Raw genomic sequence first — 72,089 nt, 5'->3', positions numbered from 1 at the left:
GGGGAGCAATTCCCTTAGTACCTAGGAGAGATCCAATCATGGACCTTAATGCAGCCACAAGGGTGGATCTACTGAATATGGCGACAGAGATGGGCCGAGGATGGTCAGAGAACTAGGGACTACTCTAGGATCCCGACCTTCCCAAATGAAACCACATATCATTTCAAAACTTGTTCAAAAGTTCTCTAGGAACGGGGATCCTATCCAAACATGTAGAGATTTTTTAATCCACATGTGAAACCTACGGGCTGCTCAGTGATGTGACAATGATACATGCCTTCTCACTGACCTTGGAAGGAAAAGCTCATCAATGGTTCCAAACTCTTAAGCTCGAGGATAAGGTTAACTTCACAAGGCTAAAGAATGTTTTTGTGCCCAGTTTTGCCCATAGTGGTGACAGGTGGAGCCCTGTGGCGAATTACATAATATTAAACAAAAGGAAGAAGAGTCGATGAGGGAATATGTTTCTCGTCTGAAGCACTTAAACTCGAAATGTAAACTTCGAGAAAGGTTAACTGATGATGATCAGTTGTTTCCTTGTTTTCGGAGGGGGGTTAGAGACCATAAAATGCATGATTACCTAGCATTATCTCGACCTGCTACTCTTGATGCATGCTACAAATTGGCAATCGAATATGAAGACAATATGTTAGAATTGCCACAACCAGAAGATGTTTAAACATCTTCAACAACTATGACTTCGCATGTATCGAGCCACTAAGAAATTGAAACCCAAAGCAAGCAAGTTGGAAACATGACAGCGGTGGATGAGCTTAGTAATGCCATACTAGAAAAATTGAAAGTCAAGGAGGGAAGAGAAACATCTAGTCATGCGCATAATCACCTTTACCCCCGTAGGGAATTGGTGTGGTGCTCTATGTGTAGATTAAATCACACCACCATTGAGTGTCCACAGTTAAGAGTGAGGCCATTACTCTATTGTGCTCACTGTGTAAAAGTAGGAAATCATGACACTTCAATTCGTAGATATCCAAGGTTTCAAAATGTTACACAGCTACCAGTACTTAGAGCCCCAGTGGCTTTACCGGCACCACCTGTACAGATCATCGTGGGACGGGACAACCCAACTCTTCTTACTTGCCTAGGGGAATGTTCCGGGTGCAAGATGCTTCACCCTTGCTGCTGCCACCAATTCTACCGCCACAACCACCACAGGCTAAGATCAATCAGGTACTGATTGAAGAGCCGTCAGAAGATGTTGATAAGGTACGAGAAATAGAACTTAGCAGCGGAGAGTATTACGAGGATACGATTGAGGTTATGCTGGTATACTACGTCCTAAGGCTTCACTGTTTGTTCTTGTTAATTTTTATATTTGCATAATTAAAGCCACCAGCGTGAATGAGCAGGTTGGTGTGTTGTTTTCTTCTGCTTCAAAAAATCCATAAAAATAAAAAACATAAGGGACCATTGAATGTGCCAAGAACTTGCATGTCGTTGTTTAGGAGTGGCATAGTTGATTTGCTATCAATTGGATAAGTATTATGCACCCAAAGTCACCAAATTCGACATGGAAAGTTTTCACGTGAAAGTGCAAAAAAGTCGTTCATGTCATGAACCATTTTTTGCAGTTTCACATCACGAATCGCTGACAAAATCAGTGCCATAATTAACGTCGAAAATCAAGGGATTTCCCTTCCAAAAATAGAAAACCTTATCCTGACACCTCTGATACCTTGCAATCTGTCGAGATTTTTGAGCACGTGAAAGTTCAGGAGGGCATTCACGACGTGCAACGATCTAAAGCTTTCACGGTGTGAAACCCTTACTGTTTCACGATGTGAAGTGACTTGAAGCTATTCACGACGTGAAATCGATACTGTTTCGCGACGTGAAACGATCTGAAACTGTTCACGACATTAAACCCTTATTGTTTCACGATGTGAAATAATTTTCTATTGATTCACAGGTAGGACAAAACCAATGATTGCATAGACCGAGGCCACAAGGGTCAGTTGAGGAAGGCATATTATACCACAAAGAGGGAATCTAACCTTAAGGGTACATAAATTTTTGAGCACGTGAAAGTGCAGGAGAACGTTCATGACGTGAACCATTTTCTGGCAGTTTCATGACGTGAACCACTATCTGCAGTTTCACGGCATCTGAAACAGAGCAATAAAATCAAAAGTAAAATCAAATTGGGTTGACAAATAGCTTATCAAATCATATATACATGCACTTAAGATCCGAAAAACTCATCGGAGAGACGATCTTACACCTGACGATAGTGCATCGACTCACCGAGGATCTTCCTACCAAAGAAGTGTGGGATTTGGACATTCTGCAAGCACACACTTAAGTGTCTTAAGAAATCTTAAGAAAACCGCTGGAACTAGTAGTGAAGAGTCCATGGAAGAAGAGCTGAGATACACTGGGTTTGGGGAAGAGGAGAAACAACCCTCCCCAACCAGGTCCAGTGGAATCATTGATATCGCTCGGGGATTTTTTGGTCTCCAAACCAGCCATGAGGAAGAAGCGCAATCTACGGGCATGGGTCTGTCAACCAGCGCGCTAGATTCGTTCCATGACAAGAAGTGCCATTCCAATTTTTGAATTCTAGGCTGTCGAATATACTGGCACCCCTCGAATAAGACGAGACATGGAAAGTGCGGCTAGGACGGGTCAAATATTCTTCCCCACTACCGACGAGAAAGTAGAGTTAGACCTCAAACGGAGTGAGGTGGAACGACAACTACGAGAGTTGAGCTTAAGGAAACAAGAGCTCGACACTCATAGGACAAGAGCTGAGAAGAAGGAAACGGGAAGTCTTAACCCACTTCAGTCAACTTCAGTCTCACGGGGGAAGGAACCCGAAATAGCTATGGGTAGAAGCGAGGGAGGAATTCCAAACTTGGAACCCATAAACGAGGAAACCAAAATGGAGGAAGGATTTACAACCATAGAAGAAGAGGGTAACCTGGCTGACAGGGTAGTTAAAGTAGAGGACCGACTCTACACCAAAAAGGATATTCAGCAGATGATCAATAATCCTACGTTCCTACAAGACATGGAACTCCTGATTCTGCAAAGACGTATGGAGGCAACAAATGGGGTGTCATTCCAAGATACCGCACGCGGCTGGACCATCCCATGGATCTGAAATGCCTAGAAGAGTCAATATAGGTAGGGGATGTAGCCTAGGAAGGGGGGGAGCAATTCCCCAAGTACCTAGGAGAGATCCAATCATGGACCTTAATGGCAAATCTGCTTAGTATGGCGACAGAGATGGGGATGGTCAGAGAACTAGGGACTACTCTAGAATCTCGACCTTCCCAGATGAAACCACATATCCTTTCAAAACTTGTTCAAAATTTCTCTGGGAATGGGGATCCTATCCAACATGTAGAGATTTTTGAATCCACATGTGAAACCTGCGGGCCGCTTAGTGATGTGACAATGATACATGCCTTCTCACTGACCTTGGAAGGAAAAGCTCATCAATGGTTCCGAACTCTTAAGCCCGAGGATAAGGTTATTAGTGTGGTGCTCTATGTGTAGATTAAATCACACCACGATTGAGTGTCCACAGTTAAGAGTGAGGCCATTGCTCTATTGTGCTCACTGTGTAAAATTAGGAAATCATGACACTTCAATGCTACGTAGATATCTAAGGTTTCAAAATGTTACACAGCTACCAGTACTTAGAGCCCCATTGGCTTTACCGACACCACCTGTACAGATCACTGAGACGGGACAACCCAACTCTTCTTACTTGCCTAGGGGAATGTTCCGGGCACAAGACGCTTCAACCTTGCTACCACCAATTCTACCGCCACAACCACCACAGGCTAAGATCAATTAGATGCTGATTGAAGAGCCATCAGAAGATGGTGCGAGAAATAGAACTTAGCGACGATGACGGAGAGTATTACGAGGATACGACTGAGGTTACGCTGGAATACTACGTCCTACAGAATAACACGCCAGTACATGTGTTTCAAACCATGGTACAATGGAAGGCCAAGGACATGAACTCAAATTTGAGAAGGGGACCGCTACAATGCTTTGGCTATGGAGGGCCACATTGAGTAGCCAATTGCCCAAACAAGAATATGAGTCATACCAAGCAATCACAAGTGGCGGTTTCGCCCAATGACATGCTAGTACTCACCTGTACTAAATGTGGGATTGATCATTTGATCAAAGACTAGCCATACCAAGCAATTAGCCCTGCTTCTACTACCAATCAAACTGCCATCCGGACCATTAGTGTACAACCTGGGAAGATCACACCACTCAATGTCCTGAGACAAGAGCTCAAGCTCAACTAGAAGACAAGGGAAGAAATCAAGCGGATGCGACCGTTTCCTAGAACTAGCCGAAGGAGAAGAGTTAAAAAAGTGGATAAGGGTGAGACATGAGTCACAATCCAAGATGGATCCAAAGAAGATACAATTGATCTAGGTCCACCCAATCAAAGGATGAAGGGGGTCAAGAGATCAATCATAGAGGATCAGATCAACGGAAACAAGGAGAGCAACCGACGACTCTTAGGTCGATGAATATCCCAATGCCAACGAAGAAATAAGAAAGCTTAAAGATTCCAAGGTCTTAGTTGAAGAATGTCAACGGCTTCATGATGCCAAGATAAGGGCCAACAGAATAAGGGATACAGTTTACCCACGAAATGAGCCAAAGCGGGATAAGGTATTGGACGTGCCAACCCCAATTCCAGAAGGAACAAAAGAGGAGTCCCAAAAGTAGACAAAATGTCCAGAATGCTTGAAGAAAATGGGTTAGGGGATCCATCCATTCTTTCCCTATGGTGGAATACGAGACACCTACATGGGAAGAGCCCTCTCTCTACAAGGAACGTAGAGATATAGGAAGTCTCACGGCTGTGCTATCCACGCCTGTCCAAATGCTATTGTTGGGGCAACTGTTATGCAATTCACCACTTATGGACAGACATAAAAGACTGGGTAGAGGGCGGTCTAAGGCTAGCCAATACTATAGATGAGACTCTACCACCCCTAGCAGAAAGAACCTTGAAGCATACAAGGGAAACTTGAGTCGTTAAGATATTAGTTAACCAACTGGGGCGCTACTATGAAAGTGACGACACGAACGCTACCATCCCGATTCATCATAGTGGATACTAGGCATTGGCTATCTTGGATGGTGGGGTGGGGGTTAGCATCATTACCAAACGTTGCTAGGAAAACTGGGGAAAACCTAATCTAAAAAAAGCAAATTTAAAATGGCTAATGGAACATCTTCAAGACCCATTGGGCTCTTAGAAAATGTTAAATTCAGACCTTTTACGTTTCGCTATCGTTATACATTTGTGGTCATGGACTTCCTGCACTAACCTGATACACATGACATATTATTGGGGAGACCCTTCATGAGGGCCTTGGATCACATGTATGTACATAGGGATTCACAAATCTTGAAGATTGATCTGAGAGCATGGAAAGCACACCCCATGGAAGGGCAAGTTTTTGGTAACAATTTGGTCACAACGGAACGAACCACGTCCATACATATATGCCAACCCGTAGAGGGGGAATCCAAGGATGAGGAGGAAACAAAAATGTAAGCATCACTACCTCCTCCGGACTTCAGTGAAAACTGGATGCATGTGTTGGCTACCATTGATGTAAGACAGCCCAGGGGAGCCCTAATTGGGTAGACCATGGATGAGGAAATAGGAGGGGAAACATCAAGTATAGAAGGTACTGTGGCATGAAGCCGTACTAGTGCCCAATGCCTCAGACGATGGCAGAGACATAAATGATATATAGCCCGACGAAGTGCCCTGTTATGAAGCAGACCTACGGACACCCAGTGGTTGAGATACCTTGAGGCTACTAAGGTACACGATGAATTGTCAAAGGATTGGGGCAAGGATTTGAGTAAGAAATCGTTGGAGGGGAGGCATAAAGAGAAAGTCATCCTTCAAGTGTGCCAAACACACCCAAGCTTACAGAAGCAAGACACTAAAAACACAATAAAGCCCTAGCAAAGGCAAAACGTGAGGCAAAAAAGATCATGGCTAAAGCCAAAAGTGACAATGAGACTTTCTTTTTGTACTCGACCATTTCAAGAACTACACTATTGAACGAATGGAGGGTGGTCCGACTGACAGCTAATAGGGTGAAAGTGGATAGGTTGTCTGCATCATTCGATGGCCCGAGCAGAAGTCAAGGAGTTGGATATTGCAGGACCGAGGGAAGAAGCTCGGCCCGTATACATTGCTATACAGATTTGACTTCGGTTGAAGAAGAAGAGCTCATTGCTCTCCTTAACGAATTTAAGATTGTTTTGCCTGGAATTACAAGGAGATGAAAGGGGTACCACCTGAGGTGGTACAACATACGATTCCAATCATGGAAGGTTCGAGACCAACCAGGCAGAAACCATACTAGATGAATCCTAAGTATGTGGCAATTGTAAAGGAGGAACTTGATAAGCTTATTGCTGCCGATTTCATCTATGAAATCGAACATACGGATTGGTTGTCTCCAATCGTGATAGTGCCAAAAAAGAATGGAAAGCTTAGGGTATGTGTTGATCTTAAAAAGGTTAATGCAGCCACTAGGAAATACCATTACACCCATTACCTTATACAGAACACATTTTGGAAAGAGTGGCTGCTGGGAGAGAAGCGAACAACTTCTTGGATGGTTTCTCCAGCTATAATCAGGTGTCCATAGCACCAGAGGATCAACACAAGACAGCTTTCAACAGAATGTGGGGGACATATGCATACAAGGTTATGCCGTTCGGCCTCACAAACGCCCCAGCAACCTTTCAACGGTTGATGTGCACAGCCTTCAAGGACTACTTACAAAAGTGGTTGGAAGTATTCATTGACGATCTATGTGCACATTCTCGATGGGTAGACCATCTGACTTGCTTAAGGAAAGTGTTCGAGCAATGTCGATTATATCGTATATCGCTGAACCCCTTGAAATGTCAGTTTTGGGTCAAGCATGGTGTGATATTGGGACACATTGTCTCAAAGAATGGTATATCCACTGACGATAGTAAGGTCAAACTAATATTGGAGCTGCCACCACCACCACCTACCGATTACAAAGGAGTGCAAAGGTTTATGGTTCATGTGGGGTATTATCGATGCTTCATAATTTTTTCATGCTGAGATAGCTAGACCTTTATACAAGCTTCTCATTGTCTTTGAGTGGACTAAGGAGTGTCAAGAAACATATGATCATCTAAAGTAAGCATTGGCTAGTGCACCAATTCTACACCCCCCAGTTGGGATCTCGTATTTCACGTGCATATTGATGCATCAAATTTTGCAATTGGTTGCGTATTAGCCCAGCATGGTGAGTTCAAATTGGACTATCAAGTTTGCTTCGCTAGTCATCAATTGACCGATGTGCAGAGGTGAATTACACCACCACAGAGAGAGAAGGATTGGCCATGGTTTACGTCGTCAAGAAATATCAACATTACCTCTTGGACAACAAATTTATATTTTTCGTGGACCATCAAGACTTACTATACCTAGTAAATAAACCTTGCACCACGGGGAGAATCACACGATGGTTGCTATTGTTGTTGAAATTCGACTTTACAGTCTCACGGGTGAGAAAGGGAACATAGCATGTGTTAGCTGATCACATGTCAAGAATCACAGATGGGGAGCCAGCAACTGGTGTTGATGATGATCTTCCTGATGTTGCCTGTTTATTTAAGTTAGACATGGTACCCGAATGGAGTGAAGAAATCTCGGAGTATCTAGCTTATGGGTTTCCGCCCGCCCGCAGGAAATACCTTTGAACAAAGACAAAATGCGACGGCTTATCAAGCTTGCTGCACCTTATCAACTGATTACAGGAGAGCTATATAAGCTAGGAAAAGATAACATACTCAAAAGATGTGTTAAGAAAGGATGAGTGGAAGAATCTCATTAAGGGATAGCTGGTGCAAGGATTTTGCTGGAGAAATCAGAGTTCAGAAAGCTCTTCAAGCAGGACTATGGTGGCCTACGTTATTTGGAGACACCATAGAATTTGTCAAAAGATGCAAAGAATGTCAATGTTTTGCTATCCCACAACAAAGGGAAAAGATGCCACTAACCCCCATCATTGTAAGACAACCATTCGAGAAATGGGGGATAGATTTTGTGGGACCGATTAGTCCAGCGGCACATCCATCCCAAGCCCGATATGTGATCATAGCCGCTGACTATTTCACAAAATGGGCAGAAGCCAGAGCCTCAAAAAGAGCTGATGCACAAACAACAGCAAGATTTGTATACGAGCAAATCATCTTGAGGTTCGAGTGTCCGTTAGAATTAGTCAGTGATCACGGCTCACATTTTATCAATGAGGTGATTGATCATTTACTACAGGGTTACTAGTAATCCATCGAAAATCATCACCTTATTACCCACAGGGGCCAATGGTCAAGCAGAGAGTACAAACAAGTTTTTGTGTACTATCTTGACAAAAACATTGGAAGCAAATTGAACAGATTGGGAGCATAAACTAACAGCAGCCCTTTGGGCCTATCGCACATCATATAAGGTAGCGACATGATATACTCCCTTTCTTCTAGCTTATGGGGCTGAAGCAGTTATGCCCATGGAATACCTAGTCCCAAGCTTAAGGATTGCCATAGAAGAGCGTCTAACGGAGAATGCATTAGCCAAAAGACTAATTGATTTAGAAAAGCTGGATGAGACCAGGTTGATGGCATCACATGGGCTCATGGTTGAAAAACTACACAGGAAACATTGGTTCGACAAAAACCTTAAGCAAAAAGAACTGGAAATGGGGGACCTTGTCCTCATGTATGGTGTCAGTAGTAGCACCAGGAAAAAGAAACTTAAATACCGAGGCATGGGGCCCTTCCAAGTATTGGAGATCACACCTCAGGGGTCCGTCCGAATTGAGACAATTGACGACATTCAAATGGAGGGTTATGTCAATGGGAGTAAACTAAAAAAATATTTTAGACCATTGACCCAAGAGATGCTCCTGCAGGAACATCTTTTGAAACAAGAGAAACAGCTTGCAAAAGAGAAGATATAGCAAGCACAAGAAGAGGTTAAGGCTAGAGAAATCAAAGCCAAACAAACACTGAATAAAAGAGTGCTACATGCCAACATGGCTTCTGCCAAACCCTTTTGGACGAAGGGGAACTAAACATCGAACCAGCATGACTCAAGGTGGAACTTACTTCAGCTAAGGGGCTAAACCCTTTTGGATGAAGGGGAACTAAACATCGAACTAGCATGACGCAAGGTGGAACTTACTTCAGCTAAGGGCCATGCAACTAGCATTGCATTAATAGATACGGGGTGAAGTCATAACTTGATCTCATATGAAACCTAGGCCACATTAGGTAACCCACACCTGGAAACCACTGATGCACAAGTTCATAGCATTCACTTGATGGCCACAAAAGTTGAGGGATTTTTTAATGTTAACATTTCCATAAAAAATAATGCCTTGGTCAGAAAGGTGTTTGTCATGCCTCCAAGTTCCATGGAAGAAGAGATGATTCTAGGACGATCTTGGATCTGTGCTAGTAAATGCAATATCCAATGGGAAGAGAGAACAACATTGCTAAGCACAGACGAGAAGGTCATGTCCATACCCTTATGGAACTCGACAAACATGTCATATCTGATAAACAAACAATGAGTACAGAGGCAACACCTCAAAAAATAGCACCAGCACCCGCTCTCTGAGAAGCTTGCCCCACACAATACCCAACATCTCAGGTATGCAGAAGTGGGTGCCTAAGAATCTACTTAAAGGTCAGCTAGTCAAGAAGGGCACCATAAATAGTATAAAAAACATCTCAGGTATGCAGAAGTGGGTGCCTAAGAATGTACTTAAGGGTCAGCTAGTCACGGACACCATAAATAGTATAAAAAACCAAAGAAGAACCTGACACAATTCAAAAGTCTCACCTTGCCAACACGAACCAAGTGGAAGGACTCCAAGCATCCTAAGAAAATCCAAGGAGTCCATAAGCAATGGGTCCAGAAGGACTTATTGCAAGCACAAGGCTACTATTGAGGCAATGAAACAATATGGGTACCTAAACCCAATCCAGTGGTGGTCAATACCATAAACAGTTCGAATCATTAACAAGAGGGTGGTAAGGGTGTGCAACATCAACTCCTAGCCCAAGCTAGCACCACAACAACTCTTGTGTGGAGGAAGAAGAAAAATGAGCCAATCGGGATGAGGAGGGCCAAAAGCAACAGAAGTACCCCCACTTGCCTTCTAACAGTTCTAATTTTGGCTACTTCTGTATTCTTTTACATGGTTGCATTGGAGTGAGTTCCTTAGTAATCCGTATATTTATACCCTTAAGTTTGTTCAATTGTTCGAGGACCTGATCTTATCATTTTTTTTAATAATACTATGTGATTACCATTATAACCATAAGGGCATTCAAATACCTTAGTTCTTTTTCTTTGACTTCGACTATTTCTAATTTATTGTATTCTCTCAAGTCTTCCTTAGCCATCGTCTTGAAGTTGTGCCTTTGGCTATGACTTCTAATTTAATGTGCTCTCTCAAGTCTTCCGTAGCCACCATCTTAAAGTTTATAACATTCTCATGCAAATCTTGCTTCATCTCTGCTTTCACCTCTGTTAAACGAATGAAGTTCCCATGAATCAAGCCTTGCAAGTGAGTTCCAGGATGTGGGTGCCATAGTCCCCTAGACCTTTGAGTCTCTATGCAACCATGCTTGAACTTGGAGCTTTTAAGCCATGCTCAGACTTAAGCCGTTGAATCCCCTCCTGAAGCCTCTCTAGCATGAGGCTAGTGAACATGATCTCATTGAAGGTAGCCCGAAAACCATCCTCCATGAGGTGGCATAGAGAACATGTTTAGTTAGAGATATGGTACAGTCTAGAGGCCATCATAGAACATAGTAAAGTTCTTCTCAGATCATTTCCACCTTTGCTCTCCGAAGGGGGGTTTGTTGGGTATTTTGGAGCCTCATGTGTGTCCACCTTGTGTCTGTGATTCCTTGCTTGTGTTTCCATTTATGTTTATGTGTGAACAACCCCGTAAACAGGGTGTGAACACTCACTTATGTGTTATTGTGCTTATGTGTGTGTGAACCCACTCTTATCCAGCCTATGAGTGGATAAGATAAGGGTGCCACATGTCATTTTTATGTTTGTGTGTGCTAACGTATGTGTCAAAAGATAAGGCTACCTTCTAGCCTATAAAAAGGCATTATACTTTGCAAACATTATTGCATCAAACTAAGCTTTTTACATTGTACATGCAATCATTTGACTCTCTCACTGTCTTTTGAATTCTCTCTCTCTCTCTCTCTCTCTCTCTCTCTCTCTCTCTCTCTCTCTCTCTCTCTCTCTCTCTCTCTCTCTCTCTCTCTCTCTCTCTCTCTCTCCTGCCCTGCCGCTTCACTGCTCACCGCCCTCTCTCCCGCCTCTCTCTCTCTTCGCTTCGCCTGTTCGTCTCTCTCCCACCCGTCGCTTCACTGCTCGCCGCCCTCTCTCCCGCATCTCTCTCTCTCTCTCTGCTCGCTTCCGCCGCCCCCTCTCTCTCTCTTCGTTGTTCGCCCGCCTCGCCTGGGCTAGCCCCATCCCTCTTCCCTCTCTCTCTCTCTCTCTTCGAACCTGTGTCGCCTCCCTCCCGCCTACTGCCCCGCTTGCTCACGCTCTTTCTCTATGATTCCGCCTCGATGATTCGCTTCACCATTCGCTATCGCCCGCTATGCTGGCCCGCCTCCCTCTCCGCTAGGCCCCCTGTGCCCCCCCACTCCCCTTTCCCCACCCACCCTTGCTCAGGCCCCCAAGAAGGTAGCAACATAACTCTCTCTCTCTCTCTCTCTCTCTCTCTCTCTCTCTCTCTCTCTCTCTCTCTCTCTCTCTCCTCCTTGCCTGTGGGAAGGACTGCAAAGTAATCTGGAGGAATGGCCCCGAGCCTCCAAGAGAAACTCGAGGCCCTCGAGACGGCAATGAAGGCACTAATCAAGGAGAACAAGAAGACATGCGATTCCAACCTCAATGAGGTGGAGAACAAACTACACCGGCACATCATGGCCCTCAAAGCATGGGTCACGACACTTGAACAAGAGAACACAACACTCAAGGAGGAGGTGAGTGCATTGAAAGTGGAACTGGTAGCCGTCAAGAACACCGAGAAGGAAGAAGGGGAGATCAATGGCAACACTCTCACGGCCATCAAAGAAGAGATCTCCAAGAAGATCACAAAGGACATGGAGGGAAAACTCGAAGCCAAGCAGTCAGGATGGGTTGAGGGGGTGAAGAAGAACATCCATAAAGAAGTGAGAGGAGGGAGGGGACTCAAAGGGAAGAACATGAGGAGGAGAAGATGAGGCTCGTGGGGTGTAAGCGGGAGACATCCAATGCAATACTCACATTTAATTTGTTTGTTGTTGTGAATCATAATCCTTTTACTCATAATTGTGAAGTCATTGAACACTACTAAGTTTCCACATGTAGAAAATGAAGATGGCATCGTGATGCATGCAAGTAAAACCATGTCTTCTTTTGAGAGAGAGAGAGAGAGAGAGAGAGAGAGAGAGATTATCAATTGGAAAAGTCCCAATGAACCTGAGACCTAAAATAGTACACAATGAATAGGTTAATGTATTACCCTATTGCATGAGAGATAATATGCCTCAACCAACCCTATGAAGGATCCCCACTTGTTGCAAAGAGTATTTGCTTCTATATTGCTAAGAGATAATGAAAGTATCAACGCTTACAAGTTGTCCTAGACTTGTGGATTGCATTGACAAATGGACCTGGTTGGCTATATGAGATTGCCTCTTTGGTTGGATACATCACTCCTATATGATGCCCACTATTTGTCTTTGATTTAGTTCCCAAAAAACCCCTATCTACCACATGTTCTTTCACCACCTTGTCCATTTGTCAACGCGATCCATAGGTCTAGGATGTAGACTATGATGAGAGTCATGGATGGTATGATGTACAAGAAGTGGATGTAGACTATGATGTGAGAAGAATCTTGCACAGGAAAAGTCGATCTTAGCGTGCATGTGTATTATGATGCAGATTGGACAGGAGATCCTTAGACCAAGAGAAGCACAAGTGGTGTCAGTTCCTTATTAGGAAATGGTTTTATATCTTGGATATCGAAGACACAACCTATGATAACATTTAGTAGTACATAGGTTGAGTACATAGCTGCAGCATAAGTAACATGTGAGGTTGCATGGTTCGATAAGATTTTGATAGATACGGGAATAGACAAGCAAAAGCTAGTATCTATTTACAGTGATAATCTCTTTTCTATACAATTGGCGAGTAATCATGTGTTTCATGCTGGCACCAAACATATTGAGGTGCATTATCATTTCGTTAGAGATAAAGTTTTGGATGGAGAAGTGGATCTTAAGTTTGTAAGAACAGGGGATCAAATTGTACACACTTTCACAAAGGCATTGAGGAAAGACAAGTTTTAGAGGCTCAAATGCTTCATAGGAGTCATAGCATGAACTGTGTTGCTAGCAGCACATCAACTATAATCTCACCAACCATGCTAATGGCATAAGTGTGGAAGCTACCACCCAGGCGGGTTATCAATGTCCGTAGTACTAGTTGATCTCGATATCTACTCCTCCTTGAGCCACAGACTACACTTCAAGTAAGCTTCGAAACCTATTGAGGAGCTTCTTTGTGTCCAGTACCTTTGTATGATGATTTGTTCCTTTGTGCTATCATATACTAAATCTACATCACCTGCCTAGAATTCATTAAAAATCTTGATGTGTTTAAGGTCACAAAGACTCTTTGACTTTTGCTTTTGCAAAGTAAGCATAGTAATAATTTTACCTTATTGAGGGTACGTTACCAAGTTCTAAAAAGGTAAAATTTTGTTCGTATTTAAAAATCATAAGAAAATATTTATGTGTTTGCAACCATCAAGACTTTTGTTTTTTTCTCTTTAGTAAGAAATGTAAGAATTTTACCTTACTAGGGCCACAATATTTGTTTACTGCAAGAAAATAGAAAGGAAGAACAAATTTGGTATTCAATACGATCAAAATTCATTTGTATTTATTAGGTCATAATATGCAAGGTACCAATCATATAGAAGGTATCAAATTTTGCATTTGTTCGTATATAGGATGCACAGAGAGGAAGGAAAATGACTCTCTTTAACTTTTTTCTTGAATAATGATATAAAAATTATAAGTCAACTCAAAACCATAAAAAAACTATAAGACAACTCCCCCTCAAGCTCAAGTTCATATCTATGACTCCTATGTTTGTACAGGATACAGAGAGAGGAAGGAAAAGGACTCTCTTCACCTTTTTCTTTCTTGAATAATAATAGAAAAAATATAAGTCAACTCATAAAACCTCAAAAAACTATAAGACAACTCTAGAGTATGGTATAGTTATAGCGCCAGCTCATATAGTCAGGTTCATAGTATGAACCGACCATTGTATGATCTAGTAGGCGAGTACTTTCCCTTATAGTATGTATACTTATCTTTGTAGTTTACGGCTGTAAAGATGAGAGGAAGATAGAAGAAAATTCAGCCATCCATCTCTCTTGTATCTTGCTCTCTCTTGTATGTGTGTGTGTGTGTTTGCTTGCAAGGAACTCAAGGTCTCCCTCTTCCCCAATGGAGGCTCTCATGGATGCTATAATCGAGTTGGTGCACCTTTCTTTACCACCCAACCTCCCATGGGAACCCTCAAACCCCATTTACAAGGCTCTGTAACTTAATCTCCTTCTACATTCCATCTATGTGAAGGAGGACTTCACCTTAGTTACGTACGAACTGATTTTATGGAAGATGCCAAGCTTCTTCCTTCCCCTCTTCAACGATGATGATCTTCGAGTGCCTCATCACCTTCACCGGTTCCACCACGTACTACCACTACTAGCTTCACCCTCTCATGCATAACATCTAGGCATGGTGCCTGCTCCTCACCACCACCACGAACTTGGATGAGGTTCTCCACATCAACCTCTCCGTCTCTCCACGCATGACTCCTTATCCACTCCACCTGAAAGCCCTTAAGGTACTTACAAGAAGAAGGTTGGGAGTTGGTAGATTCCACCTATTACCTTCTCCTAGTGAACCACAACAAGAAATACCTAGAGGAGGGCACCTTCATCATGTACCAGAAAATGCACCTAGGAGGCCACCCCCAGGTCCTGATGGTCATGATGATGATGATGGAAATAAAAACCATGGGCCATACATCCCGCCCCGGAAGCTCAAGCAAGGGAGGAGAACGAAGACCCCCCAAGCCTACCATCATGTAGCAGCCACTTGTTTTGCAGCAGCAGGTGGAGGCCCAAACCCTTTCCACACCCACCAGCTGCCCAAGATTCGTAAGATGATGCAAAACCTCATCACGGGAATACCCAACCTAGAGAAGGCGGGGTAGCTTAAGTGGAGCCATGCATGTCGCGAAGTTCGTCGAGATTGTCCAAGACTTTTGGGGGTCAATCAATATTTTACATAGGGAGCACATGTATTATTACAAGTGTCTATTGTCAAGAAGTAGGCGTGGAAAATTTGAAGGGGGGAGGGCATATTCATAGCTCCCAAATCCCCCCCCCCCCCCCCAAAAAAAAATCATTTCCTAAAAGCATGTGCATGTACTTTGATTTATCCATGATTTTCCTAATTTTTCTCCTTTATTATTTGCAATCTTAGGTGCAAGACATCTCTTTTTCAAATTTAGCCCCTTGTTCTTCTCCTTTGAACCTTATCCCAATTTATTTTAGCCTTGGCCTCATATTTTTGGCAAAAATAGGGCTACATATTTGTGCATGGTTACTTACACTCCAATTTTGGAGTCCCTTTATCAATAGAACCTTATTCCTTTCAACTTTAGCCTTACCCTTTTTGTCCAAACCCTTATATTTTAATAAACCTTAGACCCTAGCCCTTACTATTAAATTGATTTGTGCATCATGTCCACATCTCCGAGGGTCTAGTTTAATTATTTTATGAACCCATTTATTTCTACCTTGATCCCCAGTCTTGCACATGGGTTTAAGACATTAGAATTTATTCTCCCATGTAAAAAAGTATTATTTCTTTTGTACACATAAAACCTTAGTCTAAAATATTTAATGTGTAAAGTGCACCAGTTGTGCACATGTGCGGTGTCTATTTGATTAAATTTTTCTACCCAGGTTTTACACATACCTAGGGTCTACAAATTATTATTTCATGTATAAAAGTATTATTCATCTACTTTGGACTCTATTTCTCTCTCTACAGGTTCGTGTTATAATTTATGCCACCTAATAATATGCATAATTTTAATTTTCAGGTTTGAAGGTTCAATATTGCAACTTAAAGGCTACAAACATATTATGAATACTCAAGAGTACTTCTTGAACTTAAATTTTTTTGTTTCCAAGGTCTAACTATCATCAGAAATATTTTCTATCTCTAAAACTGTTACAATTGGTACCCTGTAAGACATATCTTACATTGAGAATAGCAAGGAGGATGTTCTTACAGAACCAAGAATTCATTGTGTACATATGATGTTTTGAACGACAAAAGTGGTTGTTTCACTAAAGACACTTGTGTCATGCCATATTGTATGGAGCTTCAAAGGATGGGTCATATATAACTCTTCGAGGATACACATAAGAAGTAGATTCTTAATCAGACTTTTGAGTGGTTGTTGCATAATGGTGAACTATTTGACTATCCCATTTGTTGAGAGCAGCATAGATTTGAGTGCTTCAATCGTGAAGGCAAATGTGATAGTAATTTGGCCTATGATGGTGAGAAAACCATGAAGTTTCATCATCGACCCTGAAGGATGTGGAGGGGCAACGACGAAGGCCTTTGTAAATTGATGCACACCTAGATTTGGGGGGTAAAATGTGACATGAATTTTTTGATGACATGCATATTCCCACATTCCCATTGCTTAGTTCACTAACGGCTATACATCATGCTTCTCACTTGTATATACAACTATTTTCTCCACATGACATTGTAATCTCCCTTTCCACAATGACAAAGCTATTTTTTTATTTGCCACTTTATGTACATCATGTGACATGCAAGGAATGTTTTCCTCTTCATCTGAAATAACCAGTTCTTTTACATCATACCATCCATGGTTCTCATCAAAGTCTACATCCAAATAAGAAGTCATGATAATGGCTTGTTGATTATGCTACAATCGGGACTCATGGGCAAGAACAAGTGGTAGATGGGGGTTTTCTGGAGACTAAATCGAAGATAAACAATGGGCAACAAATAGGGTGTTGTGTTGTTCTCTATTCTTTCTCTTCTCTATTTTTATTTTTCAACAAGCTATGTAATGGTTCACATGTGATTAACTATATACTCATGCTTTTTTTGATGGTGTATATTTAGGCTTTTTTTCATGTAGTAATTAATGCCCGTGTATTGATGGTGACTTAATTAATGCCTGCTATACACGAGCATTAATTAATACACCTTTGAACCTTGCCCCTCACCCTCCTACGCTACGACTGAGCGCCTAAGAGCCTCCTCCGTCTTCTTTCCCACCTAACCAACATCGAAGATCGCTCCTCTCCCCTTGAATTTATAGGCACCAAGATCTAGGTAATTATAGTATGTCTTTTATTTAGTATGTTAGGTAATTAGAGTATGTTAATTACCTTTCTTTTCTATAAATATACTATAATTAAAACATACTACTTAAATTTTTTAACATGCTATTTTTGAACCTTATAATTTACAAGCTTAAAATAATTATTTTAAGTATTCAAAAGTTTATTAATTAATAACCATTCAAAAAAAAGTTTTGGGTGCTTATTGGTTCACATGTTATCAACTATGATCTTTTACATGAAATTGAAAGAAATGTGCATCATATTGGAAAGATGAGGCATGCTAAGAGGATGGGGATGGCCATTGAATTCTTCACTGTCAACGTCTCATTTCAAAATCTTTACTTGCACTTATGAAGAAATCCAACTAATTAGTCCCCCAATGGCTTGTGAAATATATGCTACAATTGAGAGTAAAGGGCAAGGTGGTTTGTTGAATATATGCTACAATTAAGAGTCGTGGGCAAACATTGTGGAAGAAGTGCACAAACTTCTTTGCTTCTAAGCTAAACAATTAGTAACCACCTTCTTGCAATGGACATGGTTCGCTCACAAGAATGCGGGTTTCATAGCTTGCAAACTTAAAGACTAGCCAGCTAGACTGCTTGTGTGCAAGCAAGGTGCACACTTATGGGCTTAGGGGCTAACTAGCTTACAAGCTTGCAGCTTTTGGGACTTCCAAGTTCGATTGTTAAGTCTTATAAATATGCACTTCGGAAATCCCAAGCTCACAAGTTTTTAAGCTAAGAAAAGTCCGGACGCCCACATGGTTAGCTTGAAAGTCCGATAGTTGAGAAGTACATAAGCTAACAAGCCAAAAAGTTTACAAGACCATAATCTTCTAAGCCGTGGAGCCTAATATAATGCTCAGTTAGTCAAGAAGTTTGCAAAACACAAAGTCCACAAGCATGCAAGGCTAGTTAAAAAATCCAAAAGTCGAAAAGCCAATAGGTCAAGAAGTCCATAAACATACAAGCCAAGTACTCACAAAACTTGCAAGCCAAGAAGCCCACACGCCCACAATCCTCATCTCTGGCTCATAAGCTTGCACGGCCATAAGTTCGCAAACTGAGAAGACTACACCATGGTTATTTGGGCAGTCTGCAAGCCGCATGTTTGCAAGCAAACAAGCTTAGTAAATAAGTTTTAGAGCTACGCATCCCATAAACCAAGAAGTATAGTTGTTGGGAAAGAGAATTTCAAAACATGAACATGACTAGTGATCAGAACAAGAACGAGTATTCTTGGGAAGAAATGGGAACAGAAATAAATGTTTAGATTTTAAAAAAGCATAACAAACCTGTGCCTAAGAAAATAGTACACATCAAGTTAGAGAGTTGAAATAAAAGGAGGCAGTCTTATTTATCACATGCATTGAAATCATGCTCTACAAGATGACATATTGAGAAACGAGAGAGAAGGAACATATTGAGAAACGAGAGAGAAGGAAGACCTTTTGCATGCACACACATAGAGATTATGCATACTCGGAACAAGTGCATTACATGTAGACATATTGCAATAGGATAATACGTTAACCTTTTCATTGGGTACTATTTTAGGTCTCAGATTCATTGGGACTTTTGAAGTTGGCTCTCTCTCTCTCTCTCTCTCTCTCTCTCTCTCTCTCTCATGCCATCTTCTTTCACGGATTACAGGTCTGTATAGAAAAATCTCTAGAAGTGAGCCCTAAGGTTAGTGTATAAAAGGTATCGAAGGCTTAGCCTATGGGATACACTTGTAAAATATGCCACACCTGCAATCATGGCCTGCTCAATTTTTACGGGCATTTAAATAACCTTCTTCAATACAATCCACCACACGACAATACCCATGCAATAACTCAAAAACCAGCCAATTCGATGGTGAGAAACACATATGCCAATACAACACATGCCTATAACATGTCACACATGACTAATAAATCTCTCTCTCTCTCTCTCTCTCTCTCAAAACTAGTTGGGTCTTTCTTTTGAGTTTTCTTTTTCTTTGTCAAACCACAAGTCTGGCTTAAGAACCAGAAATTGTTAGAAGCCCACCAGCCCAGCTCTTAGTCTCTCTGCTCATATCACTCTCCCACTCCCCACAGCAGTCTCGTCATCTACTACATATTAACTATGTTCAAGCCACGTATGACCAAGTACTCGTGAAGCCAAAAACCAAATTATGCTACGAGAAGAAACCTGAAGTTGTACTTTTGAATACTTGCTACAAAAACTTTGAAACCATATACCAAGTATGATCAATCATAAAGTTCAGAAAGTCTACTCAACACTATGAGCATCGTCTTAGTGTACCAGACTCCAAAACCCTCGAGCATATAGTTGCCAAATACTAGAGTAAAAGCCCAAAAAAAAAAACATCAAAACAAATTTAAAGGTCGTACCCAAAAAACCTTGTAAAATGAAATACTCCCACTAGCTTGCTGATGGCTCATTCAAAGACAAGCTTGCAAGCTGATCAATCGCATTACTAGATGCTGCATTTCCTTGAGCCATTCGCAAAACCTCCATAGCCTCTGCCACTTTTGCTTTCAATGCCTCGGGAGACTCGATCAGGTGCAATACTTCTGGCTGGTCCATCTCCAGCAACATGCCAGTGACTTTGCCAGCATGGTCATGCTCCAACTGATCCACAAGAGGGTATAGCTGCTCTCCCAGCATCTGTTACTCCAGATTTTTGGAGTTTTAGCAGTAGACTTAAAAACACTCAAATAATTGCAAAAATTTACGGGTACCTGTCTAACAGTAGCCTTGCACAGGAGAGCAATATTCAAGATGACAATTAACCAGAAATAAGTGTTGGTGGTTACCACTCGCTGCTGGTCTGGAGGAGCCGATGCTAAAGCAGAAGCAAGTGCAGTAATTGGCATAAAGCCCATATCAGATGTACTGGATGGAACTCCGCCCATTTCGTAAGTACTGAGCCCTTGCAGCGATGCATCAGGAACATTTCTCGATGTTTGAAAATACCGCATGGGCCGGTTACCACCGCGGGGCATCATCTGAAGAAAGCACCCACAAAAAATCTCCCTTAAGCATCATACAATGGTGGTTGTAAAGAATGACAGTGATGACAAATTGCCAAGGACTTAAGAGTTTGATAAATAAACACCTGTTGTGGCAAAAGCGGCTGCTGCTGAGGCTGAAGAGGAGCACCTGCTCCTCTTCGGTTCCCCATGCGCTGACCTTGCTGACCTGGCCTTTGCACAACAGGCATAAAATAATTTGGCATTTGTGGGGCTCCTGGCCTCATACCAGGAACCATTGGATGTTGATAACCAAAGCCGTTTGCCTAGCAGGAAAAGAACCAGGATTGACTTGGATGGTTAGCATGTCCGAGAAAGAGTACCTCCGCAAAACAAGCATTAAGGAGCTGTCCTGAGAGCTGCCACTAACCATTAATGCCAATGTACCACAATGCTTCCTTTTCTCCAGTTTGAATATTCAAGAAAAAAGGAGGTACATGTAAGAAAACCTCATACCTGGGAAGGAATCAGACCAGGGGGAGGCTGGCCATAAAAGACCTGCTGACCAATTCCAGGAGCCCCAGGGTGATACATGGGTGGAGGGCTTGCAGTTACTGGAGGGGCACTCACTGCAGAATTTCTCATCTGGGCAAACTGAGCCTATGCAGCAGACCAAACACAAAAATAGGAACACCCAAACAATATTCAAAAGCAAATATCCTGAGGATACCAGTTAAGCATGGTGTAAAGCATTGTGAATTTCAACAAATCATATGCGAGCTCCTAGAAAGAAAAAAAAATAGCTTGAGCAAACCATGATAACGGAAAGAGATTGTGAGTGTATACATGCAAAATTGAACTTCATAAAATAAAAACAAATAACCTGCAATCTAACTCGTCTATCCTCTTTCCTTTGGGCATGAGCAACATACAAGGGTTTGTTTCCCACCATCTTCCCATTCATGTCATTAACCTGAAAAGCCAACCAAGCAAGTTGCATTACGGTAAGAAACAGCACCAAGTGCAACAAGGAGACACCAGCAAGGACACAAGCAAACAGGCATACAAGGCATGAACAGCCACATAAAGGACTAAAATAGATCGATTACAATGAACAAAAGAGACTTACAGCCCTTCTCTAAACTAGGATATGCTGTGATAACCTTAATACCTGCAAGACTTTGGCCTTGCCAGTCCACTAACTTACCCTTCCAGTCAAAGGATGGGAAGATGAACCCTGTTTGAAATTGGGATATGGGGCCAAAAAGAGTTCACCCATTAAAAGAAAACCTGCTGTCCCCACTGGTGGGACATCATAGTAATGGGAAAACCGAACTGGAAAAGGCCAAGGTAATTGTCTAACTGTAAATAAAAGGATCCTCCCTCATGTGACCATAAGCTGGCTCCTCCAAAACCAAGAAATCCCATCGAAAAGTCCAACTGAGATCTTTGTTATGTTTTGCAGCAGCTTCAATCGGGAAAAATAAGTTGGTTGAATTTCTTGAAGTTTTTGTGGGTGTTCTACCAGTCCCAATACACTAGATTTGAAGCATATGCATCTCTGTCTAGAATCTATACACGATCCTCTGCTAAAGACAACCCAGACCACTAATCTTTAAATAGGGTAAACTGCTGCCTAAAGCACAAAGCTTAACATTTGAACAATCTATCCTTCTAAATGCTAGCAGAGGTGGTGACCTGTTTATGTGACACCATGGTCTGGCATACCCTCCAGCCAAGGAAAACCTACAACTTGACTTGAAAGCAACACACAATACAAGAACAAAGTATGAAAAAAGTACATACAGCTCTTGTTGCTTCTTCAGGTGTGGAGAAGGACACAAATCCAGAACCCATGCTCTGACCCTGTGAAGTTTTCATGATCTAATCAAGCAAGGGGGACAAAGCATTAGAATCAACAGCCAAAAATGACTCCAGATGGTCACATGATCCCAAATTCAAGGAAATGGGGAATGTTGGATAGTGATAAGGTATAATGTTCTTGCCTTACAAGAAGAGACTCTACCAAAACACAAAAACAGCTCTTTCAACTTCTCATCGTCGATGCCATCATCAATATTTTTTAAATACAGGTTTACACCTTGGAGCTTCTCTTCCCTTTCCTTTCGGACCTGCTCAAATTTTGTTTTCAACTCTGCCTCCCTCTCCGATTTCTTTTGAGCTCTACCAACATACCACTCCTTGTCCCGTATACACTTGCCGTTCAAGCTTTCCACTGCCTTTGCAGCATCATCAGCATTATCAAAGTTGACAAAACCAAAACCCTTTGATTTGCCATCAGCATCCCTCATGACCACTGCACTGCTGATGGGTCCGAAGGCTTCAAAAACCTTCTTCAGTTCATCATCAGAGGTGGCGTCAGCAAGGTTCTTGACATACACATTGTTAAACTTTGATCCAGCACCCGCCAGATCTCGTTCCTGCCTACTGAGAAATGGACCAACGAAAACCTGTTTCTCATTTATAAGCATGCCATTGACTTTCTCAATTGCAGTTTGGGCAGACTCATCTTGTTCAAACTGAACAAAGCCATGGCCCTTGGAATTGCCTGACTCATCCAAGGCTACTCGACATGAAAGGATGGGGCCAAAAACAGAAAATGTGTCGTGTAAGGCCTTGTTGTCTATATCTTTGTCTAAATTCTGCATCATCAAAAAGATAAGAAAATAATCAAAACAACTTCTGCAAGTTATCAAGTAGATTAGGTCATCAATTACATGTCTCAGAAACAAAATGTGCAAGTGCAAGGTCCCTTGATAAATTGGCCTTCTTACCTTGATAAAAATGTTGGCTGCTCCACTTTTGCGGATGCTCGGGTCACGATGAGAATACATTATCCGTATGGACTTTCCATTCACAGGGGTGAAGTTCAGTAACTCCATAGCATGAGATGCTGCAAAAAGATCACCATAATGAGATAGGAGAAAGCCCCGCAATAGGACTACAGTTTTCAGTATCTGAAAAGCAGAAAAACAAAACGAAGTATGCTAACAGATTGTTTCACGTCACTGTTATGCTGATACCAAGTTAGTTTCATATCGTAGGCCCCATATGACATGGCTGAGAGGTTCTTTAGCACACAGATAGGGCTGACAAGTGCATATACTGGTAAGATCTATCACGTGCACCCACAGCACTTGGGTGGCACATGGACATAACTGTACTATAAGTGCAAGAATTGGGATATCGATGTGCATGAAGCATTTTGGTGAGCCCTAGTCCAAGGACAAATCAATCACCATGAGGGTATGTGGTAGACTTGTGTCTAATGTGCAAGTGAATAAGAGCATACTCTCCCAAGTACAAAATGGTACTGAAAATGCAGATCTCTGACCTTCACTGAAACTGCTGTAGATCTGTCACAGATCAATCCTAGATCAGACCCATGTGGACTAAATCAAGTAATTGAAAGAAACGGGGGAAATCGGGAGAGAAGGGGACAATTGGCCAAAATTATGTAAATTGGGTGGGGAAATTTTTAAAAAAAATGTGTAAATGGAAGAATTTGGGGAGAACAGTGTGAATGGGAGAATTACTGTATTGTTTACTGTTGGAGAGAGAGACAGAGAGATTAATGCCTGCTGTTGAGAGAGAGAGACCTTACAGATGTAGCACCATGGAGTCGACCAGCAGGTATGGGGGACAACGGAACACATGAACAAAAACCAAGAAATAAAAAACGTACAAGACATTACTGGAAACGGATAGCCTGTTTCTTTTCGTTTTTTGTATCTTGAAAAAGGCAAAACAAAAAAATACTTTTTGAGCTGTACCCGTACCCATACGTAACGGGTGGTCATACAGATCATACATACCCATACGCGTACTTAATGCAACCTTGATTCTGGGTATCATCAAATACAAAATTGCCAAGGAAGATGTCTTTAAGACGAGCTTTCATAAGCAGTATGGACATTACGAGTTTCTCGTATTACCTTTTGGACTCACAAATGCTCTTGCCACATTTCATCAAATGATGAATGATCTCTTTCGAGATTGTTTAAGTTAATTTAAAATTCTTAGGTGATATTTTGGTCTCCAACAGTTCTCTTGAGGAGCATGTAGAGCACTTGCAATTCATCTTGGGGATTCTAAGGCATAAATGATTATTCGCAAAGCTCTCTAAGAGTAAGTTCTTTGGTAAAGAACTTTATTACCTAGGTCATAGGATTTGCAAGGAGGACATGAGCATAGATGAAGAGCAAATACAAAAGGTGTACAACTGGCCTAATCTACAAATTGTGTGGAGGCTTTGTTCTTTTTGGGATTCATTATTTTTATTAGAAAAATCTTTTTACGAACCTTCTCTCAAAGGACAAGGACGTAAGTCTAGCAGTCCTATTACCTGAAGTGAGACTTGACAAGGCTTTCCATGATCTCAAGTTGAAAGTGAAGGATTCACCTGTATTAGCCTTGTTGGATCCTCGTAATAAACAATTTGTGGTGAAGACCAAAGTCACAAGACGTGCTTCAAGGTTTTTGGGGTTTTGTTTTGAAAACCAAAAACATAAGCGTAATGATGAAAAAACATAAAACATAAAGAGGAAATTGTTGGAATATGGACATTATGGACAAATTGCTTGATCAAATGCCATAATTGGTTCAATTAAGGAGGACTTTTAAGAAAGAGAAGAAAGAAGAAGAGAAATTGGACAAGATTCATGGCATTGACTTTCATCACTTTCATCTCCTGTGTTGTAAGAGTAGGAAGATGGCCATCTCCTTGGCTTCCCAACTCTTGAGCTTCCGACTAGCCTATTTATAGGCACTGCCCCCCCATCATTCTGATAGATCAGTTTTGAGTGTTTTCCACCCTTGCCTTCCGCACATGAAGCCCACACCTGACTCAAGCAGTTGTATTCAGCTTCTGAAGTTATTCATCAGCATTTTCTCTCTCACTTTCTCTGTGAGTTCCTGGACATGCTTCACACCTTCAATTTTCAGCCTGTTTTGCTGCTAATCGGGACCTGTTTTCAGCGAGGAGCAGCCTCAAACATTGGTGTTTTCTGACTTGCACTACTCAGGAGTTCCTTGCTGATTTGCCGACATTTGATCACTGATTTTCACAGTTACATTGCTCTTGTACTGCTGTTTTCCAGCCATCTTTATGTCAGAAACCTCTCCTACACCTGAATTTTCAGCAAACAATCGCTTCATAGGGGGGACAATGTCTTCTCTGGAGTTCAAGCTGAAACTTGTGGTGCCTGGGGGACTTAGGGCCTTTGACACACTTGTTGATACCATCAATACATATTAAAACACTTAAAACATGGCCACAACCTTAAAACATATCATCATCACTTTGCATACAACATACAAGCTGGACAAAACATCTACAAATGCTGAAAATAGAGCTTGCACATGTGACACCGCATAGAGGCCGGAATGGACCGAAAACCCCCCCCTCCCCCCCTAGTATTTTATTACCCAAGGAGAATAATATCATGTACAAGCTACGAGGGCCTTACTCTCCCCACGGCTCACGGGAAATGCCGGACTATCCATATACAACCATCATTGGACCAATCATCAAAAGAAGCCAGTTTACACACATTCATGGTATTTAGGACCTCTTCCCGTGAGGGTACTGATCTCCCCCATCACCACCACGAGAGAGAGAGAGAGAGAGAGAGAGAGAGAGAGAGAGAGTACCATCATTAGGGCAGCCTGTAACAATGGTAGAGGCTAGTGTGCAGCAAGAGAGCCTCCTTCAAATGAAGAGAGAGGGCTCCAATTTATAGATTTGGGCTTCCCATGAGCTAAAATGGCAAGAGCGAAAGCAAGCTCCAATTAGATCCCCCCCTATCGCTCACGTGCGAATCTCGTCCCAAAGAGCCTGCATTTTGTTCATGCTCCCTCATGGTCTTGGATTTTGAAAAGTCCAATTTGTTGAGTTGTAACACAAGCGAAGCTCGCTTAATGGGAGTCCGACGGTCATATAGACCTTCGAGACGCGTCGCAATGGAAGAGGCCGACGTCTCGCGTTCGATGTGAGAGAGGACCGCATTTTTGCAGTTGAGAAAGAGCAAAGAACAAGCCCGAGCATTGAGTTTGTCCCATACGAGGACTTCCTTCTTTTGTTCTTCCTCGTCGTCGTCATTGAGATCTGCTTCAGCCGGATTCGGTTGAGGAGTTGTGAGAATCTCTGCCAAATCATAAGTCTCGAGAATAGACTCAATCTTCACCTTCCAAACGTCGAAGTTTGTCTCGTCCAGATGCTGTCCTTCTGGGAAAATGGGTAAAGGTAGCATCTTGTGTCGCTAGCCTAGACATTCCCCAATATGAAAGGGGTCTGGTGGACTGCATGACGTCCAATCATTCAAAAATAACAAGCTTTGGGAATGGGGGATTATCTTGGAATACAAAGGATCACACTCCTAAAATTTAGGAGAGTTGCTATTTTTGGCTCAACTTCAATGGAAATTCTGTTCGCGTCATTACGTCTGGAATTGAGCAGTGTCAAATCTCCACGGATCCCCTCGTGATCGATCTTGGTTCGAAACTCGAATCCTGCAAACAAACGAACAAACGAACAAACAAGGGGGTGCAGGCCTGACTCACCTCCCAACCATGACAGCCGTGGGCGAGTCCACAGTCTTGGCTGTCCCCACCGAGCCACGAGCTAAGCTAACTAAGATGACGTACCGACCAATCTCCTCCTCGCGACGTCCCATACCGCCACGAAGCTGCCCTCGCGGGCCTCGAGATTGCTGCCGGCCTCATCAGCATAAAGCAGGTGCACGTCTGCACTAGATCCAGGCTCCAAGACCATAGAGCTCTCACAAACTCGCGAGACTCTATATCTCAATAACTAACCTTGGCCACCCTTTTATAGGCTCTTGGCCGGTCATCGGGTGTCCACACTTGGGCGCCCGCCCGTCCATACTTGGGTGCTCGCCCGTTAGTATTTCCCTAACTCAGCTCGTCAATCAGCTTGCCTAGTTCCAAGCTTCCCCAAGCCTCGAAACTAGTCTTGCGTGCGTGTAGCACACGGTAGATACACACTGTGCACATGACATACTCCCCTTCCTCTAAGAGCTCACTCCTGAGCTCACTAAAAAGCCAGGGTAATCTCTCTGAAGAGTAGTCAATGTCTCCCATGTAGCGTCCTCCTCAACACGATCCTTCCACTTGATCTTGTATTCCGTGATAAGCGTATTACGCAATCTTCTTTCACGAAATCCAAGAATCTTTTCAGGTTCGTGCGGAACAAATGTCATGTCCTCGACATCTATAATTTCTTGAGAAGTAACTAATTGATCTGCTCCACCCAGTACTTCCTTAAGTCTACTGACATGAAATACAGGATGAACTTTCACATGAGAAGGCAAATCCAATTCATATGCAACTGAACCAATCCGTCGTGTAACACGAAATGGTCCACAGTATCTAGGGGATAATTTCGGAGATCTACCTGTCCGTAAAGTCTCGGAATCTTTCGGAACTCGCAAATACACCATCGTTCCTTCAGAGAACTCTCTGGGTGAACGATGTCTATTAGAATAAAACCTGTCTTGGTCTTGAGCACTTCTAATAGATTCCTTCGCAACTTGTAACATTTCCTGCATATCTTGTAAAAAATTACGTGTTGCATCATGCTAAAGTCCTGAGAATCCTATTGTAACAGGTGATCTAGGTTGAAAACCATACATAAGCATGAAAGGACTAAATCCTGTACTCGTATGCCTAGTACTGTTATATGCAAATTCTAACATAGGAAGATAATCCTCCCATGAACTCTGTCTTTTGGATACATACGCCCGAAGCATATCCTCCAAAATCTGATTCACTCTTTCAGTCTGGCCATCAGATTGAGGATGATCAAAGGAACTCAAATTCAAAGTTGTTTCCAACTTCTCAAAAACAAGTTTCCAAAAATCACTCGTAAACTTGAGTCCCTATCACTGACTATGTCCTGCGGTAACCCGTACAGTCTAAACAATTGCTCGATAAACTGCCGTGCTAATTGCATAGCTGTAATAGTCTTCCGGGTCGGTAAAAATCTAGCCATTTTTGTCAAGCGATCTACCACAACCCAAATAGAATCGTGGCCTTGATGTGTTCTTGGCAATCCGGTAATAAAATCCATGAAAATACTTTCCCATTTATTACCTGGAATTTGCACAGTTCAAGAACATAAGGCCGACTAGGATCAGGCAATGCTAAGATAGGTGCTTCCTTGACTTTATCTTTCAAAAGTCTGAAGGCCATATCCAAATCGTTATTCCAAGTGATAGGCTGATTTGACTTACGTCCACGACCTTTCAATAAGTCGGTCATCGGTAGTGTGAGCTGAGAGTATTCCCGTACAGATTTTCAAAGAAAAACAACAAAACCGAGAAAAGAACGAAGTTGTTTCACTATTCGCGATATAGGCCAGTCCAGAACCTTCTGAACTCGGTCATAGTCAATGCTCAATCCATCTATAGTGATCTTGTGTCCCAAGTAAATGATGTCGGTCATAAAGAACTCACATTTACTCAAGTTAGCATATAGTCAATTCTGTCTTAAAATAGCTAAGACAATCGTGAGGTGTCTGACATGATCCTCAAGAGTACGACTATATATCAAAATATCATCCAAGAACACCACCACAAATTTTCCCAAATGTTTATGAAAAAGATCGTTCATCATTTGCTGGAAAGTGGCTGGAGCATTGGTTAACCCAAAAGGTAATACGAGAAACTCGTAATGGCCATACCTAGTCCGAAAGGCGGTTCTTTCGACATGCCTTTCATGAATACGTATCTAGTGATAGCCAGTACGTAAATCTATCTTCGTGAAATATTTCGCTCCTGCTAACCGGTCAATCAGATCATCTGATCTAGGGAGAGGATAACGGTTCTTAATTGTCAGCTTGTTCAGTCGCTTGTAATCTATACACATTCTCCAGGTGTTGTCCTTCTTTCTCCTAAGCAACACAGATGCACCCCAAGGTGATTTACTTGGACGGATCTAGCCTATCCTCAAATAATCTGCGAGTTGTTTAGCCAACTCATCTTCCTCAGCTTGGCTCATCCTATAGAGGGAATACTGACAGGATGAGCACCAGGGATCAAATCAATACGATGATCTACTGCCCGTTCACGTGGTCAACCCGATGGCAATTCCTTAGGAAATACGTCTTGAAACAAATCAAGTATCTTCTGTAATTCTTTGCTTTCAAACACACTTAATTCATTTACATCCATGGAAGGGATGAGAAAGGAAGAAAGTGGAATCAATGCACAATGGAAAGCGATATACAAAGAAGAATCCATTATATTTTCAAAATCAATTGTATTTACAAGAGGTTCCTGAGAGGGATGAATACAATCACCTAAAATACTATACTGGGTGTCCTTATGCTGAAAAGAAAAAATATGACTAGACCACTCTATCCGGACTTGAAGAGTCTTAAACCACTCAATCCCTAATAACTAGTCTACATTTTGTAGATGCATAACATAGCATTCGAGAGTGTCTTTGTAGTCCTGAATCTAGATTGGAAGCATCTCCATCTTGCGATCCCAAACTTGCCTTCCCGCAGGTAGACGTACCTCATAGGTATGGTCGCTGAGTGTCATATCAAGACTCAATTTTTGCACAAGTTTGTAGTTAACAAAGTTATGCGAACTGCCAGGGTCAAAAAGAATGTGAATTTTATGACCATTCACTTCTCCATAAACTCGGAGAAGATCATGCAAGCCAAATACCTTAGAATTGAACAGACAATCAGAACAAGTACTAGGGCGAGAAAGTACAGTAATTGACTTACCTGTCAAAGACAACTGGTTAGCTGCCTTTGGCTTGGGTCCTGCGTTTGACTTGGTACCCTTTTGCTTCGGGCACTCGTTACGCATGTGTCCTTTTTCTTCGCAGATAAAACAACGTCCTTCCTTCTTGAGCTTTAAAGCCCTAAGGAGTCGTTTCTTCTTCGCTGGTGTCGAACTTGAATTCTTCGAAGGTTGGTCCGAAGACTTTCCTTCTGTACTGTTAGCCATAAGTGCAGAGAACTTTCTTTTATGCTTGTTCCCCTGCTCGGTAAACGGGTTTCGACTTGGAAGAGACCATCGTATCATCATAGATACGAGCTGAATGAATGGCCTCGTTCAATGTTTTACATTTGTTATTTTTAACCTGTAATCGGTACGAGTCTGATAAACCAGCTACGAAAAACCCCAAAAGAGTAGTGGGATCCATCTTTGTAGCTTTCATCTGCAAGTCACGAAACTTCTGGAGGTAGACCTCATAAGTGAGGTGCTCCAAGGTCATGGTCAAAGCTGAAAACCGGACAACAACATCATAATCATCCTCTTTCTTGAGGAATTCTTTCTTGAAAACGTCTTCGAATTGTGCCCAAGTCGTTGGCTTAGGGTTGAGTTCCTTCCACCAAAGCAAAGCTTTGCCGGACAAAAAACTTGCTGTTAACTGGATCTTCTTTCCATCATTACATGGATGAAACTGAAAGTGAACTTGCCACTTATGTAGCCAAGTGTCCACGATCTCCTTGGTGCGCAGCTTTTGCTCGCCCCCGAACGGTTCCGAAGTAATATTGGGGCCTAAAGCTGAAGCCAAGGTATCCATACTCGAGAAAGTAGAGAGGATAGTGGTCAATAGAGCGATGGAGTTCTGCAAAGCTTGCATCTAGGTTGCGATTTATGCCTGACGTTCCTGGTCAATAGAGCGATGGAGTTCTGCAAAGCTTGCATCTAGGTTGCGATTTATGCCTGACGTTCCGTTGAAGAAGCTTCGAGAGCTACTTTGAACTCTTGGAGATTTGATTTTGACACAAAATCGTCAAAAAGATCGGCATCGGTACCTTCCGTAGCCAACAAGCCTTCGCGTTCCACAAGGGGCTTCAACTCTGATTCTTAGGTCGACATCGTGAAGAGGGTACGTGGAGAGAAAATTCGATCTTTGCACAATAAAAGTGCGAGCGAACTTGAGAGCTTGAAAACTTGAGAGAGGTGTGGCAAGAAGCCCACTTGAGGGGGTTTATAAAGGTTGCCCAAAAAAAAACTAAAAGCCCCCAAAAGCTATGCTTGGCTTTTTCTTTTGCTTTTGTGTTTTTTTTCTTGAATATATATATATATTTTCTAAGTTCTTTTAAAAAAAATAAACACTTTTAAACCTTGGAGAGGAGATGACTTTTAAACCTTTTTTAAAAAAATTAAACTCCCAAAAAAAACGAAAGCACTTGGCTTTCCTTGTTTTTTTTCTCTTGTAATAGCCGGCGCTGTCCTGCTGCGTTGCTGACGTCGAGTCCTGCCGGCGCTTGCTCGACTGCCGACGGCTGCCTCTACCGGTGCTTTCTCGCCAACCGTCGCCTGCGGCAGCCCCATGTACGTGTGGCCATAAGGCCACGTGGGGCTGGTCGCCTGGCTGCGCAGGCCTGGGCCGCCTGGTTATGCAGGCCTGGGCCGCCTGACTACGCACCTGCCTACACAAGCTTGGGCGCCCGCTAGCAGGGCCTTGTTCAACTCTTGGGCAACTGTCAACCTGGCCCAACTCGACCAGTATGCACACCTGCCAGCAACGCGTCAACCAACAATACTCTCGCTCTCGCTCTCATACAACGAAAAAGCATCGTGCTTTTCTGTCTTCTGCTTCTCACCCGACTTGATCATGCATATGATTGCACAAACGACTCTCCTCTTCTTTGCCAAGCAAAAGACCCTTCTAAGACTACCATCTCCCATCAACATGGGTCTCTTTGATGAAGAAAAACACATACTATTCTGAAATCTGCAGTATGCACAGAAAAAACAGCAAGCTTTTTAACACATGCCGTTCTTCGACCTCTTCTTCTCTACCTACCGACTTGCTCGTTCACGAGGTATGCTCTGATACCACTATCAAATCCCACGGATCCCCTCGTGATCGATCTTGGTTCGAAACTCGAATCCTGCAAACAAACGAACAAACAAACAAACAAGGGGGTGCAGGCCTGACTCACCTCCCAACCATGACAACCGTGGGCGAGCCCACAATCTTGGTTGTCCCCACCGAGCCGCGAGCTGAGCTAACTAGGATGACGTACCGACCAATCTCCTCCTCGCGACGTCCCATACCACCACGAAGCTGCCCTCACGGGCCTCGAGATTGCTGCCGGCCTCGGCTGCATAAAGCAAGTGCACGTCTGCACTAGATCCAGGCTCCAAGACCATAGAGCTCTCACAAACTCGCGAGACTCTCTATATCTCAATAACTAACCTTGGCCACCCTTTTATAGGCTCTTGGCCGGTCATCGGGCGTCCACACTTGGGCGCCCGTCCGTCCATACTTGGGTGCCCGCTCGTTAGTATTTCCCTAACTAAGCTCGTCAATCAGCCTGCCTAGTTCCAAGCTTCCCCAAGCCTCGAAACTAGTCTTGCGTGCGTGTAGCACACGGTAGATACACACTGTGCACATGACAAGCAGTTACCAAGAGTTGCCAAAGTACCTATGACAAATGGGCTACCAGTTGGGATATTTTTAGAGATAAAAATTATGGGAGAACCCATCTCTTAGATTGGGACATGTGGCAAGAAAGTGGATCAAAGTGAGACAAGTGGCCTCACATTTGTCATTATAGCGTTCTCTTGCCATTTTTTTTCTGGGAAAAAGATCCTTCAATTAGTTAAAGAAAAACAACCGCAAAGGGCTAAGTACAACCACGACGGGCTAAATACAGCCTCACCTCATATAAGGGCGGAAGGCAAATGATCAAAAGGAAAGAGATGCTTCTCTTCTGGCTAGCCGCTCTGTGAGGAGAAGACTCTCTCATGCTTTTGGGGGGGGGGAACCATAAAGGTGGTCTGTAATGCCAAATGGGGTCACCGCCTCTATCCGTGAGGAAAGAACTCTGCCTCCAAAGTCTCAAGAAGGCTTCCCGCCGCTTCTGAATGCGGTCAGAACCTCCCTGCAGCTTTCCCCATTGATCGCGGAGGGTGTGAATGATGTCGAGCCATATGCTCCCGATGGTCTCAGCTGACGGAGTGTGGGTGCCCTCGATGGCCTCGCTACATCTAACACGCTAGAAGTGCCAGGCAGCTATGCTACTGCAAATCTCCCATCGTTGGCATGAGCCTGGTCGCCAGACACCTGCCGGTGGGGTTGTGACTGGTACTACTGCAATACGATGGTGGGAGACTTGAAGGGAAAGTCCTCCCCCGTCCTCCACGTAGGTCTTGACCACCCTAGCCTCGGTGGCCCAAGTGACAATACCCCGAGTGATGATCCGAGTCGATGCCCTGTCCATAATGAAGATGCGGAGAATCCGCTGCCAAATGTGTTGAGCCTTCGGGCAATCCCAAAGGCAATGTCGTTGAGACTCCTGGGGTGGCCGCACCTCGAGCAAGCTGCTAACTGACTTCTGACTGCCAGCTAAGTACCAAGCGCCAGACTCCTGTGTGTCGTCAGCCATAGGAAGAGAGTGATGTTCCTCGGCCGAAAGCTGTCCCAAAACCTCTTCCAAAAATTTAAAAGGAAGCGCTGTGATAGGCCCTGAGACTGCCAATGTGCTACTGCTGCCCATCTATCTCCGACATCTGGATCCTGTGGCCGAGCCACGCTATATATGCAAAGAAAGGGGCATCCAGAGTCTCCACCCGATCTGTGGAATCATGCCAACTCCACTCTCCAGGGTCCCACTGCAACCGCGTGAGAGGTCGACACTTTCAAATCCATAACCGCCAAAATCTGTCCCTGGCCACCTTGGTTAGTGCTGGATCTATGTGCCATGCTCGTGTCCGAAAACCAATCACCCTCACCCTCTGCAAGGTGCAGCCTCTGAAATCCTCCAAGGAGTGCTCTGATCTCTCTAATATGCAATGTAATCCAATAGAAAAAGTGAGCAGACCACTGTCCTCATATGCTCCATGGATCGCCACGAGGATATCATGTCTGGTGAACACGCCTAGCCACACTGGGGGGTCGGCTCTAGAATAGGAGTCAACCACTCCTGAGGAATAGCTGAGTCGATGTCGATGCTGAGCCTAGCTCTACCCCGTATCCTTGTCATGCCTCTCTCCTGCTCCTCCTGACGCAACTGCCTGTGTGCAATCCAATTGCCAAGAGACTTGGCTAGTCCCATGCTCAAGGCGCCCCAGGATATGGGCCGTCAGGCCCCTAGCATGTGGCCACTAGGTAAACGGATCAAGGGGTTCCAGATCAAAGGCTGCCAAAGCTGCTCCTCTGAGGCCACTAGAACAATCTGTCTGAGGGCTGGCTTGAGATGATCCCAAGCACGAAGTAGACTGGCTGTGAATCTGTCCTTAAAGGCAGGACAGAAACCATGGGCTAGCATCTCTGTGAAGATCCATCTAGTACTCTGCGGCCGCGGGCCTCCAAAGCTCAGAGTGCGGGCTGAAATCCGGGCCAAGAGGAAATCTGGGCCAAGACTCACCACCGGGTAGGAGTCCTTTGACAATCAACTTGCCCAACAGGACACGACTCTGTATAGCTAGATCGATGAGGCCAAGCCCCCCTCTGCTACTCGGTTGAATGATCACTCTCCGTGTCACCTTGGCCATGGCTGGCCTCCCATCACTTCCGGCCCACAAGAAGTTCCGGATCAAACGCTGTACTTGGCCAATACAATCCCAAGAAAAGGCCCAGCACGAGGTGATGTACCACATGGCGGCAAGCAGTACCTGGTTCGCCACCACCACTCTGCCTGCTAGGGATAGCCTCGCCGAGCTCCAATATAAAAGCTTCTTCCGAATACTCAAAAGAAGCGAAGCAAGCTGCTCCTCATCGGGAGAGATATCAATGCCAACTTGGCAACCGAGGTATCGGACTGGAGTGCCCCTCAAGATCCCCTTGAAAGCCTCAACTGGTCGCCAAGTCGGGGTGGGTGCTAAGCCTACCCAAAAACCAGCCAGTTGATTTGTGCTCCTGATACTTTGCAAAAAATCTATATCGCCGCCTCCATGAATCTCTGGAGATTCCCAACATCTCCAGCAAGGTGGGCTGCTGTGTCATCTGCAAACTCTAGGTCCAGCAACTCCTCCTGCGTGCGGAGGGGAAGGCGCAACATCCAAGTGCAAGATGCACGTGACATGGGGTGTGTGTGTGTGTGTGTGTGTGTGTGTGTGTGTGTGTGAGAGAGAGAGAGAGAGAGATTAGGCTTTAAATAAAGCAGTTCCAATGTGTGATCCCATCCCCATGCGATCACATGTTAATCCGCCAAACTCGGACGCACAACCAATTTAAATTCATTCACCACCTTGCCCCTAGCAAAGGCTCAAGTGAAGCTTCACACCTATGTGCATTCTTGTCAATGGCCTCTTGCACTTAGGCATATCAACATACATTTCATTTGCCCGAAGAACTCTCACAGCGGAGAATGGAATCATGGTTTTGCCTTCATCGTGTACCTGAAACACATGAAATTGAATGGCAAGGTGAAAGCTTTGATTCTTACCAATATTTCAGCAGTGAATCCTCAAATCTAAGAGTTGTTGCAAAATTTGTAGGTCTGAAATTAGGGTTTGCAGACCCCAATTCTTGGACAGTAGCACATGATAGTGTTCCTCTCTATGAGGGCAACACACACAATTCAAAAGACGTCGAACAACAGTTGAAAACAACCTGGGCTGTAAAACAATTGTCCAACAACTACGGAGATATAAAAATTGCTCCCCATTAAGAGTAGGATGAAGATAATTGATGGTGGTAGCCTGTGGAGGCTCAGTGGCAACATGACCCTATACATTCGACCAAGGGGGGTCGCATGTGGTAGTTGATAACCAGAAATTGGTCATCACCACCATTCTTAATTCCTTACTTGAGTCCTATCAGAGTTTTCACACTTCTTTGAATCTCTTGTATCCTTTGAGGAGCAAGTTGGATTACTTCTCCATGAGGAGAAAACAAGGAAGAACAGATCCAAGGGTGATGCAAGCAAAGGAGACCAAGCCTTCTTCTCTAGAGAGGCAAAGTGGACTCGTCACAAGGTGACACCAAGATGACGAAAGGAAAGTATCATTATTGCCACAATCCACGACATTAAATCAAAGGGTGTCAAAAGAGACTTGCAAAGCTAAAGCTAATGAAGACTCTACAAACTCTTACTACCTCCAACGACAAGAAGCAACAACCATATAAAACAACAAACATAGTCCATGATGAGTGGGCTTTCTAGCCACACTATCACTATGGGGGAAAAATGTTAAATATTTGTAGTGATTAATGTGGGAATAAACAAGTGCTAGGTGGTTGTGTAAATTAAGCTTAGTCTTTAACTGAAGTGGTTCCAATGTGTGTAAACAACCGCTAGTGTGTGTAAGTTCTTTGTGTGGAAAGAGCCTCTTAAAAGGATCTTATGTATGCAATGATGTGTGGCCAAGTGGCAACTATTAGGGACACTTGGCATCATGTTTGCCATGTGGAATATGTGGTGACAGCATAAGCTTCACCTTCATAAAGAGAAACTTGTTAGCAGTCATCTCCTGACTGTATCATATTACTCAATAGGGAGTAAGGGCCTCTGGTTGTGGGTGTGCTCGCCCGAGTTAGGAGTAGTCTCCATTTTTCATCATCTTCCATGTTGTTTTCCCAATTTTTGCTAGTCGTGGGGACTTCTAGTGCTGGCCGACTTCATTTTTCTCCTAGCTGACTGCATATGTGCTGGCCGACTGGTTTTATTCAGTCGTGGACATGATTGTAGCCTGTCAGCTATTTTTGGGCTCACCAACTAGCAGCATAAGGTGGTACCCACCTTATGTTGCCTGTCAGCTATTTTTGGGCTCACCAACCAGCAGCATAAGATGGTACACCCTTGCCCCCCCACTTGTCATTGTCCCGGATCTTGTGTATATGGGGCTCTGATACCGTGTCGGAATGCACAACGGAAAATGAGCCAACTGCTGTGAGAAAGAAAACGCATGAGTGTAGAGAGAGAGAAGCTGCATAAACTCTACTAGGTGGCTTGAAGCTTGGAGACAATGAGAGCTTGAGGGTTTGCTGTTCTTTGGTGCTGATTGGAGAATTCTTGGGCTGTTCGGGACTTGGAAAACGGGTAGAAGGCGGCCATCATTGTTGGACAGCCACCTTGCATAGTGTTTGCAACCTCTTCTTCATTTTTTTCCCACCCACCCTCCCTTCAGAAGACCTTGTGAACCCTTGAGATGACAGATTTGCTTGAAATGGCGGAGAAGCATGTGAAGATCCCCACTCTCCCCACATTCCCGGTGGATCGCAGTTGGACAAGACCAACTATGGCATCTGGAAGGTAATGATGGAGTCTATCTTGGAGTCTTATGACTTGGCTGATTTCATTGTGGTTGGTGTTCCACTGCCAGAGTTGGAGGACGAGGAGCTTTTACCTTCTACTAGGAAAGAACGTGAGGCTCAAGCACAGTTATGGGATCGTGTCAATGCCCGTGTGCATTCTTTCATCTTCCTTAATTGCACACCCCAAGTGATTAATTATATCAAACACATGGCACTGGCCCAAGGGATTTGACAGCACTTGGCTTCTTTGTATAACAGGGTATCACCCACGAAGAGAGTTTCCTTGGAATTGCACATGCGAGTGATGAATCCTGCAAAGTCTTCGACGATGCGGGAGCACATCAACAAACTCCAAGCTCTTCGACAAGAGGTTCTTCACACTGGGAAGGAGATATCTTCGGAGGATATGGCCATGACTTTGCTATCTCATCTAACCTCACAGTATTCAGCTTTCTATTCCTCTTTGATCACCAATGGGAGGCTCAACACCATCACGTGGGAGAAGCTTGTGCCTATGGTCTTGGACCAAGAAGAGCAGTTTACAAACCCTCCGCAGGGCGGAGGTTCTTAGGCATTGATTGGCCAACGATCGAAAGGCCGCAACAACAATAAGGACAAAGGGAAGCCTTTATCAGAGAAGTCTTCTGAGAAGAAGCCCACCTCAGAGCTGAAGGCCGGGCGAACATGTAACCATTGTGGAGAGAAGGGTCACTATTGGAGGAAATGTCCTTAGCGGAGTACCAAGAAGAGTGCTGATTCTTCAGTTGCAGCTGCAAAGACTCCAGCTTTTGTGCACTTGGAGATTATGGACACAAATGCTTCATCTTCTTTCGAGCAAGGAGGCAGTTCGTCTCACCACCAGGTATAATCGGGAGTGGATTCTCAATAGTGGTGCTTCCAAGCACACGACTCCTTCCCAAGAGTTATTACAGGATCTTCAAGGGCAGACAGGTCGCATCTTCATTAGTAACAACTCCACTACCCCGATTCATAGTGAGAGCAAGTTGGAGATTATTCTCGATGGCAAAAAGGTGAAGCATTCCTCCCGGGTTCTTTATGTCCTAGCTCTTGGTTTTCATCTTTTGTCAATGCATGAGGTTTGCAAGACTGGCATACAGGTGGAATTTGATGAGCATTATGTTGCTCTCCAGGACAAAGCAACAAGCTAGGTTGTTTGGGAAGGCGGAGTGGAGAATGGGATTTACAAACTCTCAGCACTCTCTTCTTTGACAAGTACTCAACTCGGTGATTTGTGGCATTCTATTTTGCCACTTGAATGTGGATGCGCTACAGCGGGCTTTCCAGGACGAGATGGTGGATGGCTTTCCAAATGTTGGCAGCAAGCAAGGACACTATAGTTCTTGCATTCGTGGAAAGCAGCACAAGGAATCTTTCTGAAGCAGGCTACTATTCGAAACCTTTGAAGTTGGTACACACTGACTTGTGTGGACCCATACAGACCCCATCTTTGGGAGTTTCTTTGTATTTTATGCTGCATGTGGATGATTGTAGCAAGTTTACATGGGTTTATTTTCTTTCCCAGAAGGACCAAGCCTTTGCTCGGTTCAAGGAGTGGCATGTTATGGCGGAGAAGAATTCTAGATTGCAAGTGAAGACTCTTCAAGCTGACAAAGGAGGGGAGTTTTCTTCCAATGCTTTTGTGCGGTTTTGTGCGGAACATGGCATCAAGCGGGAGCTAGCCAATACAAGTTTGCCTTCAGAGAATGGAGTAGTTGAGTGTAAGAACCGGACTGTGGTGGAGATGGCAAGGACGTTGCTGGAGCATCATGATCTTCCTCGTCCACTTTGGGGAGAGGCTGTGGTTACATATGTCCATATACCCTCAACCGATCTCTAACGACTTCAGTACCAAAGATGACTCCATATGAGGCTTATTTTGGCAAGAAAACAGATGTCTCCCATTTTCGTGTGTTTGGGAGTGATGCCTATGTTCACATTCCAAAGAAGCAAAGGGGAAAGCTTGACTCCAAGTCCCAGAAGCTTCTATTTGTGGGATATAACTCTCTTTACAAGGGCTACAGGTTATATGACCCAGAGCAGAACGAGGTTGTTGTTAGCAAAGATGTGGTCTTTGATGAGCACGTTCCAGCTTCCACTGTTGAGGAGCCACCACTTCTTGGAGAACCAGATGAGTATGAGAGATTCCCACGCTATTGTTCCAGCTAACCAGCCTCAGTCAGTTGTAGAGGTTGAACCCGAAGTTGGAGAAGAGCCCCAACAGCAACAGGAGGCTCCGCATTCTGTTCGAGTATCAAAGTGATTGTTGGACATCATTCGGGAGTCGGGTGTTACGAAGTATCCTTCCGAGTGGACCAGAGAGGATGGACCTCGATCATGATAAAAGTCAATCAAAGGAGCTGTTATTACAGGTGAACCATGCTTTGATGTCTCGAATCCCAGGAGATTTGGAGAAAAGCTATGCAAGTGAAACTTGAAGCCATTGAGAAGAATAACACTTGGGAGTTTGGTTCCGAGGCCGTCAAAACGGTCAATCATTGGTGTCAAGTGGGTCTATAAGACCAAGTATATGGCTGATCGGTCGGTGGACAAGCACAAGGCCAGACTTGTGCTAAGGGCTATGCTCAGCGCCTTGGCGTCGACTATGAGGATACCTTGCACCGACAGCGACGACGACCACGATTCGGACAGTTCTGGCCCTTGCCTCTTCTCAACAGTGGTCGGTGTATCAAATGGATGTAAAATCTGCGTCCCTTGATGGTGACTTGCAAGAGGACATGTATGTTGAGTAACCTCCAGGCTTTGAGGTTCCGATATCAAGGGGATTGGTTTACAGGATACAAAAGGCCTTGTATGGTCTTAAGCAGGCTCCCAAGGCGGCTTGGAATCAAAAGATTAATTCCTTCTATGGAAAGGTTTTCAGAGATCAGTTGCAGATCCTAACTTGCATCTCTTTCGAAAACGCGGTATGGTCACTTTGATTATCCTTTATGTGGATGATCTTATTCTCACTCGCGGTCATGTGGAGCACATAGCTGTGACGAAGGTTGTCTTGTCAAAGGAGTTTGAGATGATCGACTTAGTCTTACTCCATTTCTTTTTGGGATTGGAGATTTGGCAAACCTGGATTCTTTGTTTCTCAGCAATGGTATGTTTATGGGTTGTTGGAGACCTTTCGGATGGAGAACTGCATGCCTATTTCTTCAACGATGAACCCGAATACCAAACTTACAGTTAACAATCCTAGTGAGCAAGTTGATGCCTCCTTGTATCAGAAGCTTGTTGGTTCATTGATTTGGTTATTGAACACCAGATTGGACTTGAGCTTTCCAATGGGACTGTTGAGCTCATTCATGTAGACACCTTTGAAGACTCATTGGGATGCAAGATTGCGGATCTTGCGGTATCTATAGGGTACGAAGGATCTTGGACTCTTCTATGACGCTAGAGGGTGAACGACGGACCGAGTCAGACTCCAAGGTTGGAGTGACTCCGATTGGGAAGGAGATCCAGACACGAGGAGATCTACATCAAGCTATGGATTTATCCTTGGCTCAGGAGCTATTTCTTGAAGCGGCAAGAGACAACCAACTATTGCCTTGTCTTCTACTGAGGCAGAGTACCGAGCTGCTTGTGGAGCTGCTTGCAAGGTTGTGTGGCTACGGAGGTTACTTGGCGAGATTGAGTTTCCACAGAAGGAGCCCACGGTCGTTCACTGCGATAACCAGAGCTATATAGCTATATTGCTCAAAACCCTATCTTCCATGCCCGGACCAAGCACATAGAGATACAATATCACTTTGTTCGTGAGAAGATTTTGACTGGTGACATCTTGCTTGCATAATTGCCAGGTGTTTCATGAAACATGTTTCATAAACGTTTCTTTCATTTCCCAGAAGTTTCAAAAACGTTTCATACAAAAGGGGAGATACATGCTCCAAAATTTATATACAAGTTTATAATATGTTAAAAATATGTTGCCTTCCCTACAAAACAATATTAAGCATGCATCATTTACACATTAAAACGTGTTTACAAGCTAAAACTAAAGAATCTGGGTGACCCATTTACAGTGGGCACCCAACTTGAGTCACTAACCAATTGACATAAATAAACTGGCAACATCAAGAATCAAGATCTGGATTCCATCATCAATAATGGCAACTACTCAATAATGGCACTCAAAGTGATCACAAAAAGTTTGAATCCTGAGTAAACTAAAGTCTGAAATACACAAACTAAGGCATGCTAATAGATGCAATCATGCATAAAAAACAATAAACAAGAAGCCCCAAAAACTAGAGTCCTCAATTTGGAGTCTAGGCACTCAATCCTCAACATCCTCGATGTCCTCATCAGTATCTCCTCAATAGACTCAATGTCACTCTCAGAAGAGGACGATGCTGCCTCAGCTGCCGCACTGGTACTAGCACCTCCTGATAATGCTATTGTAGATGCTCGTGTGCCATGCACAGGTGCCATCAACTCTTCATACAACATGGCATATATGTCGCGCTTCTTATGAGGAATCTTTGGGACATCTTTCATCTTCTCAACGTCGATTTTATCCACATTGATATGGCGAGGCTCTATCAAATCGCCTGACTGCTCAATTAGGCGGAGATTGCAATGGCAATACACCAACCGCTCCAACTGAGCAATAGACAACCTGTTCCTCTTCTTTGTATGGAAGAGGACCCATGTGCTCCAGTTTCTCTCAACAGGACCCGAACTGCAATCTTGTGAGAGGACTCGCATGGCAAGGCGTTTCTGCCATTAAAATACATAAACTTTGTAAGTACTAAGTATAATCATCATTGATTAATGTATTATGTAAATAGCAGACTTGTCTTTTAGAGTTGTACTCACCAAGTGAGGGCTACTGATCCCATACTTCTCCCCCCATGAGACTGGCTGAAGCTGTGTCTCGCATGCATGCAGTCTGTCTACCAAATGCGTGGCTAGCATTCTAATACACACTAGCCACTCATCCTCCAAGCGTCTCATGAGCTCCACGTCTCCTATCCATTTTCGAATGTAATCTTGCCATCCATCTTCCAACTCTTCATTAATATACTCCCCCTCACTACGCCAGAGAGTGCAATATGTGGGCAACCGTGTGGATTGGTCTATGGAACCAATCCCACCAATCATTCCAAACCCGTCAAATATCCTCAACCCTGAAAATTAGCCATGAATGATCAAAGCTCTTAACTAAAGCCTACGATACAAGTTACAACAAGAAGGCAACTAGTTGGAAGTTCAGTACCTCTCATCTGTCAAGAGGGTGCATTGGTTAAGAGCCTCTCCAATCCGGTCCATGAACTCGTACAAGAGTCCAAGAGCGTTGCCCTCCATGTCAGTGATGCGAAGAACACTATAGATTGATTAAAGAGCGATCAATAAAGCCTCTACCTCTTTCCACCAATCTTTTTGCATCACTCTGCGCGCAAAAGTAACTACCTTCGGGTGCTCATGGTCCTCCCAGCTCATCCACTCTCGACAAACCATTGTGCGCATGAGTCCCTGTCGGACTCTCACTACCCTCTCAACCACAATGTAACATATATGCAAACCTGGTTTGTGAGGGCTTCAGAAGCTCAAGGTCACTATTGGCATGAAACATTGCCAAGACCTTGGGCCTCTTGGCAACAAACTTCCCCAAGCTATGTGCAATGTCAAAGATGTCAGCAATCCACCTAATCTTAGCAAGATCTTCAATGAGCAAGTCTAGACTATGGAATGCACATGGAGTCACTATGGGATGCACATGGAGTCCATACAATCTACGAGAACTCAACCTCTAGCATTCATCCTATAGAGATGGTTGCTACCATTGTCAGTGACCACTTGCACTATGTTTTGTGGGCCTATCTCCATGATAGCCTCGCGGAGGTGTGACCATATAAACGCTGCTATCACCATTATCCCAGGCATAGATGCATCAATGGCACGCAAAAACATAGTGCCCTTGCAAGAGGACAACAAAATATTGTACACATTCCTCGTGTATATCTGACCACCCATCACATAACAATGTGCAATCATACTTCTTCAAGTGGATTTTAACGACTCCATCCACTGCTTGTTGCTCTCTTCTGTGCTCTTTACCACTATCCCAGGCATAGATGCATCAATGGCACGCAAAAACATAGTGCCCTTACAAGAGGACAACAAAATATTGTACACATTCCTCTTGTGTATATCTACCCATCACATAACAATGTGCAACCATACTTCTTCAAGTGGCTTTTAACGACTCCATCTCCACCTCCACTGCTTGTTGCTCTCTTCTGAGCTCTTTAGTATGCAAGGTCTCATAGGAGGGTCCCTCCCACTCGCATCCAATGCAGCTGATTGCCCTCATGGCCTTTTTCCATCATGGTGTGCACACAATGTGTAAAGACAAAGCGCACTAGATGAAAAGCCTAGTGAGTTCCCTACTTGCATCTTTAATTGCCTGCTTTTGCATGCTTGCTTGAATGCTTTCTCTCTTTAGAGAGGCTCTGGGTGCTGCTGGCAAAAAGGTTCGTGGTGTTGTGGGAGTGGAACTACCAGCACCCCCAAATCTTGCTTGGCTCTGTGCATCTTCCTCTGAACCCAACCGTGTTCTCTTTGATGCATCACCTGCATCCTCACTAGCTCCAATATCCTCAAGCACAGGCCCACAACTATGTCCTGCCAATTGCTATCTTTTCCATTCTTGTAGCAGGCACAAGTTTGAATGCACCAATGCCTTCTTGGGTTAAACCAATGAAATGGGCCTTAGCACGGATTATGGACCCTCATGAGCAAACCCCACAAAAACTGCATTTCCACTTTTGTGTGCCTCAATCACCATATTTAGACACATGAGTGACATGGGCCCACATGGAATCCTTAGTGCGAGGCATCTTGACAAAAGTAAGGCTAGATTGGCACCCTAGCATGAAAACCCCAAATTTCAAAGTCTATGTATTTTTTGCAAAATCGAAGAGAAAAGCACAAATCAACACAACCAACCTGAGAGATGGCAAGCACGGAACCTGGGAAGTGCGGGAGCAGCTAGTAGGCGCTGATTTGTGCAAGGCAGGAGCTCCTTCAATCTATTTCACAGTCCCCTGTAGACATTTTTTCAAAAATCGTGCTCTCTAGATAAAAAAACGTTGGAATTCGTAGGTTTTCCCAGTAGCCATGAAAGAAACACTTTTCATTGCAATGAAATGTTTCGTTTCATTTAGTTGCAATGAAACGTGTTTCATTGCAACTATGCTTGCTTGTTTATTGTTCAACGAAGGACAATGCGACAGACCTCTTCACGAAGTCTCTACCTCAAGCGATGCTCCGACAACACTCCAACTCACTGGGGTTGGTTCCACATCCAGGAGTTGAGAGGGGGTGTTAGCAGTCATCTCCTGTCTGTATCATAATATTCAGTAGGGAATGAGGGTCTCTGTTGTGGGTGTGCCTGCCCGAGTTAGGCGTATTCTCCATTTTTCCTCACCTTCCATGTTGTTTTCCCAGTTTTTGCTAGTAGTGGGGGACTTCTTGTGCTAGCCGACTGATCTGGTCTTGGCCGACTTCATTTTTCTCTTAGCTGACTGTATATGTGCTAGCCGATTGGTTTTATTCAGTCATCAACATGATTGTAGCCTGTCAACTATTTTTGGGCTGGCCAACAAACAACATAGGGTGGTATAAATACCACCCTTGCCCCCCCACTTGTCATTGTACCAGATCTTGTGTATATAGCAGAGTTTATATAGCTTCTCTCTCTCTCTACACTTCTGCGTTTTTCTTCTCACACCAATTGTCTCATTTTCCATTGTGCATTCGAACAAAACTCTCCTATAAAAAGGACCAAATATCATAATCTTTTTAAGTTTATCCCATGCCCTCTCTTAAACACTCTTGTTAACCCTTGTGATTAAACCCTAGTACCAACATTTATGCTCTTATAAATGCATTGAAACTTTGGAGACATTATTTATACGGATCGAGTATATTTGTGATGGACATGAGTTGAGAGGAAGGAAGACGCGGTGGGCAAAATTGTACAAGATTTTGATATGGAAAAAAACTACGAGGAGGAAAGCTTGCACATCTTATGAGTTTCACCAAGATTAGGCCGAACTAATATAATTTCTTAAGAGGGTTATGTGAGACTGACAAACATTTTAGTCGATATTGGCACCACATCCCGAGTTGAGAGCTCCGTTGATGTAGACCATGACTCAAGGAATATACCTCCTATTAGGATGGTTGGTACTCAATTTCTTATTCAAAATAAGTTGCTATTCTAAAATGTGAACGTGTGTGTATTGAATAGTACAGAGATTAGGAGACGGATTTTATTTGAATATCATGATGCTCCAACAACAGGGCATCCACGAGTACAAACGAAGCCTAAGATGAAGGCATTTCTCAAAACATTGTGGTGAAATGTCCTAAGTGTCAGGTAAATAAGGCTAAGCGCCCTTTGAAAATCATGTATAACAAGTATGAGAGTGTTTCCATTGACTTCATAGCGGAATTACCCCGAAGCAACAAAGGACATGATTCCATTTGGGTAGTTGTTGATCTGACTAACCAAGATGGCTAGATTTTTACTTAGGTCAACCATTTGGACATCTGAATTGGCACAACACTTCTCGTAGTTGGCTTTCCAAAAATTGAAAACTACACATTATGAGTTCCTCACATCATCCGGAGTTTCCTTAGTCTGATGAACAAACATAGGGTGAATCAAATATTAGAGGATATGCTTCATGTATATGTCTCCAAATGACCATCTCTTAAAAGAGGTACATCCTTGTTTCCCTTTAGGGTGCTAAACATTCAGCTATTGGTTACATTTCATTTATTCTTATGTATGGAAAAAATTCATGCATGCTAGAGATTTCTTGGTTAGCATGGAAAAAATGCTTGTTTGTACTAGAGATGCTCACCGTTTTATGCTCACAAGAAGCATTCAAGGAGGGAGTTTTTGTCATGTGCACAGTGGGTATCTACCGTGTGCTATACGCATGCAAGACTAGTTTCGAGGCTTGGGGAAGCTTGGAACTAGGCAGGCTGATTGACGAGCTGAGTTAGGGATATACTAACAGGCGGGCACCCAAGTATGGACGGGCGGGCGGCCAAGTGTGGACGCCCGATGACCGGCCAAGAGCCTATAAAAGGGTACCAAGTCAAACGCAAGACCCAAGCCAAAGGCAGCTAACCAGTTGTCTTTGACAGGTACGTCAATTACTGTACTTTCTCGCCCTAGTACTTGTTCTGATTGTCTGTTCAATTCTAAGGTATTTGGCATACATGATCTTCTCCGAGTTTATGGAGAAGTGAATGGCCATAAAATTCACATTCTTTTAGACCCTGGCAGTTCGCATAACTTTGTTAACTACAAACTTGTGCAGAAATTGAGTCTTGACACGACACTCAGCGACCATACCTATGAGGTACGTCTACCTGCGGGCAGACAAGTTTGGGATCGCAAGGTCGAGATGCTTCCAATCCAGATTCAGGACTACAAAGATACTCTGGAATGCTATGTCATGCATCTGGAAAATGTAGACTTGTTATTAGGGATTGAGTGGTTTAAGACTCTTGATGTCCAGATAGATTGGTCTAGTCATATTTTTTCTTTTCAGCATAGGGACACCAAGTATAGTATTTTAGGTGATTGTATCCATCCCTCTCAGGGACCTCTTGTAAATACAATTGATTTTGGAAATATAATGGATTCTTCTTTGTATACCGCTTTCCATTGTGTATTGATTCCACTTTCTTCTTTTCTCATCCCTTCCATGGATGTGAATGAATTAAGTGTGTTTGAAAGCAAAGAATTACAGAAGATACTTGATTCATTTCAAGATGTATTTCCTAAGGAATTGCCATCGGGTTTACCACCTGAACGGGCAGTAGATCATCGTATTGACTTGATCCCTGGTGCTCATCCTGTGAGTATTCCACCTTATAGGATGAGCCAAGCTGAGGAAGATGAGTTGGCTAAACAACTCGAAGATTATTTGAGGATGGGCCAGATCCGTCCAAGTAAATCACCTTGGGGTGCATCTGTGTTGCTTAGGAGAAAGAAGGACAATACTTGGAGAATGTGTATAGATTACAAAAGATTGAACAAGCTGACAATTAAGAACCGTTATCCTCTCCCTAGATCAGATGACCTAATTGACCGGTTAGCAGGAGCGAAATATTTCACGAAGATAGATTTGCGTACTGGCTATCACCAGATACGTATTCATGAAAGGCATGTCGAAAGAACCGCCTTTCGGACTAGGTATGGCCATTACGAGTTTCTCGTATTACCTTTTGGGTTAACCAATGCTCCAGCCACTTTCCAACAAATGATGAACGATCTTTTTCGTGAACATTTGGGGAAATTTGTGGTGGTGTTCCTGGATGATATTTTGATTTATAGTCGTACTCTTGAGGATCATGTCAGACACCTCACGATTGTCTTATCTATTTTAAGACAGAATCGACTATATGCCAAGATGAGTAAATGTGAGTTCTTTATGACCGACATCATTTACTTGGGACACAAGATCACTAGAGACGGATTGAGCATTGACTATGACCGAGTTCAGAAGGTTTTGGACTGGCCTATACCACGAACAGTGAAACAACTTCGTTCTTTTCTCGGTTTTGTTGTTTTTCTTAGGAAATCTGTACGGGAGTACTCTCAGCTCACACTACCGATGACCGACTTATTGAAAGGTCGTGGACGTAAGTCCAATCAGCCTATCACTTGGAATAACGATTTGGATATGGCCTTCAGACTTTTGAAAGATAAAGTCAAGGAAGCACCTATCTTAGCATTGCCTGATCCTAGTCGGCCTTATGTTCTTGAGACTGATGCCAGTGACTATGCTATCGGGGCTGCTTTATTTCAAGATGGTAGACCGGTTGCTTTTGAAAGTAAAAAGTTAGACGACACTCAATCTCGTTGGCCAACCCTTGAGAAGGAGCTTTATGCTGTGATTCATGCTCTCAAGGTTTGGAGACATTATTTATATGGCTCCAAGTTTGTGGTATTGACTGATCATCAGTCAATCAAGTATGTGTGTGATGCGGATGATTTGAGAGGCAGGAAAGCTCGTTGGGCAGAGTTAATGCAAGATTTTGATTTTGAGATCCGTTATCGGAAAGGGTCCATGAATAATATTGCAGATGCGCTTAGTCGGATTAGAGAGGTGAATACTTTGTCGTTCACCGAGATTTCTACTGACTTATTTCAGTCATTGAGAGGGCTTTGCAGGACTGATAGTTATTTTGGTCCATTTTGGCAGAAGATCCAGGACGGGAGCTCATTGATTGACCAAGACTCGGTGACTGAGCAGTCTACCATTCAGGCTGCAGGAGGTCAGTGGATGATTCGGAATGGTTTACTATTCCGTAATGACAAAATTTGTGTACCACAGATCCCGGACATTAGGTCCAAGATTCTGAGGGAGTGTCACGACGCCCCTTCTGCTGGACACCCTGGGGTACACAGGACACTATCATTAGTGAAACACACTTTTTATTGGCCGAAGATGAAAGGGTATGTAGAAGATTATGTTCTCAAGTGTCAGATTTGTCAGGCAAATAAAGCTGAACGCTTTAGACAGGCTGGGTTGTTGCATCCTTTGCAAATCCCAGGTAATAAATGGGAAAGTATTTCCATGGATTTTATTACCGGATTGCCAAGAACACATCAAGGCCACGATTCTATTTGGGTTGTGGTAGATGGCTTGACAAAAATGGCTAGATTTTTACCAACCCGGAAGACTATTACAGCTACGCAATTAGCTCGGCAGTTTATCGAGCAATTGTTTAGACTGTACGGGTTACCGCAGGACATAGTCAGTGATAGGGACTCTAAGTTTACGAGTGACTTTTGGAAACTTGTTTTCGAGAAGTTGGAAACAACTTTGAATTTGAGTTCCTCAGATCATCCTCAATCTGATAGCCAGACTGAAAGAGTGAATCAGATTTTGGAGGATATGCTTCGAGCATATGTATCCAAAAGACAGAGTTCGTGGGAGGATTATCTTCCTATGTTAGAATTTGCATACAACAGTACTAAGCATACGAGTATAGGGTTTAGTCCTTTCATGCTTATGTACGGTTTTCAACCAAGATCACCTGTTACAATAGGATTCTCAGGACTTCAGCATGATGCAGCACGTAATTTTTTGCAAGATATGCAGGAAATGTTACAAGTTGCAAAGGAATCTATTAGAAGTGCTCAAGACCGAGACAGGTTTTATTCTAATAGACATCGTTCACCTAGAGAGTTCTCTGAAGGAACGATGGTGTATTTGCGAGTTCCGAAAGATTCCGAGACTTTACGGACAGGTAGATCTCCGAAATTATCCCCTAGATACTGTGGACTATTTCGTGTTACACGACGGATTGGTTCAGTTGCATATGAATTGGATTTGCCTTCTCATGTGAAAGTTCATCCTGTATTTCATGTCAGTAGACTTAAGGAAGTACTGGGTGGAGCAGATCAGTTAGTTACTCCTCAAGAAATTATAGATGTCCAGGACATGACATTTGTTCCGCACGAACCTGAAAAGATTCTTGGCTTTCGTGAACGAAGATTGCGTCATACGCTTATCACGGAATACAAGATCAAGTGGAAGGATCGTGTTGAGGAGGATGCTACATGGGAGACATTGACTTCTCTTCAGAGAGATTACCCTGGCTTTTTAGTGAGCTCAGGAGTGAGCTCTTAGAGGAAGGGGAGTATGTCATGTGCACAGTGGGTATCTACCGTGTGCTATACGCATGCAAGACTAGTTTCGAGGCTTGGGGAAGCTTGGAACTAGGCAGGCTGATTGACGAGCTGAGTTAGGGATATACTAACAGGCGGGCACCCAAGTATGGACGGGCGGGCGGCCAAGTGTGGACGCCCGATGACCGGCCAAGAGCCTATAAAAGGGTGGCCAAGGTTAGTTATTGGAATATAGAGAGTCTCGCGAGTTTGTGAGAGCTCTATGGTCTTGGAGCCTGGATCTTGTGCAGACGTGCACCTGCTTTATGCAGCCGAGGCCGACAGCAGTCTCGAGGCCCGCGAGGGCAGCTTCGTGGCGGTATGGGACGTCGCGAGGAGGAGATTGGTCGGTACGTCAACCTAGTTAGCTCAGCTCGTGGCTCGGTGGGGACAGCCAAGACTGTGGGCTTGCCCACGGCTGTCATGGTTGGGAGGTGAGTCAGGCCTGCACCCCCTTGCTTGTTTGTTATTTGTTTGTTTGCAGGATTCGAGTTTCGAACCAAGATCGATCACGAGGGGATCCGTGGGGATTTGACAGTTTTCCAAAAGAATGCTTGTGTATTTGGGAGTAATCGAGGATTTCGCGACTTTGAACAAGGTTGGAAAGTTATTCAAATAGAAGTTATTCCCTAAGTTCTGTAGACCTTACAAGATTCTGAAAAAGATTAATGAGATTGCTTATACACTAGAATTGCCTCCAAATGTATGTGCATGTCCAATCTTCCATGTGAGTAATAACATTGTGTCACCTTAAAAACTTGGTGTTGAGGACTTGTCTTGTGTTTCACGAGCCGAAGCTCATCGTTGATTTTCGAGAGAGAGAGAGAGAGCCCAGAAATAAGTTGATCCTTGAATATAAGATTACGTGGAAAGACAAAGCCATGTTTTATGGGCCTGGGTTGGGCTTAGTTGCTAAATGTGGAACAGAAAAAGAGAGACATCTGCTATAGCCTGTTTCCATCCATCAATTCTTCTCACTCATCCATCCATTCATTCAAATTTCTGGCAATGGTGATTTCAATTGAGTGGAGAGGCTAACCTCACTCATATGGTTCCATACAATCCTTTCGCACATGACCCGCCTTGTTAGTATATCTAATGACAGGAATTCCCTCAACCATCTTCACTATTTGAATCGTCCTTTGAATCAGAAGCACTTGCCTTACTTGAGATACTGTTCCTCTTGTTCAGGGAGTTAGGCTCTTTCGTGATGGTTTCCTAGCCCCCGGCTTCTTTCCAAATCCTTGTGAGATAGTTCGTTCTTTAAGGGCTACTATCTATCCTTCTTCGAGTTTGTTGTAAACTTTGAAGATCCTCCGACATTCTTCGTATCCATATTTTCTCGCACAAGCATAAATCATAACAACTTGTATAGTTTTAATAGGGTGCACATGCAAAGAATCCGATACGAGAAAGTTAAGCAGCCCGGAATTTCCTTCATTGATCTCAATTAGATATGTGCTAGAAAGGTGTCACCCTTATGTACACACTCCAAAACCTAACACAAAAGGTGTCAACCAACTCATTCTCCTTTAGAAAAAGCTACTCCCATACCATAATAACATCGCCTTCGAAGTACTATTCCTTGAAATCGTCCTTAAGTCCTTGCTTGGGTCCCTGTTGTTACAACCCCACGGATCTCCTAAACGCAAAAAAAAAAAAAGTGATTAGTACAAACCTCCTAAGAGGATGCAAGCTAGTAGCTCGACTCTCGACAGTAAATTCTTTGCTTCAAACCACTTCCAAGCCAAGGGCTAAAATTTGACAACCACAAATCCATGCCCATCCTCTCCATAGAGACCTTTGGCATGCCAATCTATGCTCTGCCACATGCATGGCCGGAGCCCTGGTCGGATTATAACAATGATTACCCACGTTTCACTTATCTAGTGCTCCATGCTGCTATAAATAATCATCCTCATATAAATCATAGTAACATGGAACGTCATTCCACAGCCTTGGAAACGAGGAAGCACGTTCCATAACCTGTGTCATTCCCGTTCCCGTTCCCGTTCCGCAAATGTGCATCCTTGGCTAAAGGCATCATGGGTCTAATTTTTTGAGTAAATGAGAATTTTTTTATTTTTTTATGATCATATCATATCATATATATGCCCTTGCATCTCCTTAGCTTGCAAATGTTAGTTATATGGTGATGATGTGTCGTCCCCATTTTCTTTCAAGGTTTCCGTTCCCATTCCAGAACGAACCTCCATTCCATCTATCCATTCCCATTTCATGTGACTGATATATAAAATGCCAATACACATGCATTGGTTACTAATAACCTTAACCACCCATATTAGCTAGCTTTCTCCTAATTCTAGGGCTCCCCTAGCCTTGCCGGATTAGGCCACTAATCTTGAGAATTAGCACTAATTCTCAAGAGAAACTTAGGTTGACACCTGACACCCATACTAAGCATATACCTATTCAATATTATCATACACAAATCTTGACCAATCAAATGACCTCTCATCACTGCTGAACATGTGGAATGTTTCACATGAATTAAAATATCCTCTATGTTGCTTAACAGACTGAGAACAATTATCATGAGTAGGAACCTATCTTGATCAAACTCTGGTTGCCCAAAGTATCGAGAAACTTCAAGTCCCAACTCAATCTATTGTGTCAAGATAATCAAGATGCAAGCGAAATATGTTAACATCAATACTCTACTAGAACCACGTTGATCTAGAATAACTCCACCAGTCAATACCCTACTACATAGCCCTAGATATCACCCATAATAAAAACTGATAATCTGGATCATAGTTCATATCATACGTTTCATATTGCCATACATTAGGAAGAATGATACCTATGATAAAGTATGATTGAGCTCCTGGTGGAGTATCATACGTGGCCTTAAATTTGGGGTTATATATGCATGTGAGACTTGGGAATAAAAAATATTGACAACTTGACACTTGAAAGTTTAAACTTGAAGGCTGAAAACTTGAATGTACATAGTACATACTATGTACTATATGTACTAATAAGTATCTGCAATACATTGGTGCAATGTACGGCTTTTTCATAGCATAGTGCGCCCTGTCCAACCTGAGGCCCAGCTTCTTTATAGCCCAAGCCTAGTACCTACCGGGTGCAAACCAGGTACATTGTCACTTTCAACAAAAAAGTCTCAATTTTTTTATTTAAAAAGAGTAAGAATGATAGGCCAATTTCATGCCCCGTTTTACTATACATTAGCAAACGTTTGCTTCACCAATCATACGAGTATGATATGAACTATGATCTGGATATCTGCCACGGCCCCTAAACCATACATTTGCCACATCAAAGGTGTGGCTAATGAACTGGGCATCTACCTTATCAAAGACTAGGGCACTCACCCCATGAACTAGGAGTCCAACAATCTTGATTTCTAGATAAATATCCCATCACAAGATAAAATATCTACCTCGACGAAACCCTGTAAGTCCGCACATGTGATATTCTCCTAGCATCCCATACTACCAAACACAACCCATATACATCTTACAGATCCATCACTCCTCAGCTTGCAGGTAGAAACCTATTGATTTCAATATCAATAAAATCTGCTCTGAATCTCGATCTTTACAAAATATTATGTGCTCACTAAGATCCCCCAGAACCGTCTCTGCGAAGCGAAGAAGCTTCGCAACATCGAGCAAAGCATAACAACTTTACCCAAAAACACAAACACAATCATAGTTGTAAATGCCAAGCAACTACATAACACTCTTCTCAATCATCAAGAATCCACACTCTCATTCTTCCTTCTTTTCCGTAATTGATTTCTCAAAACAACCACCACTTCTCCTCAATCCAAAAATCCACCAAATAAGAAGTTGGATGTGTCTCGAAGCCCTGCACGTAGCAAATCCCAACCTCCAATACCACTAGGATACACAGTACACTCCATATACAAGATCGCCTTTCGACATAAGATTAAGTCAGAGTAATGAATTCCTTCCCAATCCTATCTCAACACAATCAAACTCCCACTTGAAGAACACTGACTTTCAGGTTAGCCCACCACATCAATCTGTCTTATATAATATTCCGTCATCGTGGGGCTACCATAGGTGTAGAACATTCGACCGTGGAAATCCTGCGCCAAATAAGGTCAAGAGGCTATCATAAGTCCTATCAGAAATATATGTGCTTCTTGAGGAGCTGAACGATGAGGTCGAGCCATTAAAAGGTCACCAAACCTCTTCATCATGACAACGGAATTATTCTCTAATGCAGACAGTATGGCTAAGACAATCTACTGTGACTCTCAAATTGTGATCACAAAGTCAGAGACTATGGCTAACAACATTGTGACGTGCTTAAAACAAAAAATATATAGAAAAACAAACATGCACGGGCACTTAACATCGCGAGGATATAAATACCATGGCTAGTATGCCATATAACGCATGCGCTGAAGTGTACTGAATCTTGACATGTTGAGAGCTCGGTGTTGGACAAAAACATGAATGAAAAAAATGCAGCTTTTAATCTGCGAGACATGGATCAATCACTAGACATGGCATGACACATAAGGAACCAAAAATCAAGAAACCGTAAGCTGAGATATGGAGCATTCAATAGCAATGCAGGAACTATAGGCTACCATACCGTCTTGCGCATTGTTGTAATTCACATAGGCATATCCCAGAGATCTTTTGGTCATCAGGTCACGGCAAACCCTAATGGAAACCACCTGCCCGACTTGGTTGAAAAGCTCGTAGAGCTGAGCTTCTGCGATGCTGGGGTCAAGGTCCCCCACGTAGAGGGAGGTCGTGACGTACAGGCTGGGTGGCCCCACGGAGGCAGGCATGACGATAGCCGGAGCTTGCTGCTGAGCCTGCACCATCTGCGCCATCGCTCCCTGCAACACACACACACACACACAGAGATGAACAAAACACTAAAAAAGGCCTGTTTTTTTTTTTTGCCCGACCTCCGTGCACGAAGAAGGCAAGGTATCGCAATGCAGATTTTTTGCTTTTTGTGAAGGAGGGGCAAACCCTAGCTAGGGCGGTGAAAAATAGGGGTTTTTTTGGTTTTTTGAAAGGAAAGGGCAAACCCTAGGGTACACAGAATCTTCTAAATTTTTTCTTTTCTTTTGAAGGGAAGGATGTGGAGAGAACACAGAAGTAAGCTCAGAGAGCTAGGGTTGGGGGGGAAACAGAAAAAAAACAGAAGGCAGCAGAAGAAGAAGGCGAGCGTTTGCGCAGAGGAGAAGAAACACAAACAGGGAGGGCAGCGTGCCCTGCAACTCCAACCCTTTTCCAAGGGGTCCTGCCCGTCTTCTACTCTTTCCCCAAATGAACCCAACATTTACGCCAAATCCAATCAAATGAAACTCGACCCCACATGCTAGAGGCAGGAATGCCTTACATGCAATGCATGCATACGTATGGGCTTCCTTATTGCATGTCCCTTGGGGCCTTTTCACACTTGGATACCATTGATCATATGGTTATGGGTAATAGCCATGCATATCTTTCTTTTCTTGTTTGCATCAAGTAGATCAACATGGTAATTCACCAAAACCATCACAGTTGTCAGTGGGGCAAATTCTAGAGTCACCGAGGCAAGTACCATCCATGAAACATTGGATACTTGGGCTATATATTGCTCTTGTTGTCATAATGAGTAAAAAGTGCACCATCCACCATCCATGGGTTGATCCATACCATGAAGTAGCTTTTCCAACCATGTTACTTCACACATACTACCATAGTAGCACTCATGTACTTTCCTTAGTGCTTGATAAAGCAACATTGGTACTTATATATACCTAGATGAATCCAGGGACATGCCCAAATTCACCTTATAAAAAATTGCAATTTATAACCTCATGGTAGTCATCCACATGGTAGTCACAATTTATAACCTCATGGTAGTCATCCACATGGTAGTCACCTTATAAAAAATTGTAATTTATAACCTCATGGTAGTCATCCACAAGACAACAAACCATCAACTCCATCATGCATAGTATGGACTAGATACTATGACATCCCCACTAACATCATCAATGCCCAATAGTGGGTGTAGAACTTGGTATCAATATATGCTCCCACACCCACACCCCACGCGCGCGCACACACACACACACGAGCATACATTCATACAAAGGTCTGTGTACTGAGTTTTTGTCAGAGCTTCGGAGATACAAGGCAAACTCAACCCCATAATGAAGCCTAGCACTAAGGATCATAACAAATAGAAAGAAGTATTACAACAAAAAGGTAGTTGTCAGGGCATATGCACCACTAAAGATAGAAAGAATTAACACAATATCAGCTAGCTGCAACTTGGACAAAACCTTCACAATGTGAAATTTGCATGTCCGCTAATACAGCATAAAGATATACCTAGATGTTATAAAAAAGTGCAATTTATAACCTCATGGTAGTCATCCACAAGACAATAAACCATCAACTCCATCACGCATAGTATGGACTAGATATTATGGCATCCCCACTAACGTCATTAGTGCCCAATAGTAGACGTATAACTCGGTATCAATATATGCTCCCACACACACACCCCACACGTGAACTTGGGTTACTTCTTTGAATAACATATTGTAGCACTCCCAAGGCTCAACATGTAACCATGTAGATCTCCTATCATAGGCAATACCATCCCATTATGCATATATGTAACCATAAACATCAACTTCTTTGCCACTCTTATAAAAGAGACAATAATGCAAATGTATCTCAATATCCCATTATGCATATGTAACCATAAACATCAACTTACTTGCCACTCTTATAAAAGAGACAATAATGCATTGTAGATTTCATGTATCTTAATATCCTCCTCACAGCATCCAAGTGAGGCTTCCACGGAACGTGCATAAATTAACTCACGAGTCCCACTGCAAAATTAAGATCCAACCTCATAATAGTCATATAAATGAGGCTTTCTACCATCTTCTGATACATAGTAGGGTCTTTTGAAGGCTTCTCAACATCCTTAATAACGAGCTTCACGTTAAGCTACGAAGGTGTACCAATAGGCTTGGAACATGTCATGCCATACTTTGATAACATATATGTAAGCCAAATATCATCCTTGGTCTTCAAGACCTCAATGCCCAAAAAACATCTCAATTCACCCAAATCCTTTGTCTTAAATTTTATCTTTAAAAGCTTTTTCACCTTAGCCACGTCATCCAATCTATCACTGTTATGATTAAATCATCAACATAGATCATAATCACTATAATGATACTTCCCTCACATAGAAGGAATCTATCATTGTTATGATTAAATCATCAACATAGATCATAATCACTATAATGGTACTTCCCTCACATAGAGGGAATGATCTGTGCATCGATTATGACAAACCCAATGGAGCTGAGGTAGTTACTCATCTTCAAAAACCAAGACATGGGAGCTTGCTTCAAACTATGCAGTGCCTTCTTTAGCTTGCACACCTAATCTGGATGATTGGAATGTCCATATCCATAGTTGGTTGCATCATATACACTTCTTCTTGCAAATCACCATGTAAGAAGGCATTCTTTACATCCATTTAATGTAAACCCCACCTTTTAATGTTGCCAATGCAATGACACATCTCACTTTTTCTATCTTGGCAGTTGGGCAAAATGTTTCATCATAATCTATCCATGAGTCTATGTATAAACCTTAGCAACCAGTCTTACTTTATACGTGCTCACTAAACTATCAGAGTAATGTTTGATCTTGTGAACCCACTCATCTAATGACATTCTTTCTTTCTAGCAAGGTAACAAGATCCCATGTTTTTTTCTCATCTAGGGCATACATAATTCCGACGACCTAGAGCCTCATCCACACATGTAGGTGGTATGACCCTACTGTCGATATCCTCAAACCTTTATATTTCCCTTGTATTGTATTCTTCATACCTGGGGTGAAACTACCTAGGGTGAAAGTAGAAGGAATTCCAAACTCCTCATCTTGATCTTGATCAAGTCTACCAACACTAACGCTGCCTGTGGATACATGCAATGTCCTAGCCTCATCAACCTTCTCTTTGCCCTTCCTGGATACATGTCCAATTGCTGATTTGTTCCTCTCATAAGAGCTTTTCCCACTAGATGCAACGCCACTTGCTTAGGTTGTCTCATGCCTCAATCTACCTATCCATGGTGACATCGCTATTGAGATGAGACTTATGGAGGTGTAAGAGTTCTTATGGTTTGTGTGGCATCATAACCAACCACACCTTCATTAGGTTGTCTCATGCCTCAATCCACCTATCCATGGTGACATCCCACTTCTAGATGTGTAAGAGTTCTTGTGGTTTGTATGGCATCATAACCAACCACACCTTCATGAAAATCAACCTTTTCATTACCACTTGGTGATGTAACTAATCAAATACCACATCTCTACGCAAAAGAAACTTCCTAGTGACTAGATTATAACACTTCTATCCCTTCATTTCTAAGAAATAACTAATAAAAATACATTTCTTGGCTTTAGGATCTAATTTTTGACCTCTTCTCATGTAGCACATAAAAATAAGAAGTAATGCACCTGCCAAAGGGAAGACCATGGTACTAATGTAAGCCACAACATCTTGCAAAAGAAGTCGGTCCATGTTTCATGCAATGATTGATGGGCTACACATTTAATGACTAGGCAAGGCTTGCAACTATGATGCAATTGTTGACAAAGGTGATGAGTTGAGTTGGTGCATGGGAGGAGCATACAAGGAAGGAGTAATGCGGCCATCTTAGCTATGCTAAATGGAGTAACGATTCAAGAACAAGCCTATGATAAATGGGGGATTAATTACCACCCACCCAACCTAGGCTAGAATGAATTTACAACTATCATCATGGGGAACACACCAACTAATCTGAGCTTCCAAATGATTATTTAATTTGGTTGCTTCAATCCCTTTGTTCACTCTGTAAGGCATCACTGTAGTGCTCATACACATAAGAAGGCTCGACTCTCTCTCTCTCTCTCTCTCTCTCTCTCACACACACACACACACGCACGCACGCACGCACACACACATACACAAACATACACAAACACACACAAGAAGGCTAGAATCACTTGCCCAGACACATGGCACTCCTATACATGCTCCCTGAATCATACCCCCCCTATTAGATAGTATTCCTCCTAGTTCCTAGTCCACTGTTAGCTAAGCAGTGATGTCAGCCACACAACGCTCTCTCCTGTAGTCACACGGCAGTGCTATCTCCTATGATTTAGGTGGCCTTTAATATGGCTCAATCAAGCCTATAAAAGAGCTCTTGTACTTTCATTTTCTATCAATGATCAATCACTATTTTACCATGCAATCATTGCCTCACTTGTGTAATCCACTTCTTTTCTTCCTTTCTCTACATGTACAAGTGCCATGGATTCCTTTCATCCTCCATAGCTCAATCCTCCAAGTGTAGTGGTCTTGGATGATTCCAGCAATTGGTATTAGAGAAAGGTTAGCATTTTAGGGTTTCTCCTGCTGTTATCAACGTTGCCATTGCCTCCGCTAGAGCTGCCCAACACCTAGCGTCGTACATCAACAACAACATAGCCGGCACTAAGATGTTAACGTTAGGCTACATTCTCAGTCATCGTCGCTATCAATCCGTCGGTAGCTTCTTGACCATCAGCCCCTGTGATCTCCTCCTGCAGCTCTACCTCTTATTTGAGTGCTACCCTACTATCCACACAACTGCCTCTCCAGAGCTGCTGCCTAAGTTGAACCCGTTGTAGCACAACCACTAGCCTTCTCCATTGGTTGCTGCCTCAATATACCTACTTACATAGCTACATGCTTCCCTTTTGCCTGTTAGCCTCTCGCTCGTTTCCAACTTCTTCGCTTACTATATGCCTACTCTCCACCACGCTGGCATGGTCGTGTCTTACTACACCTGAAGCTACTACTGCTAATGTACTGCTGATTCTGTCAACTGAATCCATGTCAGCTCCTGATTCAGACTTGCGGATCCACATCAATTTTTGACCTACTAATGCCACACAAGCTTTTGACTTGTTGATGCCATGTCAGCTTCCAACCTACTAATGCCATGTCAGCTTTTGACCTGCTGATGCCACATCATCTTCCGACATATGGAGTTAGCTGTCTAGCTCACCTATCAGCAGTTGGTTGATTCAGCTGTCGGTCAGGCCGGAGTCAATTGTCTGACTCAACAACTGACTGTCAAAGCCAGCTAGCTCATTCAACTATCAGAGTCTGGTGCCTGAATCAATTGTCTGACTTAGTTGTCGGATTCAGTAGTAGTAGAAAGCAGATCAAATGGCTTTGATTGGCATCAACAAATATGACATCTCCATCGAGAAGTTCTCCGGTATCAGATTCGCCTTGTGGAAATCAAAGATGCAACTTCTTCTCATGCGTGAAGGTGTATGAAAGACTATTACCACACCGAAGAGCCTGAGCAAATTCGTAGGCGATGCCACTTGTCGTGCAGCTTTAATGGAAAAGAATGAGAGTGCATTGGTGATAAGAGGCCTTGGCTTATCAGATAATCTCCCGCATTATCTTGACCTGACCAAAACTGCTAAAGAGGTATGGGATAATCTACATGCTATTTTTGGTGCAAACCTAAATAATTCCAAACCCTTCTTGAAAATGCAACTGTACAACATGAGCTATAAAGGTTATGATACTCTCAAACAACATCTGGACTCCCTCGGCCTCATATTTCAGAAGCTCACTACTCTGACATGTCCACTGGACAGTGATGACAAGAAGGTTGTCATCTTGAATAGCCTCGACAGTTTGAGGACAAGTATAGAGATATTGTCGCAGCTTTTAAAATTGGGAGAGAAATGTCCTATAAAGAAATGGTTGCTATTCTTATGCAAGAAGACCGATGCAGGCATGACGACTTACCCATGGGCGCTTTCTTTAGCAAAAACAATCCTGAGAGATGCAGACTGCAAGAAGCTTGGTCACACTATCAATGAATGCTACAAGAAGAAGGGAAAACAACAAGAAACACATCATGCTAAGTTGGTAGCTACTTCCTCTTACACTGACCTAGATGATAATCCAGAGCCCTCAATAACCAAAAATGATACCCTGGTAGTTACTGTTGACTCACTCTCTCTTGATAGTGATGTGAACAGTGGGATGACTATGCTCTCTAAAGCCCTTTTATTTACTCAATAATTTGTGTGGGGTACTCTACCCGGATTTCAAGTCCAAAATGATATGTATTTCTTTTTAGTGTGCTTTTTCATCATGGATTCTATTCAGGGGGGTAATGTAACCAGCTCCCATGACCTCTGAGTTGAGTCCAAGGACCATGTTTAGGGTATGGGTCTCTAAATCATGTGCATCTGCCTCTGAGCCATGCTCATTATTGTTGAACCTCTGAGCCATGCAGATTGAACCTCTGATCATGATCAACTTTGAACCTCTACGTCCAATGATAGAACATGCCACGTTCTAGCTTCATTTACTACGATCCTCTCCATTCAACATTTTTTCCTATATAATCGAGAATCTTTTGTACGGGACTAAAAATTGCCTCTACTGAGGTAAGACCTTCCCTCTGCATATTAGCTTTTGGGACACTTCCTGTTTATAGGTAAGACCTTCCCATAGGAATTGCATCCATGTTTCGTGTCATGGATTCCGACACCCATGACCCAAAGGGGGGTATGTTAGATATTATTCCTCCTAGTTCATAGTCTGTCGTTAGCTAAGTACTGATGTCAGCTATAGAGCTATCTCCTGTAGTCATGACGCTATCTCCTATGATTTAGGTGGTCTTTAATATGGCTTAGTCAAGCCTCCAAAAGAGCTCTTGTACTTTCATTTTCTATCAATGTGATCAATCACTATTTCACCGTGCAATCACCACCTCATTTACATTATCTGCTTCTTTTCTTCCTTTCTCTACACGTACAACTACCATGGATTCCTTTAATCCTCCATAGCTCAATCCTCCAAGTGTAGTGGTCTTGGCTGATTCAAACACCCCCCATCAACTACCTCTACCTCGGCACCTCCACCTTCTTCACAAAGGGCATGGCCCTCAAGGCCATTCATGACTACGTAATGGGCAAGCCTAGAATCATGAGGGACTCACAACTGAGTACATCTCACATGCCGATGATACCTTGGCATCCCTACAGCTAGCATATTTTTATAATAGAGCCCTTTATAAAGGATTCTCAAATCTAAATTTTAATCTCAATAGAAAGTGAAGCAAGAATTCTTTGGCTACTTCAGGCAGATTTGTTAAATGTCATCTTATTATTTTATTACATTTGAGGACATCTTTAACACCCATTTAGAATCCCTACTATTACTTCTTCCACTACATGAAAACTACACATAAACAAAATGATGTTTTCAAAGGGTTGTGATAACAAAACAAAATGATGTTTTCAAAGGGTTGTGATAACAAAACAAGATACCTCCTATCTAATTTTTAAAGTCGAAAATTGCACGAGGAAGGGGGGCTTGTTAATGCATTTAGGAGCCAAATTTTGCAATCCCTTTCCTACTAGTAGTGTGGTAAAAGCTACGAGGCTTTTGCTAAGAGTCTATAAATGAAAGCCTATTTGTAAAGGCTATGATTATAAAGCCTATTTGTAAAGGCTATGATTATAAAGCCTCAATCTTCTTTATACCTTTTTAATGGATGTTTGGCCTAGTGTAAACTCACGACAAAGTATATGAATGACTTTCTACTCATTATAAGGGACTTTTACACATAATGTAAATGAGCTTTTGGAAAACCTTTGTGTGTGTAAGAGAGAAAGTGTGAATGAGAGACTTATTCCTTATGTGTTCTGCTTGTTCTATGTTTGTAAATTCTTGTGTGTGTGTGTGTGTGTGTGTGTGTGTGTGTGTGTGAGAGAGAGAGAGAGAGAGAGAGAGAGAGAGAGAGTCTGGCCTTTTTGTGTGTACGAGCACGAGCACTTTGCAGGTGAGTAACACATTGATGGAGCACTACAATGATGAGTACTGCAGTGAGTAATAGGTTGACGAACTAAAACAAGGGGTTGAAGTAACCAAGTGATTGTGCCAGAGAAAGAAAGATATATTAAGCGTCTACTAAAAACCCAATGCGCCTATGAGACCAAAGTGATACAATAATGTCCATGGCATATCTCATCATGTAACCAAGTGATTGTGCCAGAGAAAGAAAGATATATTAAGCGTCTACTAAAGACCCAATGCGCCTATGAGACCAAAGTGATACAATAATGTCCATGGCATATCTCATCATGGAACGGAAAATAAAATAGAAACAAGGCAAAGCTATCTCACTGGGGTGATACAAAACTGTCCATGGAATCTCATCATGGAATACCTGGAACATGAGAGGAGCATTAGCCCCCAAAAGATGGTATACCACTCTCCAAAATATCAAGCATGGGGATAATGAGTATGGCTGAGAGGTCTCCCTCGGTTATGTCACATGGATAGGTAGCTCGATGACATTGGAGCATGTCCTAGATTTGGAGTTGATGAGGGGATCGTGGCTGATGTCCAGGGGGCTGGGGGCATTGGGCATGCTAGAATGCAGAGGCCCAGACCAGGTAACTCCTCTCGGGAAATGTGGGTCCACAGGATCCACTGTATGGGTGTCCTCTACTTGTTGGGTCTGGAAGAAGCTGGTGATAGGGTTGGTTAGCAAGGAAGGGGTCGGGGTGCCTGGGGCTAAATATCTCTCAAGAAAGTTCCTTGTGCCAACGAAGCTCAACAAGCAGGAAGAGCCCTAGGCAATGTTGGTATATGGGAAGTCAATGATCCTGGAGAGTGGACCAAATCTCTCACAAAACAGATAATCAAACCGCCCGTAGATCTCATAGTATACTAGGTATCAACATATGTAATGCTCCTCTATCTCAACCTCTATGTGGCATAATCAACATATCCTCTCCTCCTTGGGTCTTGCATGAGCTCCCTGGCTCTAAAGACGTGCTTAGATCTACTTGTTTGAGGTGGTGGGATGAAACCCGTATCTGACCAATTGTAATTCACATGGCATGGGACATATGAACACTTAGGTGGATGAATCCATCCTTAGTGAGAGTGAAATATGTAGAAGTGCATCTTCATTGTTGGGAGCTCCAAAGGTGTGACCCATGTGCAGCGGCAGGTGTAGAGGCTAAGAAGATCTAACCGGTCTCTATACAGTATGAGTTTCTATGAGAAAGTAATCTACCTAGTTCTACATTTGGCTTTAGTCAAATTTTGTAAGCCATGGTCGTGTTACATCTATTGATATATAGGTTTCATGATGGTGAGCAATGCAAAGGCTAAAACAACAAGGTGTGACATCAAATCCTTGTATTTGAAGCCTTTGTTGAGATATCGAGCTCAACTAGTGCTATAACGGACATTGATGACCAACCTGGGTGATAGTTTCCGCATCTACCCCATTGGCATGGTTGGTGAGATTATGGGTGATATGCGGCCAGTGGGATGACAGGCTGTGTGACAGCCATTTTGGATTTCTAGAGACTAGCATAGTTATAGCACTAGCTCATTTAGTCGGGTTCACATTATGGACCGACCTTGTATGCTGTAGTAGTTGAGTACTAACCCATATTGTGTGTACTCTTATCTTTATGTTATGTTGGTTGAGTAGAGAAGAAGAAGATAGAAGAAAATTCAGCTATCCATCTTTCTCTTGTATCTTGCTCTCTCTTGTGTGTGTAGAGAACTGTTTCTACTCAAAATCTGGTTATTGCAGTACAACAGTGCATTTTGGAAGTGCAAGCAAGGTTTGCACATGTATTGTTGATATTGGGTGTATGTACATGTACTCTGGTCACATTTGGTGACCAGAGTACATGTACTCTGGTCACATTTGGTGACACACAGGCTGTGCTGAAGTACCGCTAGTGTAGCAATTATAGGAGAAATTGCTGTATTACAGGAGGTTGAATATAGAAGTTGTCTGTTTGTGGGTTATTTAATTTCTGTAGGAAAACATGTCTAACGGAATTAATTAGATTGTTAGTGAGAAGCTGGATAAGAATAACTTTCATGCCTGGAAGTTCAGAATGACCAATTTCCTAAGGATTGGAATCAGGGTGTAAGAAAAGTCATGTATTGGCTTTCAATTAGTGTCATAAACACTATGATAGGATACATACAGGATGCAAACACTCCAGTAGTTGCATGGCAGAATCTGGTTCAGATGTTCCTGACTAACACAAAGGTAAGGAAGTTGCAGTTAAAGCAAGAGTTGCATACTATGGAAAAGAAAAGCATGTTTATCACAATGAATATGCCTTAAAGATCAAGGACATTGTTGAATCCCTTGGGTCTATCAATGTATCGGTGGAGGATGATGATTTGGTGAGTGTTTGTTTGAATGGGCTTGGCAAAGAGTACAAGCCATTCAAGACCTCCATTGTAGTTAGGGAGAATATTCCCAACTTTCGGGACGATATCTATGCTGATCATAGAAGAAAAGGCTTTAGGTGAGGATTCTTCTTCACAAAGCAAGAACACATCGAAACAGGCCTTCTACTCTAATTCAGGTAGAGGCCGTGGTCAAGGCCAAGGTGGTGGCCGACAAGGAAATTAGAAATCTAGACAACAACAGTCCAATGATTTATAGCAGTAATCATACACAAGTGGAAGAGGCCAGTCTAGAGGCAGGGGGAGCTAAAGAGGCCGAGGTGGTTGGCAAAGAAATTAAAATGCAAATAGCATAGAGTGCTATTACTGTGGCAAACCAGAACACATGGCAAAGGACTACTACAAAAAGTAGAATGACATTAAAAGTGGGAAGTTGCAGCAAGGCAACTATGCATCATCTAGCAAACATGGAGGTGATGACAAAAGTGAGCAGCTATTTTTGATGTAGCACATGCTTAGTTCCATAACAGGGGATGTGTCAGGATCTCAAGATATATGGTATGTGGATTCTGGTGCCTCTAACCACATGACCAGTCATGCTGAGTGGTTTAGAGATATGTAAAAAATGGAAAAACCAGGTTATGTAGAAATAGGTGATGATACTGCACATCCCATTGCGTATGTTGGTAAAGTGCCATTGTCTATGCAGGATGGCAAAATGAAGTACTTGGCTAATGTACTTCATGTTTTGAATATTACAAAGAATCTGGTTTCTATTGGACAGATGGTTGAGCAGGGTCTACAATTGAGGTTTAATCCTCAAGGATGTTTTGTGGAAGACTTCATAAATAAGTGTCACTTGGTTGCAAAGGGTAATAGAAATGGGAGGATGTTTACTTTAGATGTGAACATGCCTGAGATAAAGGCAGCCATGTTTGCGCATGAAACAGGTGTCATTGTAGATATTGAAATATGACACAAGCGCATTGGTCATGTGAATGTATAGCGACTGAAGTCTATGTAGGCCCAAAATATTGTTGCAGGTTTGCCAAAGTTTAAGGTTGACAATATGCATAAGGTATGTGAAGCATGCCAACTTGGTAAGCAGGCCAAACATGCTTTTCCACATGAAAAGCATGTCAGTGCAAGGCCATTGGATGTCATACATTCAGATGTATGGGGACCGACCAAGATTGCAATAATTGCAGGTTGCAGGTACTATGTTACATTCATTGATGACCACACTAGGAAAGTGAGGGTTTATTTCATGAAGGAGAAAAGTGAGGTGTTTGCTCACTTTCAGAGATTTAAAGCCTTGGTCGAGAATGAAAAAGGCATGCAAATAAAATGCCTAAGATCAGATGGTGGGGGAGAATATTTCTCCAATGAGTTCAGTGATTTCCTGAGAAAGCAAGGAATCAAGAGGCAGTTTACGTGCAGGTACACTCCGCATAGAATGGTGTTGTAAAAAGGAAAAACAGGCACATTGCAGAAGTGGAACGTGCCTTGATGGCTGAAAAGAATATGCCACATTACTTTTGGGTAGAAGCAATACTGCTGTGTACATTATGAACAGGACACTCATTGCAGCTATTCATGGTATGACTCCTGAACAGAAGTTTACAGGCATAAGACCAGATGTGTCTCACTTTGAAAGTGTTTGGGTGTATTGCATATGTACATGTTCATGAGATGAAGCGAGAACAAAGTTGGATCCAAAGGTAGAGAAATGCATCTTCATTGGTTATGCTATGGAGAAAAAAGGTTATAGATGCTATAACCCTACCACTCTCGTGAGATGCGAGTAAGCAGAGATGTTGTCTTCGATGAGATGAGTAGCTAGTATACACCAGTAGTGAAGGAAACAGAAAGATGTAAGAAGTGCTGATGTTGCACCACATGTAGAGCAGCAATCTTAGGTGCTGAGTTGACCTGGGGGGTCCTTGAAAAGTGGATCCAATGTTATCCCATGCTCAAGCAGGTTGAGACATGATGTAGGTACACGTATCACGGAAAGGGAAGGAAAAGGTAGATTAACCTTTTGTTCCTTATCTATCAGCAGGTCACTCATATGTGGATGGTAACTTTAATTGTTTTGAGGACACCTGGTAGTGATCCAGGTGTACGTAGGTCTACGAGGGTTAGATACCCTGTTGATAGTTTGAGATATGATGGATATATAGCCCATCATTATGCTTACATGGTAAAAGCAATACAGGAGGTTGATCCCACATACTTTGAGCAGGCAATTGGAAATAAGAAATGGGAAGATGCCATGGATGAGGAGATGGCAGCATTGGATGCAAATGCAACATGGGAGTTAGTGCCTTTGCCCAAGGAAAAGAAGGCAATTGGATGTAAGTGGGTGTATAAAGTCAAGCACGATGCTGCTGATGGTTCAGTGAGAAGGTACAAGGCAAGATTGGTTGCGAAGGGCTATGCATAGACTTATGGCATAGACTATGAGGAGACATTCAACCCGGTTACAAGAATGGCAACCGTGAGAGCTGTCATTGCTATGGCTGCAGCAAAGGGTTGGTCTTTACAAGAATGCTTTCTTGCATGGTGATTTGCAAGAAGAAGTGTATATGATGTAGCCACCAGGTTATGAGAGTGATGCATATCCAAATTTTGTGTGCAAGTTACGCAAAGCCTTGTATGGCTTGAAGCAAGCACCCATAGCATGGTGGTCAAACAAGATCGGGGAATATCTTGTTACCATTGGATTTCAGAAATCCAATGCAGATTTTTCACTATATGTGAAAAAGATAGATAGACGGATCATGCTATTAGTCATCTATGTGGATGACTTGATTATCAATGGTGATATTGATGCAGACATACATGATGTCAGGATGCTTTTGAAGCACAAGTTTGAGATGAAGGATTTGGGTGAGCTGCGGTATTTCTTGGGCATAGAGGTGGTGAGATCACCCCATGGCATTTGCTATTGCAGAGGCAGTTAACCTTGGACATGTTGTCCAAGTATGGTATGACAGTCTGTAAGCCTATTTCAGTGCCATTGGAGCAGAACACAAAGCTTTCCGTTAGATACAGGTGAGCTTTTGGAGGACCCCACTACATATAGGCGCATAGTGGGTAGTTTAATCTACATGACCATTACAAGGCCAGACTTGAGATATGCTGTTGGACTTGCGAGTCAGTTTATGCAGGCCCCTAGAAAGCCACACTTAGATGTGGCTAGACGAATCCTCAGGTACATAAAGTCCACAGGTTATTATGGACTTTTCTATGAGGCTGGTATACAGATACAGTTGAATGGGTACACAGATGCTGATTGGGCTGGTAGTATTACAGATAGGAGATCTACCAGTGGTTTTATGTTCTCATTTGGGAGTGCTGTTGTGAGTTGGAGTAGTAAAAAGCAGCTAACAATTGCCTTATCAAGTACAGAGGCAGAGTACAGGGGTGCTGCTATGGCAGCTTGTGAGAGGTAGCTTGGTTTCAGAAGCTACTTGGTGACATGGGAGAGCCCGTAGATAATGCAGTTGTCATATATTGTGGCAACATGAGCAGCATACAGTTGGCCAGTAACCTAGTATATCATGCTAGAATGAAGCACATTGAGGTGAAATATCACTTTGTGAGGGAGAAGGTTCTAGCAGGAGATGTAGATCTGGTATATGTCAGCACAGAGGATCAGGTGGCTAACATCTTAACGAAGGCATTGGGCACACAGAAGCTCCACAGGTTTAGGAGCTTACTTGGAGTGCAATGTGTGGAGTTGAGCTTGAGAGGGAGTGTTGAGATATCGAGCTCAACTAGTGCTATGACGAACATTGATGACCCGCATGGGTGATAGCTTCCGCATCTACCCCACTGGCATGGTTGGTGAGATTATGGGTGATATGCGGCTAGTGGGATGACAAGCTATGTTTGGATTACTAGAGACTGGCATAGTTATAGCGCCAGCTCATTTAGTCGGGTTCACATTATGGACCGACCCTTGTATGTTATAGTAGTTGAGTACTAACCCATATAGTGTGTACTCTTATCTTTATGTTATGTTGGTTGAGTAGAGAAGAAGAAGATAGAAGAAAATTCAGCTATCTATCTCTCTTGTATCTTGCTCTCTCTTGTGTGTGTGTGTTTGCTTGCTAGGGTTTGAAGCTCTCCCTCTCCCCCACATTCTCTTTAGCCTTTGTACTCTAGCCTTACACAAAGCTTGTTAGTCTTTGTAAGCTTGGGGTGTTAGCACTGTTGGTAGATGCAAGGCATTTCAAATAAGTTTGGAGTTGAGGTGAATATTCACTTGGGTTTGGTCTTCTTATATGGTTATGCAATTGATCATTGTGGTGGGATTGTATATAGAGACATACTCCACATAGAGCTTTAGGTCTGGATTCTTATAGACTTAGGCTACTGTGAAATTATGACCTTCCGTAGTTGGGACCATCGTCCTTAAGTGAATTCTCTTTAAGCCCCTTCCATTCACTCATTTCCTAGGAAGGACTCCATGATTTCTTTTTAAGACATAGTGGCTATGTGTATAAAAATCAGGGTGTCATTGAAATCCAAAAACCTAAATCCAGAGAGAAGTCTAAATTTGGGTATTGCAAAGTAGTAACTCTAACTTTTGGATTGATTTAGGCTAAAACACAAGGTAAAACATAGGTTGATGTGTTGATAAGTGATAAATCTAACTTTTAGGGTTGATTTACCCACACTATATGTGTGTATCAAAATCAAGGTGTAACCTAGAGAGAAATCTAAATTTTGGGTTCATTTAGCCACACTATATGTGTGCATCAAAGTCAAGGTGTAACCCAAAGAGAAGTCTAATTTTGGGTGTAACCCAAAGAGAAGTCTAATTTTGGGTGTGGATAAGTAGTAACTCTGACTTTGATTCAGCCACACTATATGTGTGCATCAAAGTCAAGGTGTAACCCAAAGAGAAGTCTAATTTTGGGTGTGGATAAGTAGTAACTCTGACTTTTGGGAGGGTTTGGGCTGAAACATAGGTTGATGGATCATTTTACAGGGTGAAGAGAAGTATAAATGATGATATTAATCACTCTACAAAAGTTGATTTATGAACTAAACTTGATTAGTGACTAAATCAATGTAAATACATGTTTTAAGGACTCTATGTGTGATGAATAGGATTTGATAAAGTGATTGTTAATGATAAGGTAAATGTAATGGGCAGCTTGTTTTGGAAAACATAGAGAATTAAAATTTGTTGTATAAATCTTCTAAGGCATTGTAAATTTGTTTAAACACTTCTCACAATAGTGATGGATAGGATCCCCTACACCTTTGAATTTTATCATTACCTTGGAGATTTTATTTGGTTATTTGGGTCTCTCATGTGGGTTTGATCTTTGTGGAGCTTAACTTCAGGCCCACTCCCCTTCCTATATCCTACGCTATGGCTGCATGTCTAGATGATTAAGCGCATTACATAGGATAAAAATAAGAGCTTTTAATGCACTCCATGTAAGTAATATTAACCTTTTTGGCTCTTAGCCCTATACTTATTAGAGCTAACACAATATGTATGAGACTAATAATGAATTTGTATCAAGTTTTAGGAAGGGTTTTCTAGAAAAAGTGCATACTTTAGGGTACGACAATCACGGATGGACTACTGCATAAAATGCAAGTCTCATGTGGGGGTCATGTGTAGCCTCAACTTGCTACCCCAAATCACTGTTATTGTGTGTAATGTTCTGTGGTGGCAGATGTGTGGAGTATGGCCGTGAGTTGTGATGTGAGAGTGGGTAGGGGGACAATAGGCTCCATGCCTCCAGAATCTAGCTCAAACCTCCTAGATTCAACCATAGGGTGCCATTGCATTTCCATACTGCCAACCTTATGTGTTTGGATACCCCACGTCCCTATTTGGGATGACGCTCAATGATAATGACCCTACCATGTCTGTAGAGAGAGAGAGAGAGAGAGAGAGAGAGAGAGAGAGAGAGGAGAGAGAGAGAGAGAGAGAGAGAGAGAGAGAGAGAGAGAGAGAGAGAGAGAGAGTTCAGGGAAGGATAATTTTAGATGACAACATGGAGAGGAGACACCAACTAATATGATTCGTAGGATGACGACACCAAAGTGAAAAAAATTAACTTTGAGTTTTGAATCTCGCTTTGAAGTACAAAAGATGGGTCTCAAACCTTAAGTCTCTTGCTTAGAGAGAGTGAGAGAGATGCTACAAATGCATGATCATTGCTTATACTTTTTTTTAGAAAAAGAAATTATAATCAAGAAAAAGGTAGACTTTCCCATGAAGGATACC

General features: G+C 42.8%; 1 protein-coding gene across 2 annotated transcripts; it reads right to left on the bottom strand.

The window, feature by feature from the left end:
* Positions 1-19,729: 19,729 nt before the first annotated feature.
* On the bottom strand, positions 19,730-55,874 carry LOC147605515 (polyadenylate-binding protein 2-like). Of its 2 annotated transcripts, XM_086793005.1 has the most exons (10): positions 55,127-55,357; positions 54,901-55,007; positions 23,349-23,467; positions 22,560-23,216; positions 22,360-22,437; positions 21,437-21,526; positions 21,070-21,213; positions 20,700-20,879; positions 20,398-20,589; positions 19,730-20,248 (listed from the first exon to the last, which is right to left on the bottom strand). In XM_086793005.1, exons 2-10 carry the CDS (start codon positions 54,980-54,982, stop codon positions 20,003-20,005), a joined length of 1,788 nt encoding a protein of 595 aa, XP_086649131.1. In that variant the 5' UTR covers positions 54,983-55,007; positions 55,127-55,357; the 3' UTR covers positions 19,730-20,002. The 2 variants fall into 2 exon arrangements, with proteins under 2 accessions (XP_086649131.1, XP_086649130.1); XM_086793004.1 differs by lacking the exon at positions 54,901-55,007 and having other exon boundaries at positions 55,127-55,874.
* Between the last annotated feature and the right edge of the window lie 16,215 nt (positions 55,875-72,089).

This window comes from Cibotium barometz, chromosome 59 (assembly GCF_041138505.1).
Source record: "Cibotium barometz isolate CiBa-2024 chromosome 59, ASM4113850v1, whole genome shotgun sequence".
Taxonomy (NCBI): Eukaryota; Viridiplantae; Streptophyta; class Polypodiopsida; order Cyatheales; family Cibotiaceae; genus Cibotium; species Cibotium barometz.
This window is presented reverse-complemented; position numbering and strand designations above follow the sequence as displayed.

Bases quoted from the DNA above. Each gene is read 5' to 3' on its own strand.
- LOC147605515 (XM_086793004.1), bottom strand. From the start codon at position 55,373: ATGGCGCAGATGGTGCAGGCTCAGCAGCAAGCTCCGGCTATCGTCATG. The intron at 23,468-55,126 runs GTATGGTAGCCT...ATCTTTTTGCAG, and splicing joins TTACAACAATGCGCAAGACG to CATCTCATGCTATGGAGTTA. The intron at 20,249-20,397 runs GTAACCACCAAC...CTGGAGTAACAG, and splicing joins CTCCAGACCAGCAGCGAGTG to ATGCTGGGAGAGCAGCTATA.